The sequence below is a fragment of the Carya illinoinensis genome, chromosome 11 (assembly GCF_018687715.1).
Source record: "Carya illinoinensis cultivar Pawnee chromosome 11, C.illinoinensisPawnee_v1, whole genome shotgun sequence".
In the NCBI taxonomy this organism is placed as follows: Eukaryota; Viridiplantae; Streptophyta; class Magnoliopsida; order Fagales; family Juglandaceae; genus Carya; species Carya illinoinensis.
The window spans coordinates 36,430,754-36,502,842 of NC_056762.1; the positions used below are offsets into that span (position 1 = coordinate 36,430,754).

Consider the following 72,089-nt stretch of genomic DNA (forward strand, 5'->3'; position numbering starts at 1 on the left):
GTCGGGACCAGTATGCATGCCGCAAAACACTAGCCGACAACCGACCCCGTATACGTGGCAGGTTTGCCCGCAACGATGAAATCGGTGAGACTTCCAAGGCTGCATGTTCAACCGGTATTGAAGACGAAGAGGGTCTCTGGGTAAAACATATTTCCACATAATTTTCAAAAAAAATTTTTTTTTGGAACCGAGTTTTTAAGCATACGTCTGAATATACCTTTTTTTTTTTTTTTTTTTTTTTTAGATGCAAACAATATTTCACTATGCAATATATTATGTTCTTGTTTTTTCTCGTACACACTCCATTTCTAAGAAAGTTTCATGTGTGTGAATATCCAGCTTGAAGAACTGACGAAGACAATGGAACAGTGGGAATGGGGACAGCCTGTGAACAGTTATGGAGATTCACAGTTCCAGCGCTACGGATTTTGATAAGTGGAAGAATCTTTTGCTGGAGGAGCCTTCTTCGATCACTATAAGAAAAATGAGCAATTATAACTAATTTATAACAACGAAAAGAATATTAGTAATCAAATTTTATTCTTTTTATTGCTATAAATTGATCGCAATTATCTCTTTTTCTTATAATGGACTGGTTCGGATTGCATGATCAGAAAGCTTTTTTTTTTCATGTTCTTTAATGAAGAAGTCACCAAAGGTTTCCGAGGTTAAACTTGTATGTTGGGCAGTTAAAAGACTAGCCTGATCAGTTACTTTATGGTAGTTAAGGTAGTTTTTTTTTTTTGGGACGTACATTTCTCGTCCGTATGTGTATGGTGACCAGTAATTATGATTAATGACTCTTTTATCATCTTCCAAAGTTTGAACTGAGTGAGAACTAATTGATGCTTTGGCTATGGCTAGCATTGACTCTCCTTTTGGATCTAAATATATTTATTTTTTTGGATGTTTTGGGTGTTGTGATATAAATACAGGTGTTGTGGTTACTTCAAGCCAGTGGCAGAACTATACAATTTTTTTTTTCTTTATTCCGAGCTTTAATTTCTAACATATAATATTTATGTAAAATTAAATTTTAAGTTTAATTTCAATATATTCATATTTGAGGAAACAACGCATCTTATCTCATCTCTCTTAAATTTCGTATCACAATCTTTCGTAAAATAATATTCATTCATTATTATTTTTGTAATGATATTTTTAAAAGTTATGTTCTCAATAAAAACTAACAGTGATTTTTTATAAACTTGTATTTGATTATAATATGTAAGTTAGTTTAAAAAGATTTTATGTAAAATCTAGATATTTTGGTATTACATTAAATAAAATATAGAAAAAAAATTAGAAAAAGACATTTCTACGTGTATACATGTTTTAGAATTTTGATAAATTCCGATAAATTAATTTTGTACATGGAATTTGGTAATAAAAAAAAATAGGATAAATTTAGAATTATAAAAAATTTTGCCATTGCTTCAAGTTCTCATTAAAATTTTATCCGAATTTAAGAGTTTCAAATATAAAAGATATATTCATGAAATGTCTTCCACGTTTATTGCTCATTTGCGCGTCTTTTTTCCCTCCTTTTAGTATTGAATACCGAAATAGTATTGCTCAAGGATTGCTGGCAAAGGTGGTTGCAGCAGTCTTAAGAGCAATGAAGAAAAGTAGTAAACTACAGCATCCTGTTCTGTTTGTGTTCAAAAGGGTTAGCGTAAAAACTAATCAGGAATTAGAAGTAAATAATGTGATTAAGATATTTCAAGATACCATTTCAGACTTCTCTCTCTCTCTCTTTTTTTTTTTTTTTGGTACATATTGATAAAACATATGGGTTAGTTGACAAAAAAGACTTTCTAGTAATGGCCCAACACGTTTTGGGTATTGTTAGGAATCACATCATGTGTTGTTAACTGCGTATGAGTATTGGTAAGGAAATTCACCTGGTTATTAAATATTAAATTATTTTATCTAATTTAATTATTATAATTTTTTTAAATTTTTAAATAAAATATAATAAATAATTTAATTTTTTAAAATTACAAAATAAAATAAATATTAAAAAATTATATTAATATAATATTTTATTCAACTCTTAACAAAAACATATTTTTTTTATCTATATAATTAAACAGGACTTAAATAGAAAGCTTGGCAATTATATTGAGAATGATAAAAGACTTTTCCAAATTCAAAAGGGAAATATCTCCTTCAGTTTGATTCAAGTTTCTTCTCTTGCTGGCAATATTTTAGTTCTCACTTTCTTGATCAGGCACTTGGTATTGATGTGAGAGATGGCAAAAACGTCTTGCTTGTACGAATATTCGATCCGTACTGTTGTTTCTCCTTTTTAATCCTCCATCGAGCAGGCATTAATAAATCTGAACGAAGAAGACAACATAAATTTAAAATATGATTACATACAGAATTATTGGTGTATCGATATGTAGATTCGTTTCTTGTAAAGCCTAACACATGAGAATCGCTAGTCTTTTTGTTCCCCAAATCTAGAGCTGGTTTGGGGTTACGGGATATGTCATAAATGTTATAATTTTTTTTTTTATAAAAATAATATTTTAATCTTTCGTATAAAGTTAAAAATTCTGAACTTACTGTCGTAACCAGTCCTTATAATCGAGCAAGTTGCTCACTTGGGCTAACTTCCTATATTATTCAAGGAAATTGTCAGCCACAAAGAGCAACTTTCTTTGTATCTTTATTGGATTACGAGTCTACGACACGAGGTACACTTGAAAGGACAGAGTAAAAGTACACTCATCTTAGCATCTTTTGACTAAAACAAGCAGCGTTGAGATATATATATATATACATAAAAGATACTTTCATCTCTGTCACTATTATTTGAATTTGAATTAAAAATTTTAGACTACGATCTTTTTACATAATTTAAAAGAATAAATTCAACTAATTAACATAATCAGTTTTTATAATATTAAATTTATTTTTAATTAAATTATATGATTACGTTAATTAATTAAATTTATTTTTTTAAAATTATATAAAAGTTCACGTTCTTATATTTTCAATCCAGATTTAAAGAGTAAAAAGAAAAAAAAATAAATAGTAAAAATATATAAAGATAACATTTTTCTATACATAAAGAAGTCGGAAAAAATGTTAAATATGCCCTCCTTAAAATTGCTTTTCAAAATATTCCTAAATCCTACGGCAGCGCCGTTCATGCATTTGGGTTCGCATTGCATGCTTTTTGACTATAGTATCATGAGTCTTTAATTGACAACTTGGTGTAGCAATTAATGTTGGATGTACCTTATTTTTACTTATTTATTATATATATATATATATATATATATATGTGCGCGCGCGCATTTAGAAAAGTCTTTTAAGTACATTCTAGATTATTTGAAAAAATATATTTGAAGAAAAATATCAAAATGATATTTTTTAATATACTTTTTAGTTTATTTGAGATTAAAACATATTTTAATATATAATACATAAACAACTTTTAAAAAGATTTTAACGCTATTTAAACACTTTTTAAGATTCCGAATATAATCCCAAATAGACCGTCTATTTGTGTTTGGGATTATTATAAAAAAATATAACTTATAATTTATAACTTAGAGCATTCACATTCAGTATCTCAAAACACCACTTTTTCTATAATTTGATATTTATTTTAAGATTTTGATCAAAATACCTCCCACATCCGAATCCATATTCTAGGAGAAAAGGTTTAGGGGGTGAACAGTGGTTTCCTATATTTAGGGAACTATTATTCATCCCCTAAATTATTTTTTATCAATATTTTATTTTAATACATAAAATAAATTATTCTTCCAATCATCTACACTTTCTTTCATACTCATATTTATTATAGTTTTAAATAATAATTTTAACAATAATTAATTAATTAAAAAAATAGAAAAAAAAATTTTAAAAATATTATCATATCTACAAAAAAATAATTTAAATTTTTGTTAAAAATATTTACTAGAGTAATAGTTCAAAATATGAGAAAAAATATTCAGTAGTTAACTTTGTAAATAGAAGTGAGAGAAAAAAGTAGTAAAGAAAGAATAGATAAATATTATTTTAATAAAATAGAAAAATGATAGGGAATAAGATGTTGGAGGTTTTTGAAAGATGAGTAAAATTAAAAAAAAAATAGGAAATGTATTTTTTAGCTAAATTATAGGAAATTTTATGGGGAATAGGACGTGAATACTCTTAAAAAAAAAAAAACCTTGAACCAAAACTATGCAATGCAGGATACAAACCGTTAACAGTAAAGTAACGTGTAAAACACGTTTTCTTAGTTTAATAAAAGGATTATTTTTAAAAAGTGATATAATTTTTATAAAGAAATAAAATACTAATATTTTTATAAGATATTATTATTTGATTTTAATGTTTCATAATGAATTTAAATTGATAAAAAAATAATATTTTATTGAAATAATTGTATTCGTAAATATAGTTGATAAATAGATTTAAACTTAATTATTTGTGTATATAAGGAATGAATAGAAATTTTAAATCATATATATAAATTTATATAGAATATATATTTATATAATTTATATAGATATATATATATATATATAATAGAATATATATATCTAATATACCTCCTAATAAGTGATCATCAATATATGGATTTTAATATCGATGCATTTTGCATAAATTTTAATAACTATGAATTTATTCATAAGTTGATTGGAGAAAAAGATTAAAAAATAAAAATTTTTAAAAAGAGGAAAAGAGTTATTTTAATTTATTCATACAACTAACTACGTTAATTTTAATAATAAAATAACAAAAATTATTAACCCAACAAATTCAACCATATAGCCACTTTATATATACAAAAATAAAGATACGAAGCTGCACTAAAGGAGGATCAGATGCAATGATTATTATTATTATTTTCTCTCCTCCAATAATTAATTTATTCGTTTGGTTTGACGAATATTGTCTCTTTGTTTCCCTGATCCAGACTCCACGGAGCATGCATACCCGAAATTGCAAAAGAAAGAAAGTGCAATTGAAAAAGAGATTAATATTACTTTCCTAACGTGACAACATTTGAAAATCAGAATTCCATTCACAAATCAGAAATCAGTCAAAGAATGTTCATTGCCAGAGGCATGTGTGTGTATATAGGTAGTTTAATGCCTCAACCCTTTTTAGTGTTGTCAAATCGCTGGTCATAATGATGGTAATTTACTGCAAGTTGTAGAGATGTTCATCGAGTGTGAATGGCGTCTTCCTCTCTTGCACGCCACAAAATATATGGGAGTTTTTATCTATGGCTGTATTTGAATGTTTAATTAAGATGGATTTTTTATAAATAATAGTGAGTTAAATTAATGATAGTGTAAATTTTATAAAGTCTATTTAAAATTAATTTAAATATTATATTTGAATGTTAAGATGAGTTTAGAGATATTTATAGTAAATTAAAAAAGGGTGTAGGTCCAATATATAAAGAGGTGTTGAATTGAAAAAAATTATGGGTTTAATGTATAAAGAAGTTTTGAGTTAAAATAAGTTTAGTAATTTGAGAGTTGAGTATTTAGATATTAGACTAATTAAATTGAACTGAGTTGATCTCAGTTGAATTTAACAACTAAATGGGGTCAGTTCAAGATCAAAAAAATAAAAACTTTTAAAAGAATAAAAAAAGTAATGATAAGTATAAATTCTAAATAAACAAGTCTTATATATGTTTTTTTTTGTAAAAAAGTAAGTCTCCCTAATAAATAATAGTTTTTTTATATTTTTTTTAAGAGGGATCTATTTTTTTACAAGAGCTTGTATAAGATTTATCTATTTGAAACTTGTACTGTACAAATCATTTTTCTTTCTTGTAAATGAACATATAGATGAGCAGTGCCGGTTTTACTGCCATCATTTCTGAATCGAGAAAAACTGCATCTTCTGTTGATCTTGAAGGCATGAATACATTAGGGTAGCCGAGAAAAACAAATAAAGGCATCAGAGCTATTTTCTAAGTTCCGATTAAACAAACAATTCCTGGGACTAACATCTTAATTATTTCTATAAAGGAAACTCCCACAAGGCACAAATAAAAAGCAAGGCATCAAGTGTCAACCTGACCAGCTTAGTGGCATTGCCTACAAAAGGGACATAATCTTTGAGTTCATGCCGGTATAGGAACCATATTCTGCAGGATGTAATACTTCTTGATTGAAAATGAAGATTTAGCTCGAAATGGAGGTGGTCTGTCTTTACTTGGATCTTGGAAACAGAAAAATAAATTAAAGGTGCCATTAATGCATTCGTGTCTGATTGTGGCCCTGTGGGTATTAGAAAGAGATGCTTTGATGACCGTAAAGCTCCAGTTTTCTTAATAGTATGCCAAAGTCATAACCCTGATGAAGCTTGGCATCTTTAACCTTCCATTATTATTATATTTTGAGCACTTCCTCTATGAAAAAAAAATTGTGAAAAGATTTCTGAGCACGACATGATTAACCCACTAGAAAACACCCAGGTATGACTTTGTTGTTACTAGTTCAGAATGACAGCCAATTAATAATTGTTCTCTCTATCAAAAAATGCCAATGGAAACCCAAAAAGAAATAAGCATCCAAGAATAGTCACAAATGGAGATACAATATTGACCGAATCTTGTAATTATGCAGTAAGTTTATCTTCAGCAAACCATCTTCCTGCTACGATAACAATGTGAATGAGTGAATAGTGAGAGAGATTAGTAACTTAATGGAGACAGCAGAATAGAAAAAGAATGCTTATTTAATTTGATCATAAGCACTCTACAATAATGATTCCAAAGACTAACTTTTGACCAGACCATAATATTAGAATAAGTAAATAAACAAACCTAGTTCAATTTCCTATCATTGCACTGCTATAGATTATAAGATGATTAGTCGATTCCCCCAATTAAAGATAATTTTCTGTGGAATGAGATATGCTGAGAAAATGAGTGATTGATCAAGAAGTGTCCTTTCGTTTGGTCTAAAGATCGAAAAGGTTTCGTGTTGGAAAATCGAAAAGGTTCCTACTAACGATGCTGTAAAACTAGTATACCATGAAAAGAAGCTCATGATTTTTTTAAGCTTGTGCACGCACGAATGCTTTATTTTATTTTGATCAAATTGTCCATGTAGCAGACAGGAGAGAACCTTATGCCACTTATGATGAAACTTTTGGTTCAGGAAAAAGAAGATTCGAATAATAATAAACTTTGAAGGAATACGTGTGGTTTATTTGTGGCAAAACTTTCTTAAGATTTCGCACTCACTCCTCTATTAATGTGTATAATATTTTATTCTACTTGGAGTTGGGAGTGTGTGTTACAACTTCTAGAAAAGTCACCTCGAGACAAATCTCGACACTGCCCTTGGGAGGCAAGGACAGCACCTTGGCTAACACACAAGCATGCCTTGGCTCATGGGGTGACACGCACGGGGCACCTAGCATGCATGCATGCCTTGGCCCGCGCGGTGGCACACACGGGGCACCCAGCATGCGGGCTAGCGGGGCGAGTGAGAGCTTGCCTGAGCGCGCAGCCTGGCGCCGCACACCCATACGAGTCTCAGTGCGCAGGCACATGTGCACCTTGGTGGGCCTCGTGGCCCTTACACGCACCCATGCACCGCAAGGCTTTGCGCGGCACTTCCAGCCCACCCAGCCACACTTTAGCAAGGTTAGTGGTATGCCATCAGCGTACGACTCTAGCCCGTGCCTTGCAGAGCAGGTCAATGGCATGCCCATCAAGCATGTCATCCAGCGCACGACTGCAGCCCGTGCCTTGCAAAGCAAGTCAGTGGCATGCCCACCAAGTATGCCATCCAGCGCATGGCTCCAGCCCATGCCTTACAGATTCAACGCCTAGGCCACCAACCTAGGTCATGTCGTACACCACCATGGCTCACCATCAGCAAGTCATGCCGCACCACCTAACCATAGACCAACCCAAAGACCACTATGCACCCGCTTAACCCACCATGGGCCATGCATGCCACGGCTAGCCTTGGTCCATGACCACTATTATGTTATTTATTTTATTTATTTAATTTATTTTATTTATTTATTTATTTATTTTCAAGGGACCTATTGGGGGTTTCTAATTTGTTTTGCTTATAAATAGGATATCTTTTATTTGCTTTAGAATCTTTTGGCAAACTCTTAGAGGGAAGACTATTGTTTGAGAGATCACAAACCGGTGCCTTGCACTTGGACTTTTTGAGTGAAATTTGTGAATCCCAAAGAGAGAATCACACTTTGTAATTTGTGAATAAGTGTGATTCATTCATCTTGTTATTTGCAACTTGGTGCAATCCATGAATCCAAGTTGAGTTCTTCAATATATGAGATTTATTCAATTCTTATGCAATTTGTGATTCAAGTATTGAATTATTATTATTTATGCTTTTGTTCATTCAAGTTCATAAGTTTGTGCTTTTGTTCTTGAGTGTTCTTCATTGTTCTTGAGTGTTCATAATTTTTGCTCTTCCAATCCATCCAATCTATAAAATCTCACAACCCTTGTGTTTGTCAACTTTCCATAAAGTGTTTGCTCCATCTTATTAGCCTTGGCCAAAATTCTCTTCTTTTGGCGAATTGAATTCAAATTTTGGCAATCCTTGCCTAATTTGAATTGCCTTATCCGCCCACTCATCTTGCTAATTAAGGTTCCTATAATTTAGGAATCATAATTGACCAAACCCTCCTTCCATAGCAGGCCATACACCTCATCTTTGATTTCCAAGATTTTAGGAAACTTTCCTAAAATCCCTCACAAGTCAAACTCGGCCAGCCCTAGCCTCCCACTCCCAAAACACTAGACCTTCATCTTAGTCGTCCATCATACATCTTCCAAACCCTAAACCCCATCTTCCAAGTGGTGCCAACCCTAGCCCACTTTAGTGCCGTGCGCCCATCACCATTGAACCCCACACAACCTCTTGCCCATTTCCATCACTCCATACACCCATTTTTGCCTAAACACCTAACCACACCATACTCAAGTGGTCATCTTGACCACTATTGCTCGAGAACCAAGTAAGAGAGGAACAAAAATTCGGTCATCACAAGACCACCATTGGCGTAGAGGACTTATTGTCTAGGTACTTGACCGAGGTCCCTAACAGTGTGGTCCATGTTGCTTTCAATATTTGTACGTAAACTCTCTCTCTCTCTCTCTCAAAAATTGATTTTATATCTGCAGCAATGCTAAGCATATTGTTTTTGATGAAGTGAATCTTATGCCTTCCTGGGAGAGTGGCTTTTCCTCTTTAGTCAAGTATTTTGTGTAAAAACTGGGAATACATACTCAAGTGCAAATTGTATTGAGCTAAAAGGGAAAGCCAATGCCCAAAAAGCAGTCAAAGGGACTCTAGCTAGGTCTAAAAGTAGGTAGAAGAACCCGTAGAGTTAACTATTAATATTATAACTCTCCCTCTAAAAAGCATTTGCACATGATCCTTTTAACAACTTCATGATGGCTAGAGGTCATTCTGCTGCCAATTCTGAATTTCAATTACATTGAGGGGCGCTAACATGAGCAAACTCTTCCTATGCCCTAACGGGATGCGAATGGCCATACCTTATATGCTTGAGAATAAAAGTGGCAAACTATTGCATGGTTTAAGGTTGGCCTTAAGGCTGCTGTAGGGAGGGCTACATATAGCCCCCCATATGATTCTTAGTCATTCCAAAAAGTATAGAATCTCTTTCTTTTTGTTCTCTCTTGAAAATATATTTAAGCTGCGGATTTGTTGAGTGTTACTGTAATTTATTCTATGTAGTATACTTCACCACTGAGAGGAAAGATTTGAGACTTGCTGGATTATTTGTTCAGGGTGGATAGACTTATGGAGCAACTCAATAAGCTGTTCTTGAGGTATTCCACTGTATTTTCTAACATTGGTATCAAAACTTTTTATTTAAATTGATTCCAGTTTACCAAGCCTACTTTTATGCATAGTTTTTTTTTAAATTGTGCGTGGGTGCCATTTTTTTGTTTTTATTGCATGCTTGAGTTGGCTGAGCTGCTGCAAGCACCAACGGTGTCGCAATGAAAGTGCAACGCACACTGTGGTGCGTGCACCACTTGCGCACAGAGGTGCTGTGAGCACCACATATGGTGCAGCCCCCCCAAGTTTTGGTGGGATACCGAGCTACGGTGTATGTGTGGGTTGTGTTGTGAAATGGCACTATTCATATGAACAATACCCTAACTGGAGGATGAAGATGACATGAGTCATTTGAAATGGGCTTGGGCCCTTCGGCCCATTATTCTTAAAAAAAATGTTGGGCCAGTGTTTTCATTGGCCCATCTTTTTACACTAAAACAAAACAAAGAAAGTGGCATACCTAGGTTTTGAAACCAGGACCACCTCATAAAACGAAGTTGGGCACACCTGGGGTTGTAAGTTTCTCTCAATTTAGGTGAGGTTTATAAATATATTTATTACACATCTATTTTTTTTCAAATAATAATAAAAATAATTACATGATTTATTTTGTTTAAATACATGTTGATTTTATATTCCATAATATTATATTTCATGTGATCTCTTATTTAATATTTTAGATTAAATATGATTACAAGTATGTATTTAATCTATGCTAAACCCCAGTGTGTCAATGAATGCAGATTTTGAAGTCTCATGTCCTGCAATATTGCTGTGAAGAACGATGGATCCATATCTAGCAGCTCTAGTGTCCTCCATTGAAAAGGAGTTTGAACTTCTTTTGGGTGTTCAGTTATCTGCACAGTTTCCTTCGTTCTGAAACCACACTTTCAAATGACAACTGCATTTTGAAGATTCTGAAAAGAACTAAGATTCAAGCATGCAAAAGATTAATTGGGCATGGCATTAAAAAGGAATATCATTATGAACATCATCATCCAATCCAAGTGTCTTAGTAAAGAAGTCCATATCAGCAACCCTAGGCTTGCCTAATACTCGGTAAAGTCCTTTTAAGACTATTTATTTTTTAAGGAAGTCTAACATTTTATAGATAAACTAAAGGATTATAGTATACTAGTTTCAATTGAGTGGAAGTCCCTTACAGTCATCCCAAAACCAACAGATACATCACAACAACAACAAAAAAGAAAGAAAAAAAGAAAAAAGAGAAAAGAAACAAAAAAAAGATCTAGAGCCAAGTAAATGGCTCCCACCCATGTCCCATTAGAGAACGTCGCTTGAAGCGATTTTTGTATAGTCTGATAAAACAAACTATACTACTGCAACTAAAAGTCACAATAAATGGGGGTGTGTTGCACCTTGCTGGTTTGGACTGGCTGGAAGAGACTGTCACGCCCACTATCACTTGATCCTCGGTTCAGGAAAACGGGAACATAGGATAGCAGCCTGAAACAAAGTCGAGTCTCTGGCGAAGGGCCAACACAGGCTGTGGCAGCACGTGCAGGTCACACGCCACCGTTAGAGTGGAATGAAGGGTCAGATCCAAATTAGCTTTTATTTGCCTCATATTGATTGGGATACATACTTTTTCAGGTGAAGTCAAGTTTTTATCTTAGATGCTCTTTCTAGATACAAAGCAGCTAATGCTTGTGAAGCTGAATATATAGTCGAGCAAGTCACACCACGGCTACAACATGCTAATTGTGCAGTTGTACTTTCAGTTGTTAAGGTGACATCATTTGCATTGATTTGTGATTTCAACAGTTATCAATTTGTCAACTATGTTAACTATCCATTATCTTTTACCCTTTTTTTTTCCAAACGTGCAAATGATCCTCAAGTAAATGGAACTTATCACCAGTACAAACGTGGTTCGAAATCTTTGTAAAAAGATGGCTCCTCCTCTTGTAACATTGCTTTTTGCAGAACCCGAGATACAATATGTTGCATTACAAAACATCAATCTTATAGTACAAAGACGACCTACAAGCCTTGCCTATGAAATTAAAGTTAATTTATATACATATATAAGTATAGATGTACTTTGGGATGCATTCCATGGTTGAAGGAGGGCATGTTTATGGGTTGCTATTTTCATTTATAGGTGTATTTCTGCAAATATAATGATCCAATCTACGTGAAAATGGAGAAATTATAAATTATGATAAAGCTAGCTTCTGACCGAAATATAGATCAAGTATATTTCTTTTCTAAGAGTTACTGTTTACTATTAGAGTTTGTCCTATTGTCAGGTTTCTCTTTGTAAGATATTGTGATGCTCTCTTTGTCGACCTTTCTGCAGATTCTGTTGGAATTCAAAGAGTATGCCACAGAAGTAGATGTGGATTTTTTCAGAAAGGTTATCCGTGCTATTGGTCATTGTGCTATCAAGTTAGAAAGAGCCACTGAGAGATGCATTAGTGTTTTGTTCTAACTGATCAAGATTAAAGTAAACTATGTGGCTCAAGAGGCACGTAAGTTAACCTTCCTACTTTGGAACGATTGTGGGAGTGCTTTTAATAGCAGTCTAGTGGGTGATGACATCTTCATTTCAAATTTTATTTTAAATATCAGTTATCCTATATAGATACGAGTCCATCATTGCGACACTCTGTGAGAGTTTGGACACTTTAGATGAGCCAGAAGCCAAGGTAGTGCTTCTTGTGCTATAAAAAATTGGTTATAAAAGTGTTAAGATTTCTATTGTAAGTTCTTATTAATGAACTAATGTCCATGCCACCCCCACATCCCCCAAGGCATCAATGATCTGGATAATTGGTGAATATGCGGAACAAATTGACAATGCTGACGAGCTTCTTGAAAGTTTTTTGGAGAGTTTTCCCGAAGAGCCTGCACAAGTTCAACTACAATTGCTTACTGCAATAGTTAAAATTTTTCTTAAAAAGCCAACTAAAGGCCCACAACAGATGATTCAAGTTTAGACTTAATGTCCTACAATCACTTCTTTTGCTAAGTATGTCCTAGAGGCACTTGATTAGACTAATTGTGTCCTAACTCTTTTTCTCCTTCCAGAGTCTTCAAATGGAGTTTTCAAAAGTGAAGCTTATTAAGCAGTCTTTACTCTAAACTGCTAGCTTTTACATCAACTATGTGTGCACACTATACAATCTTTAGACTTGTTTGAGGTGCTTTTTTCATGTCATGGTTACAAGTTGTTTTGAATGACACCACTGTGGAGACAGACAACCCCGACCTACGGGATCATGCATACATACATTGGCGTCTCTTATCAACTGATCCTGAGGTGGGTTTTTGCCAAAATCAAACTTTAGCTTCTGTATTGATTTGATGTCCACCACATTGCCCTTTTATCTACCTCCAATACAAAGGCCATTTCAGATTTTTTTTTTCTTTCTTTCTTTTCTCTCTCTCTTTTTTTTTGTGTGGAGGGGGGGTTTGCTTGGAGTCTCCATACTTATTATGTATTTAGCAGTTCTATGTATTGTCTTATTAGATAGATGAATGATTCGAGTTCATACACCTTGGAAGTTTATATAAAACTGACTACTCAAATGTCATGTAATCATTCTGCCCACGTGAATTTTGGGGTCCTAAGAATCCAGCAATTTCAAAAAGGGAAGAGGATGATTGCACTAGGTCGTTTGACTACATGCATACCCTTTTGGAATTTTATAACACAAATATGACTGCAATAAAAAACCATGTTAGGATCGTAGTATTGGCTTGTAGGTTAATGGACCTATGTTTTATCTCAGATAGCTAAAGATGTTGTGTTAGTTGAGAAACTTGTGATAGGTGATGATTCAAACCTACTTGATTCAACTCTTTTGGATGAGCTTCTTGCTAACATTGCCACACTATCCTCTGTGTGTCTATTGGGTTTAAAATAAAAATGAAGAGCAAAAAAACAGAGAAATGTCGAAAAAACTCAATCCTATAATCTGTAAGATCGATTCTGTAAATTTCTTATCCATTAAACTTCTTGGTTATAGACTATTTAGTGGATATACACAAGGCATTAAATGGGAATATGAGTCCCAATACATGTAAATTAAATATAACAAGCTAAATATAGCAAAGCATTAAACAGAACATGCATAGCAGTAATTATGGAAATTACATCAACTTTAATACTCCTCCTTGATGTATATTTCAAAAAAACCAAGCATCATTTGAAGAAATTGAAACTTGACTCTAGGAAGTGCTTTAGTAAATATATCAGCCATCTGTTCTTCACTGGTACAGTATTTCAAATTAACTTCACCATTTGCTTTAGCTTCCCTAAAAAAATAATACTTGATTGAAATGTGCTTTGTTCTATTATGATAAACATGATTCTTAATCATAACTATAGCTGACTTGTTGTCACAAAATACATCAACTGGTCCTGGTTGTTTCTCACCCATGTCCTCCAGAATTTTCCTTAGCCAAATAGCTTGACTAACAGCCCTTATAGCAGCCACATACTCAGCTTCAGCTGTTGATTGGGCAACTGTTGGCTGCTTCCTTGAACCCCATGAAAAAACTCCTATTCCCAAATTGAAATAAAAGCCTAAGGTGCTTCTCATGTCATCAAGTGATCTTGCCCAATCACTATTTGTAAAACCTGTTAACTTGAGTTGTGAGCATGACTTGTACCAAATTCTCAAGTCCATGGTTCCTAGCACATATCTAAGAACCCTTTTAACTGCTCCAAGATGAATTTGACTTGGACTTTGCATAAACCTGGATAACAAACTAGAAGCAAACATCAAATCTCATCGAGTAGCAGTTAGATACAACAAACTGCCAATTAGACTTCTATAAGTGCCTGCATCAACCTTATTTGCTCCATCTTCCTTTTTGAGTTTCTCATTAGCAATAAGAGGTGTAGCCACAGGTTTGCATCCAAACGTTTAAAACTTTTTCAACATATATTCATAATACTTTTTATGTGAAATAAAAATTCCATCTTCTTGATGAACTTCCATTCCAAGAAAATAGTGCATAAGTCCAAAGTCACTCATCTCAAAAGTGCTCATCATATCTCTTTTAAGTTCTTCCATCATCTCTATATTGTTTCTAGTAAAAATTAAATCATCAACATATAGAGAGAGAAGCAAAATACCTCCACTTTTGGCTTTGACATAGAGTGTAGGCTCACTTTTACTTTTGCTGAATTCTTTTTCGTTGAAATAACTATCAATTCTGCCATACCAAGCCCTTGGAGCTTTAATCAAAGCACTTTGTCTTCTTCTTTAATCAAAGCACTTTGCCTTCTTCTTTTATGAAGCCCTTTGCCTGATCAACATATATTTCTTCTTCTAAAACTCCATTCAATAAGGCTGGTTTGACATCAAGTTGGAAAATCTTCCAACTATTTTGAGCTGCAAGTGCACAAATGGATCGAATGGTGTCCAACCTTGAAACTGGTGCAAATGTCTCATTATAGTCAATACCAGGCTACTATGAATAGACTTTAGCCACAAGTCTAGCCTTGCATTTTTTCAAAGAACCATTAGAGTTAAGCTTCCTTTTGTAGATTCACTTAGCCCCAATAATGTCTTTTTTGTCAGGATAGTCCAACAACTCTCATGTTTTGTTCTTTTCAATCATTCTAATATCCTCCTCCATTGCATCAATCCATACTTTGTCTTTCATAGCTTTATCAAAACTTTGAGGTTCAACTAAAACAAAGTTGCATGATTCATAAATTTCAGCCAAAGGTCTTAACCTTCTTGGTGGGGATTCAAGTGAGGACATTACAATTGAAGGAAATACTAGTTCAGCTCTTGGTGATACCACTCGACTAACATTTTCTTTATCTTCTATTGCTTCTCTTCTTCCACTCTAATCTTCAGAATATAATGGCATTGTTTTCAACACTTCCGGTATAGAAACAAATTCAGTATTTATCTTTTCTTCATTCCAGTTCCAGCAAGCATTTTCATTGAATTCAACATCTCGACTGGTTACAAGTTGCTTTGAATCCAAATTATAGATTTTATATCCCTTATATTAAGAACTGTAATCCAGAAAGACTCATTTTTCATATTTCTCTTCAAGTTTGTGCCTCTTCTATGGTGGTACATATATATAACACATGCACCCAAAAATCTTTAAGTGACCTACAATAGGTTTTTGACCACTCCAAGCTTTTATTGGAGTTTGAGTTAGCACAGCCTTTGTTGGACATCTATTGAACAAATACACCGATGTGTTAACAACCTCTGCCCAAAATATTTTTGGAAGTCTCTTCTCAAGCATCATGGATCCTGTCATTTCCATCACAGTCCTATTTTTTCTTTCTGAAACTCCTTTCGGCTGAGGAGTATAGGCAACTGTAAGCTGATGTTCAAGCCCTTCTTCTTCACAAAACTCATCAAACTTCTTTGAGTTGAATTTTGTTCCTCTATCACTCCTCAATGCATTTATCTTGCTGCCACTTTGGTTTTGAACCAGGAGTTTGTATTTCTTAAAGATGCCAAAAACTTCAAACTTTTCTTTAAAAAAGTAAACCCATGTCATTCTTGAGAAATTATCAATAAACAGTATAAAGTACCTGTTTTGACTCTGAGAATGAGTTCTCATTGGACCATACACATTAGTGTGAACAAATTCCAATACATTTTTAGCTCTCCATGCTTCACCTTTGGGAAAAGGTTGTCTGTGTTGCTTCCCTAACATGCAACCCTCACATACAGACATATTAGAATCAAGTAGCGGCATATTACTGATCATAATCTTTTGATTCAAAACTCTCAAGGCATTAAGGTTATAGTGACCAAACCTTCGATGCCAAAGAGTTGTATCATCAAGCTTAGCAACCATAGCTTTTTGATACTGCCATATTATGGAAAAATTCCTACAATTTCCCATTTGATTTTTGCCACAACCTGCTTATGATGTTTAAAATCACAAATGGTACACACTTCTTTCTCAAATAGTAAAGAGTATCCATTTTACATCATTTGACCAACTCTCCATAAATTTTGATCAAGACTTGGAACTAAAAGAATATCATTAATAAATCTGGTTCATTTCTTAGTTTTCAAGGTGATTGTGCCTTTTCCTTTTGGTTCTACTAAATCACCATTTCCAAACTTCACTTTTACTTTGACAGATCTATCAATCTTTGAAAACATACCTTCATTTGGAGTCATAAGATTGCTGCAGCCACTATCAAGGAACCATTCTTCACTTTTCTGGTCAACAGTGACTTGACATGCATAGAACAATTGCTCCTCCTTTTCTTCTGTGTAGTTGGCTTGCTGATTTTTATTCTTGAATCTGCAATCTTTTTCAACATGGCCTAACTTCTTGCAATTAGTGGATTGAGGCTTCCCTTGATGATAACAATTGTTTTTTTAATAAATACCACAATGAGGAAAATCTCTTTTCAAGTTTCATCTTCTTTGAGAACTTTCTCCTCTTTTTATTCCACTTTTGTACTTATTTTTAAAATCTCTTAGTTTCTGATTTTTCAAGTTAACTGTGATATCCTGTTTTTATTTATATTTCTATTGAAGGAGTATTTTAATTTAATTAAAATATTGGTTCTTTTATTTTAAATTATCAAATTTTGTGATATCCCATTTTTACGTGTATTTTCACTGAATGAGTATTTTAATTTAATTAAAATATTGGTTCTTTTATTTTAAATTACCGTATTTTAATTGGATTTAATTAGTTGTGAAAATTATTTTGTAGAGCTTTCTTAATATTAATTATTGTTTTGTGTTTAAATTGTTGTTTAATTTATTTTATTCGTTTTATAGTTTTTAAAGTTGTTTTCGTCGGATCAGTTTCTAAACTCCAGAGGTGAGGACTGGACCTCATTTCTTTTCTCCATATTTTTTTTTCTCTTTTTCTTTTTCTCATTTCTCTTTCTTTTCTCTTTTTCTTTCTTTTTCTTTCCTTTTTTCCTCCCGGTTTCCTCTCTCCCCATTTTGCTTCAGTTGCCCAGGTCGCCGCTGCTCGCCGGCGTGGCCATCACCACCTCACCATTCAGTCCCCCCACCGGCCGACGCACAACCCCACAAATTTTCAGCCCCTCCCGTGCCGCCATAAGCCTCATCAATCCGCACGGTTTTTGAGCCGTTCCGCCGCCGTCATTTCAAATCCAGCCACCATCTCTTCACAGCTTCATCATTGACCTATTGCTGTCTTAAACCACCAATTTCCAGATCTGATCCGTCGTTGGAGTAGCTCCCACGACTACACTCTTCGTTTTGGCCATTTTTCACTTCCACCGCCGTTTCCTCCGCCACCCACGGCCAACTCTCACTTCCACTAGTTTCATAAACACATCTAAGCTATTCTCTATCAATTACAAGCCTTGATTCGTTCCCATTCAAAAGTGGGTATTTTACAACCCATGGCCACAGTGTTTTTGCACAGTTACATTGCTTTTTCTTCCCCTTTTACAGCTCGTTGATCCTTCGAAAATTATTATATAGCACCGTAAGTATTTTCTAAATTTCATTTTAGATTTAAATATATTATTGTATTAACAATAATTTTGTGACTGGTTAGTTATTCCGGATTGAGTCCGAGGAGTCGAGGCTCGGATGGATTTGAGGACGGAGTTATTTAGTTATTGTTGATGTTGAGTTTTGTTGGATAAATTGTGTCTTGAGATGTGCATTACATGGTGCATACATGTGCATGTGTTAAATTAAGAAAAACTGGTTGTAAATGGATTTTCGGGTGCGTGTATATGACGACCTCAAGCCGAGATGAGATATTATTTTGGTGGAGCTCCTCTAGTCACTTGGGAGTGAATAATACTGAGTGGCATCATCTGGGTTGTCGCTGGGCGACGATCGGATCGCACGATACGGTAACGCTGTCGTGTCGACTCCGTGGTCCCTCGGCTGGCGAGGACGAAATTGAGTATCGCTCGTTTAGGTATCAGATGCGTAGTCGTTACCTATGGTGTGGCACAAGAGTCAAAGTGTTTAGATGATCCCTAAGGGAGATCATGGTGCATGCATTAAATTGGAAACTAATTTTGGATTTTGGATATATGCCATTTTCTAGAAAAATGACGAGTTTGATTAAAAGATATTTGTGGGTCATTTTCTAGAAATATGGCGAGGCTTTGTAAAAGGTTATTGTGATTCATTTTCTGGAAAAATGATGGTTTTCTTGATTTGGGCCATTATCTGAGATAATGGCAAGAACTGGTTTTAAAAGATATGTTTTGGGTCAAAATGGATTTGGGCGTGCGTAGAAAAATGTGAATTTTGGGACATATGCATTTGGCATCCTTTCATGCATATTATTGAGTGTAATATATTTTTTATCTTGTGACGTTTGGATTATTACTTACCTAAGGCACCATTTTCGGTACCGTAAATTTTGATGCAGAGGTTGAGGAGGAGAAGGAGGCTGAGCCTGAGGAGGCGGCTCCGCCAAATTATTGTCTTGGAGTTGTTTTACTTTTGGAAATTATGTTACTTGTTTTTATATTATATAATTTGGATTTGAAACAATGTTAAACTTGTAATATTTGTTACGTTTATTTTAAGCGAGTTTTGATTTAAATAAAATTCTAGTACCTAGTTGTTAGATTTTTATTACCGCTGCGTTAAATTTATTGTATACGTGTTGCATGTACATACACTCGACACTTGGTGATTAGATGTGTGACCCGTGTCTTCATCATCCCAACGACTCAATTTTCACATATCCGTACATGGGAGTTGGGACGTCACAAATTTTATTTGGATTTATTTAGTTGTGAAATATATTTTGTAAAGGTTTCTTGATATTAATTATTGTTTTGAGTTTAAATTGTTGTTTAATTTATTTTAGTTTGTTTTTGGATTTAAAATTATATTATTAGTTTTTACTAGTTATCTATTATATTTTAGCTAGATATTGTATTTAAATTATTTTTTTTGTTTTATAGCTTTTACAGTTGTTTTCGTTGGATTAGTTTCTGGACTCCAGAAGTGAGGACTGGACCTCATTTCTTTTCCCCATCTTTTCTTTTTCTCTTTTTCTTTTTCTCCTTTCTCTTCTTTCCTCTTTTTCTTTCCTTTTTCTCCCACTTTTTCTTCGGTTACCTTTCTCTCCCGCGCGAAGCTCTTCCTTTCTCTTTACCGTCATTTTCGTCGTCCGCCTAGAACCACTGTTTTCCGGCGTCGTGACCTGCACCGCCCACCCCAGTTTTCTTCCCCTCTGACCGGTGATCATCACTACCAAATTTCACCTCCTTCCGAACCACCGTTAACCACCACAAGCTCCTCCAAGCCGAGGCGTTTTTTCTCTCCAGCGCCGCCGTCATTTAACCTCCAGCCACCATCTCTTCACAACTTCATTACTGACCTCTTGCCATCCTAAACCACCCATTTCCGGCTCCGATCCATCGTCGGAGCAACCCCCACTACCTCACTTTCTGTTTTGGGATTTTTGGCCTTCCACCACCGTTTTCTCCACCACTCATGGTCAACTCTCACTTCCACTAGTTTCATAAATACCTCTAAGTCATTCTCTATCAATCTCAAGTCTTGGTTCGTCCTCATTCAAAAGTGTGTATTTTACAACCTACGACCACATTATTTTTACATTGTTACGTTGCTTTTTCTTTGCCCTTTTCAGCTTGTTGATCCTTCAAAAATTATTATATAGCGCTGTAAGTATTTTCCAAACTTCATTTTAGATTTAAATATATTATTATTTTTACAATAAATTTGTGACTGGTTGGTTATTTCAGACTGAGTCTAAGGAATCGGGAGTCGGATGGACTTGAGAAATTAGTTATTTGTTTATTATTGATGTTAAGATTTGTTGGATAAATTGTGTCTTGAGGTTTGCATTGCATGAAGCATACATATTCATGTTTAAAAAGGAAAAATTAGATTTTTTCGCAGAATGGCATACATGTACATGTGTTGAATTATGAAAACTGGGTTTTCATGTGTAAATGGATTTTTAAGTGAGTGTGTATCACGACCCCAAGTTGAGATTGGGCATTATCTCGGTGAAACTCCTCTGGTCATTCGGGAGAGTAATATACTGAGTGACGTCCCCTACGTTGTTGCTGGGCGACAACGGGAACGGGCGAGATGGTAACGTTCTCGTACCGACTCTGTAGCCTCTCTGCTGGCAGGGGCTAGAAAATGCTTGGCTACGTACGCACGGGGCACAGAACTGGGTTTGCGGATGACCCTTAGGGGAGGTCATGGTGCATTCGATTAATAAAAATGGAAATCAATTTGAGATTTGGATTTTTGGGAAATTTTTTTGGAAAATGTCGAGGAAAAGTTAAATGAAATATTTCGGGTCAAATGAGATTTTTGGAGTGCGTGCAAAAAAGTGAATTTTTGGGACATGTGCATTTGGCATCTTTTCATGCATATTGTTGAGTTTAATGTATTTTTATCTTGTGATGTTTGGATTATTACTTACCTGCAGCACCATTTTTGGTACCGTAGATTTTGATGCAAAGGTTGAGGAGGATGAGGCTGAACCCGAGGAGGCGGCTCCGCCAGAGTATTGACTTGGATTTGTTTTATGTTGGAAATTATCTTTACTTGTTTTTATGTTATGTAATTTGGATTTGAAACAATGTTGAAACTTGTAATATTTTATTATGTGTGTTTTAAGCTAGTTTGTAATAAAACAAAAATTCTGATACTTAGTTATAAGATTTTTATTATCCGCTACATGGTTTTATTGTACACATGCTACATGTACACATGCTCAGCACTTGGGGATGGGATGTGTGACCCGTGTTGTTATCATCCCGACGTCTCGATTTCCACGTCTCCATACGTGGGAGTTGTTAACTTAGACTGAAATGCATTCTCTAAGGAGCCTTCACCTCTTCTATCAATTCTTTGTTCATGGGCATAAAGGATCCCATTAATTCAGTAACAGAAAGAGTAGAAAGGTCTCTAGTCTCTTCAATAACAGCAATCATATGTTCATATTTCTCTGTGAGACTAATAAGAAATTTTTGAACTATTCTTGCATATGTTATTTCTTCTCCATAAACTCTCAAATGATTTATGATCTTAATAAGCCTAGAACAATAGTCTTTTACATTTTCAGACTCTTTCATTTTCAGATTCTCGAGTTCTCTTCTTAAACCTTGAAACTTAACGGTTTTAACTTTGACTTACCTTGAAACTCTTGTTGCAGGATCTCCCAGGCTTGCTTTGAAATTGTGGCCTTCAGCAATCTTGGAAAGATAGCTTCACTAACAGCTTGCTGTGGAGTAAACAAAGGTTTAGCATCTCTTTGTCTGTCTATCTTGTTTTGGTTTGTTTCGGAGGTTCCTTCTGCAGTAATAGTGACCCCATTTTCTACCACATCCCAAAGATCAAATGACATGAAGAGAGTCTTCATTCTGCTACCATATCTCCCATATCTCCCTTTTTCATATCGAACCTAACTCTAATGCCAATTGTTGGAGTTAAAATAAAAATGAAGAGCAAAAATCAAAGAAATGAAGGGGAAACTCAATCCTCTAATCGGATGATCGATTCTGTAAATTCCTTGTCCATTAAACTTCTTGATTACAGACTATTTAGTCACACGGATACACACGAGACATTAAATGGGAATATGAGTCCTGATACATGTAAATTAAATATAACAAGCTAAATATTGCAAAGCATTAAACAAAACATGCATAGCAGTAATTATGGAAATTACATCAACTTTAATAGTATCACAAGCCCCCAGAGACATTTGTTACCCGTGTGAAGACCACAACCCAAAGACCTGAAGATGATGATTATCCTGAGGGAAGTGGAACAGTGTATTCCGAGTCACCTTCCCATGCAGCCGATGGTGCTGCATCACCTCCAACTAGTTCGAGTAATGTTCCATATTCTACTGCAAGGAAACCAACCCCCACACCACCTATGCTTGTTGCTCAAGTGCCAGATTTGCTAGGTGATCTGATAGGCCTTGACATTAGTGCTATTGTTCCTGTTGATCAGCCTGTTTCTCTTACTGGCTAAGTATGATGCAGTGTGCAAACTGTCTTCATCGTGTGGACACATATTTTTTTCCCGAACAGGAATAATATGTGGTGAAGGTGAATGTAAGAAAAATGCTTTATAAACTTTTAAGTATAATTACAGGAAGCTTGTGAATGCTTAGGAATTACTGGATCTTTAATTGAATGATCAGAAAGTTTTTCAACATATTTATAAAACTTGTTGACACAGATTTTTTTTTTTTCCTAATAGTAAAACTTGTTGACACAGAATTTATGGTAAACGTGTCTTGATTTGTCGCACTTTTTCAGAAGATTCTGATAATTTGGTATCTAAGATAGGAGTAACTTCAGTGTGCATGCTATAACTAGCTCTTACTAGATTTTCTGGGCTTGATTGCAGCCCTCCATTGCCTGTTTTACTACCAGCATCAACTGGCCAAGGTTTACAAGTCAGTGCACATCTGACACGGCAGGATGGTCAAATAATTTACAGTATATTGTTTGAAAATGGCTCACAAGTTCCACTTGATGGGTTCATGATTCAGTTCAACAAGAACACATTTGGTCTTGCAGCTGTTGGACCCCTGGAGGTAGTTATTTCATTCTTTTTTCTGTTAGTGGTTACTAACACTTGGTTGGGTGGGTGGGACTTGGGAGGGAGCCTTGGATAGTTGCATGTCTCTGTCCTACTTGTTTTGATGCTTCACAAGTTATTGGGTGCTCAATTGATACGTCTCTATGTACTAGGTTTCACCATTCCAACCTGGGACATCAACTAGGACTCTTATGCTCATGGTTATATGCCAAAATATGTCTCAAGGTCCACCAAGCTCCCTTTTGCAGGTTGCTGTGAAAAACAATCAACAGCGAGGTCCTTCAGTGATAAAATCTCATTGCATGCGTTTTTCACTGAGGATGGGAAAATGGAGCGCAGAAGCTTCCTTGAGGTCAAAATATATAGCATTATCTTCCTTTTGGAGTAGTGACCTGTTGGGTTTCACTCTTCTATTATAAAAATAAAATTAAAAAAAAAAAAAACAAATGAGAGAGAGAGTGTGCTAAAACTGCACCTCACTTATGCTTTATTTTTTTATACTGATGATTAATTATTTTAGGATGTTATGCAGTCATAGAGTCCATTTACTTATCAAAACAGTTATGGTGCCCATTTAATATAGGATGAGAGAATGGGCTTGTTTTAACCGAAGACATTAAAATATCAAAATGACCTCATTTTTACAAAACATTAGTGGGAATGATAGAAAATCACTCAACGCTCACTACACTCTCTGCCAGATGCTGTAGCGATTCTTTACTCACATACCATGAGACGTGTTGCGATATTCCATCAGGGGAACCAACCCTAAGGAACCAAACACCCTCCGAAACTCGTTCCTAAATATGAGTGTCAAAGTAGCCCTTGACTGATGAAACTTGTTGATTCCAAGAATATACTTTAAAGTCTTGATTACAGCAATTGTGATCTGATACTCCTCTCAATCACATACATGGAGATCCCTTCCTGATTCAAATGAGATTTCCAAGGACTTCCTTGGCATTGTGGTGAACAGCATGGAAGCGACTTTAGACCGGCTGGATTAATGAAACATCTTCATTATAGCAAAGCGAAAGCATGCAAACCAGGATGTATTCTACTTCTCTGCTAAAATCCCTCGAGGGGTACCATTTTTTTATCAAACTCACTACTATCACTGGAACCCTTGTGGTCAAGTGTGCAATCAAGACTCCGAATGGCACCTTTCTTCTTTGAAGCCATTGAAACCCTCCTCAAGGGTTGAATCTGAGTTATGTTTTACTTTGAATAATTAATGTCAAATCTTTTAGTTGTCGTGCCACTTGCATTGTCTTTAATTTGTTCAGACTCTTGAGATTTTGTCTCATAAGTTCTTTTTTTTTTTTTTTTTGAAAGGTTGTCTCATAAGTTCTCTGCTTTGGTGAGGGCTCAGTTTTGTGGCATTTTTCTTCATCTTATTATTCTCAACGTAACATTTTGAGTTTAGTAATCTCTAACGATTTTTCCTACCACGGTTTTTACTATTTTTTATTCTTGCACCTCTTACTGCTGCTTATTTATTGACCTGCCCCCCTCCTCTCTCTCTCTCTCTCTCTCTCTCTCTCTCAGCACAACTTAACATTATCTGCTTTGATGCCCTCCTGCAAATCTCTTTTTCTTTGGTATGGTATTTATTCAATAGGTTACAGGATTAAAGATGCAGTAACTTCTTTCTTTTTTTTGGTTTTAAATTAGGACCAATAATTACCATAAAGGCCATCCCCCATACCCACCACCCGTATTAGCCACCTTGATCATAACTTGTAGCGTTGGAGCTCTTGACAGTCGACCCAGAATTCTTGACAGTCACAAAATAAATATTTAAAACTTTCTATGAAAGGGGTGTCTGATGATGCAAGGCAGTCACATTCTCCGTTAAAGGAAAGGCCAACGCAAATCTGACAAGAAATTGTGAAAGTTTCTAGGACCAATTAACTTTCTCACACATATGATAGTGTCTTCTTCTTTCGGTGACAACAGGACACTAGGACAGGGTATATACGAGCTACAGTTTCTCTGCAACAAAGCTCAAGCCCTATGACTGGCGTTACATTAGAGGTTTGCGCTCGTAATATGTCTCAGGCAGTCTTTTTAGTATTGTTCCTTCTTGTTTAATGTCCATGCATGGGGCACTCGAAGTTTTTTGCTTTGATGGAAAAGATATCGGTGCTCTGAAGAAAAGGTAAACAGGCAAATAATCCAATGTTGTTCGATGCAATTAATGTGAATGAATTTTAAAGGAAAATTCTATATACCATACTAACTATCATCCCACTTATATCTTATTAAGTAAAATGTGTTACATTTATCATTATTTAATGATTATTTATTACATATTTCTTTATTATTAAATGATGATAAATACATCATATCATATATAGTAAAATGTAAATGATATAATAGCATGATGTATAACATTACTCAATTTAAAATTATATCGTTTCTTCTTGTATAAACGGAAACTATTTGTAGTAATACTATAATCATCTCTATAATTAATACATTGTAGTAAGATTCTTTTTATTAATGAATAGTTTTTTTCCTGAAAAAAAAATCGAAACTATTTACTCGTGGGAGAACTGCCACTGACAGTGGCAATTCTGTGGGGCTGTAAGCAATAATGCTAGAAACTCATGAAAGTTGCTGCCCATGAATGCTTCAATTATCATGACAAACATTAAGGTTCTGCTTGACCTTAAGTAATTTTTATTTCAAATATAAAATTTTCATCTCATTATTATAATTTTCTCAAATTTTTATATAAAATATAATAAACAATTTAACTTTTTCTTAATTTTTTCAAATCCCAATACAATAATAATATTAAAATATAATATTTTAATATTTAATCTTAAAACTCAAAATTCTCATCTTATAATTTGCAGAGATCTCTCCAAATATCGATCAGATTTCTAAATTCTCTCCCAAATACAAAAACAGCTTAATTTTCTTTTTTTTTTACTCATAGTTTAAAATGAAAAATTATATTTATAGTTATGAAGTATGTAGTTCCGCACAATTTTTTTAAAAAAATAATTAAATATTAGGTTCATATGAACAATTTAATTTTTTTAGTGACAAATTCCACTCTTTTTTAAATAGAGTGTGTAGACTTTACATAATCTAAAACTATATTTAGTATTACTATTTTAAAATCTGAATGGAAGAATATTAGCTATTTAATAATCCTAAAAACCGACAATATTTATGAGATAATAATATAATTATTACATTTTTTTATAACAAAAAATGTAAAAATGATATGAAGAAAATAATTTATTCTATCATTAAATCAGTGTATAGAGTATATCATTCACATTATTTAAATGATAAGACTTAATTTATAAGATTTAATTTTAAAATTTATTTTTTAAATAAAATTATATCAAGCAGTGTAAATGTTAATATTTTGAAATAATGATACTAAATGAAAGAGCCCAAGCCCAACAAATACCGGGCCAGTAGATTTCAGTTTGCACATGCGAAGCTCCATTACGATTTCTCACACACGTGGTTCCGCACTGCACAGTTTACTCTTTTCGACGATTCGCTTTATACAAAGCTTTTCAGTGTTCTACAAGCAGATCAGGGGTTCGCTCACTGTATTAGGGCAACCGAGCTGACTCAGCGAATCTTCCGCCAAGGTAAAGCTACGATGGCTCGCGTTTTTCATGATTTTCCTCTTCTGGCAAAAGCTAGGGCTTCGAGTTAGGTTTTTGTTTGATTTATTTTGATGTGAGTTTGTTTAAACCTTAAGAGGCAAGAAAAGTTTAGATATTTGTATATAGAGATTTTGTTGGGTGTATGAGTTTGAGTTTCTATTAGGTCAGGCATGAATCTTATCTGCTTGATTGCTGAGAAAATGCAGGATATATATGTATAACAGCGATAATTTTTAGAACTGTAAATTTGGAAATATCTGGAATCTTAGAACTATATGGATGAGTTAGCTCGCGCTTGTGCCTGCGCGCGTCTCTTGTGTCTCATAATTTGTGTGTGGGTTAGTTCTCTGAAAGTAACAGTTTTAATGCCGCTGAAACTTGTAGCTGACTACATACACACTTTATACATGTACATAGCATGCCACGATGGGTCATAGTTCAAATTCAGTGAAATTGAAGGGTGTCTGATATCTTCTTGTTTTTGTGTACCGGTAGATGTCATACTCAAGGGAAGCAAGGTGAGTTTCCTTTCATTGATTTTGTCCATACATTTGTATTTATGAGTTGCACGCGACTATTTATTGTTTATGCTTCTAGGTCTGCCTCGCCACGGGACTCTATTTCACCTGTCAGACGTCGTCGATCAAGGTCAAGATCAATTTCAAGGTCAAGGAGAAGTCGGTCCAGGTATGCAGTTGTTCTCAACCATTGATTAGGGTATGTTGAAATAGATGCATCTTTACCTAAATTTGTTTCTGTTTAATGCTGCCAAAATATGTATGTACTTCTAAAAATAATAATAATAATGTGTGTTGATCTGAAGATGCTTCCCTTCTTAATAATATTAAGTTTATATGATAAGTCAATTGTTTTTGCACTAGGAGCCGTGACTCTGGAGATGTAGCCAATCCTGGGAATAACTTGTATGTAACGGGATTGTCCACAAGGGTTACTACCAGTGATGTTGAAAAGTATTTTGGCGGCGAAGGAAAGGTATGATTCTTATTATATAATTCTTTTATTCAGTGTAACACGCATAATTTCCCCATATATAGACATGGTTTGATTATTTAAATTTAGTTATTTACATCGAGTCTCGAATGTTCATAAAAAATGACCTGGGTCCAACTTGATTGCCGTGGCTATGGCTTGGGGTTTCTGTCATTTTGTAATTGAAGTTGAAGTCGAGAGATGTTTGTATGTGACACAAACAGTTAAAATGCGCATAGAAAATAATACCGCCTGTTATTTCCAATAACCTTGTTTTGTCAAATGCCACTTTATTACAATTAAGAAACTTATCTAACCTTTTTTTTTATTAGTAAAGTCAAGAAAGAGCTTTACATAATTTGATACTAAAAATCACTATGTAATTTGGATGTGATATTTTGACGCTAAAAATAATAATCAGAAAGCTACTTTTTCAGGTTTAAAAGCTCTATTACTTAAATACATTTTAATGAAGATGCTATTGACTTCTAGGTTCTTTTGGGTTGAAATAACCCATGTTATGAAGGGTTGTTTAATCTCAAATGAGTCTCAAGTGGAGTTTATTTGGGTTCCTGTTGTTTTTTTTATGAGGTTTGCTATGGATCAGCCACTGTTCACGGCTGATCCGTTGCACACCTTACGTGTAAATTTTTTTTTTTTTTTTTTTTTTTTTTAAACACAAAGGCGACGTCGTTTATCCCCTCCCCCTCCCGATTCCTTCTCTCAACTCACCCAACCCCGTCGTGCGCCACTTGCAGTGCCACCGACCACCTCACCTGTTCTCCCTCACACCGGCGACCCTCCAATCACCTTCGACCGTCCACGGCAGCCCCCACGAGCAGCCCCCCCTCTCCTCTCCCGAAATGGGTCTTACATGAATTTAACCACCATGCCGCTGCCGTATGCCAACCCAGCCACCATCACCGAGCCCCACGACCTCCCAGCAACCCCCACCGTCGAACCCAAGTCATGGCAACCCTCTCCTCCCTCTCCATCGCATCTCACAATCCGAAATGGGTCTCCCCCTTTCTCACCACCTTGCCGCCGCCGTACGCCAGCCCAGTCACCACCACCGAGCCCCACGACCTCCCAACAACCCCCACCATCAAACCTAAGTCACGGCAACCCCCTCCTCCCTCTCCATTGCAGCACACGGCCACCCCCTAAGTCACGGTAGTTTGCCATTTTTGGGAGGGGGGCTTCAGGGTCTCGGGGGATTTAGGGAGAAATTGGACAATTTGCTTAGGGATAAATTAGTCAATATGCTTAGCCACGTAAGGTGTGTTTTGGCTGATGCCAATACTTTTTCTTTTTTTATAGGTAAAGGGTACCTGTAATTTTTAGTTAATGGATTCACTTGAGAGTCCCAATTATAAATATTTTGAAAACTTTAGAGTGGATATTGATACCATAGAAACTTTATGATTTAATCTGAAACAAAGTTCAAACTCAAGGGTTCATTATGCAATATAATTTACGGGGATTAAAAGGCTTCAGTATTTAAGTTGATCACTCCGAGTTAAGAAGAAATTAATTATCTTTTGGAACACTGTCTTAGAGAACAGTTGCTAAACTTTGCATACTAATTTTGATTTCAGGTTTTGGAGTGCCATCTGGTTACCGATCCTCGCACTAGAGAATCCCGTGGATTTGGCTTTATCACCATGGAAACAAATGAAGATGCAGAACGCTGTATCAAGTATTTGAATCGTTCGGTCTTTGAAGGCCGATTGATAACTGTGGAAAAGGTATTAGTTTCCATCGAAGGTTCTAAAACATTACCATGTAGTGAAACCAATCACAATTTCTTTATTAAGTTCTTTTTCTTCAAAAAGGTTGCCTGATAAGTTGTGGCAGCAGGTCTGGTCTGTATAGCTCCATCGAATTCACAATCTATGCTCTTAACAGTTGAACCTTTTCCTTCGACATGAGTTCTGCACCGACATTCAAAACTGATCGATTCAAATTCAACTATTTTGCAGGGGGTTGTATGCCCGTCTTTCCTTCCTTCATTAGTACAGTATCTGACCTGGTTCTTTATCTATTTCATTTTTAATTTTTAATTTTCTGGGATGCCCTAGATACATCACGAACTAGTTAGACTGCACCAGACTGTTAGCCTGGTGCATAATCTATACTTCTTAACAGTTGATGATGTATCAAATTCAACTATTTTGCAGGGGGCTGTATGTCCGAAAGACTTCATTATTACAGTATCTGACCTGGTTCTTTATCTATTTCATTTTTAAGTTTTAATTTTCTAGGATGCCCTAGATACATCGTCAACTAGTTGAAGTGCACCAGACTGTTAGGCTTGTCCTGCTTAATTCCTTTGAGGTGGATGTCCTATCTTATTTATAACATCTGCCTTCAGTACATGACAGACCACATCCCCAACGATAAGGGTAGCTGGTGTCACTGAAAAAATATGAGTATTAGAATATTCCTTGAATTCCCCCCATGTTTTTGTGGATTAGTATCGTGATTGTTTTAGAGGGAAATCCTCCTTATTCCTTACCTTCTTGAGATGTGTATTAATTTTCCAACAGGTGTTTTTGGAAAGCACTGCAATTTTTTCGGTACACTGTTGGATTGTATATCTGCCATGACATTATTTTGCTATTTGGGGACTTAATGCAGGCAAAAAGGAAACGAGGCAGAACACCTACACCGGGAAGGTATCAAGGTTTAAGAGACAATAGACAAGGTACATTCTGGAAGAACTCTTGCAGTAACCTGGGGAAATTTGTTTATTGTGTTATGTTGTGCTATAATTGGTTGTGACCTGATCTTGCATACTTCACTGTACTTTCTGAGGAAAAAACTAGCGTCTGGAATAATGTGCATCAAAGAATTAATAAGTTTTATTTGGGGCTTCCATTTGATCCTTTATCCTTTAAGCAAAACACTCTAGGAGTTTGTCTGATTCATCAGCCTGTTGTCCTTTGCTCTCTGGGCTGATGCCTATAATTTGGGGGAGCACATAATCGAGCTTGACGTAGGCCCATATTAAAACTAGAGGATCATTTTAACAGAAAGGATCTTCACTGCACAATTGTAAACTGGGACTAAAGGTGACCTTTGGTTTTTATTTGTTGGCTCTGCCCATAGAAACAATTTTGCAAACTCAGTCACCATGATTATGAGGGTATTTTGTTTATGGTCAGGGCCACCTAGAGCAGTTGTTGATGAGGTATTCAAACCTAGCTCAGTTCTCAGTTTTCAGTTGTGGTTTGAGTCATATACTTCAATCCCAATTAACGACCTATCTTGCCAGTTAGTTTCAATTCCCTCCTCCCCTCATTTTTTCATGGATTAATAGGAGCCAAAATTGTGCAGGGTATGGTCGTAGAAGGTATCGAAGCTTTTCACCTCGCCGGTGGCAAGACAAACATTCCTATTCAAAGAACCGGCGAGGAAGATCACGCTCTCCATATGGTAGGACGGATGATTATGACTCGCACAGGAGGCGCAGGGAACGCTCCTGGTCGGCTGGACCTAGTGGCTACACTAGATAGAGCAAAATTATTGAATAATAGCAGGTCTCTATCACACCCTGCATTTACTTGTTCGTAAACTGGACGTGGGCTTTCCCTGTGAAGCGTAGGATTTGGTGTCTTTCGTAAAACAACTCTCTCTTTATGGGATGTTTGAATTGTGTTGTAAACATTTTATGCTACCAGACTATCAATCACGCTAGCTTTGCAAGAGTTTCCTTGTGGTTGTCAGGTGGTATTTGTCTTTGGAACAGCAGCGATTTTTGCAGCTCGAGCTATTTTGCTGATGCACATGGACAAAATAACCAGCACTACAAGGCTAATAAGCTAACCAGTAACAATTAGTCTCAGTAAGTCTACAGGCAACCGGCCTGGGCCCCTTTGCGTCCCCGTGGCTGTTTAAAAAAATAAAAACAGAACAAAACATACGTAAGCGGGAAAGGTGAAATGTGAATAGTAAATGAAATAAGTACTCTCAATAGATTTTTCATTCTATCATTTAAAATATATCATCAAATTTTATTTTTTTTATTTTACATAATAATTTTTATAATATATCATTTATTAGTTTATTTATTTTTTCTTCATATTATTTTAATATTATATCTTTTAATATTTTATGAAAGAAAAAGTACAATGAAAGAAATTAATTTGAGAGAAAAAGTACAAGAAGAGAGAAAACAAATAAAATATGTTTACATTTATGTACAGTTACTTCTAATCTAGCAACAATATTATACAAAAATGTGAAATAGAAATACAATACAATATCCGTTGGATGCACTTCTTAGACAATATTTCATAGAACCAGAGAGAGAGTACAAACGAAATGCAAACGGGGAATAGAGTAAAAACAGGAGAGGAGTCGATGAAATGCGAATGGGTCTGCGTCAATTGTGTGGGAGCGAGACCTTTAGAAATTATTTTGCAGGAAAATCACATTTGAGTAGCATTAATAGTTTTAATAATACATATTAAGTTCTGAAATCACATTTGATAATTCATTTCACAATTTCAATTCGGTTTTGAAGAACCGAATTACACGGTTTAACATCTAGAAATATTCAGAAGACTTGGTTCTTGAAGCTCAGGAGAAGACGATGCACGACGAAGTACACTTTCTCTGTCCCTAGTCGCATTGGAAAAATATAATTATAAGTACGATTGCGTATTAATATATACATCAATTTAATGTGATTAGTCAAAAAATATATTTTATTAAAAATAGTGTTAATTTAAATTTTAAATATAAATAAATGATAAATAAATTAATACACGACTTTATTTGTATGTAGTAAAACCCATCCGCATTTCATTTTTAGCATTTTCACTCTGCCATTGCTGTGGCTGTCTTCGCATTTCATTTCCAGGCAGCATTTCATTTTGGCATTTCATTTACCATTCGCATTACACCTTTCCTACTTACATACGTTTTATTTTGTTTTTATTTATTTAAACAGCCACGTCGGGGATACAAAGGGGGCACAGGCCGGTTGCCTGTAGACTGAAGCAGAAATATTCAGGTTGCAGCTGCAGGAGTCTGATAATTTATACGAGGGATGTGTGGCGGATATTTTTTTTAATCATTTTTTGTAAATTTTTTTTTTAACATCTTTAATTATTGATAAAAAAAATAAATAATAAATAATTTTACTAAGCTTTCTTCTACAGCCACAGCTAATAATTTGGGACCCGATAAGTGTAATTCATCTATTGTAATTTTTTGTCTTTTTTCATGCAATTTTTTTTATCATGTTTAAATATATTTTTTTAAAAATAATCACAACATCATAAAAAACAATTCCTTAATCATTAAATTAAAAAAAAAAAAATAGGACACACATTCGGGACTCATCTCTTGGTGGGTTAAGCATTTATCTTTTACAAATAATCACTTCTCTAATTATTACATAAAAAAAATAAACTAAAAATTAAAATACATAAGAGGTAAGTCTGATGGGCTTCAACGGCATTTTCCTTTTACGAGACTCAACTATAATAGTATGATTAAAGTCCACCCTCTCCTTTACCGTTGCTCTCTCCCTCTTTACTTAGGCCTTATATGATTATATAGATAAGATAAAAAAATTTATAAATAATCTAAAAAATAAAAGAAAAAAAAAGTTGAATACAAATATTATAAATTTAAGATATTATTATAATATAAGTTTTTAATATTATTTTTAAAGTAATGTTATGTACAATCGTGAAATGCGTAAGCTTCACATAATCATTTTGAAAAAAGTAGGATTTACTATTAAAAGGAATTGTTCGGCACTTTTACATTTCACGACTATAAATATCATTTCTCTTATTTTTATTTTGAAATTTAAAAATTTGGAATTGTTTTTTATATTTTATTTAAAGTTTGAGATAAATTTTTAATGATTCATTAATAATCAACTGAAAAAAAAAAGTTAAAAAATTAAATTTGAAAAATATTTATATTTGAATAGTGTTTAGATGTTGAGATGGAATGAGATTAAATGAGATAAGACCGTATTTGAAATAAAATAGTGCTGGGGAATATTTGATGTTTGGAAAAGTTTTTCATCTCATCACATCTTATTTCAGTCTCAAACATCATTCAAATACAAACGTTTTCAAATAAATCATTACAGCTTTTCTAAACTTTCAAATAAAAAGTAAAAAATAATTCAATTTTTTCAAATTCTAAAATAACAATAATATTATAATTTATTATAACAATATTTTAATTTTATAACATTTTTTTATCCAACTTGTTCTCTCATTTTTCAAAACTCAATAAATACTTAACTCAAAGTAGGGGTGGTAAATCGTGTTAATTGATCATATTTATATCGTGTCAAGTCGTGTATATTATATGATATGGGTTAACCTAAATAAGACCCGTTAAACTTAACGGGTTAGAATTTCAAATCTTTATACGAGCCATTAAAATGACAAATTTATACAATACGATTCATTTTAACCCGTTATGAATTAATTTAAAATATATCAACACGACCCATTTATATAGATAAGTTGAATTGACTCAAATAATCACCTGATTAATATAATTTCACATAAAATTTAAAATCATAATATCTCTAAAAAATATAAAACTAACTACATAAATCTAAAATTTATAACCCAAACATTAAAAACGTTAAAATTACAATTCATAGGAAGTGTGGAAGGTAATAATGACTTGTGAGAATTGACTCAATTGAGAACTAAAAGAAAGAATCAATATATCTTAAGATAAATGTGAGATTATGAGAGAGTTTAAGTTAGAGTGCGGTGGGAATAGGATTTTTTAGGTATAAGCGTAAAAATATAAATTTAACTTTTGTAGTAGTCATAATGGATTATAATGGATTATGATGTTAGTGACCCGCTATACAATCATATCTTAACGGGTCATTCCATTAAGGCTAAATCCATACTTTCTTTTATCGTATCGTTTTTATATTAGATAAACAGATCGTGTTAGATATTATCATCATTAACTCAAACTAACTGATTACTATTTATAAACCATCTTATTATTTTTCATAAAATTTTCATATTTTTCCATTCTTAAATATGACCTCGTTCTGATAGTGAAAACTTTTTATTTTAACCAATCTCATCATTATAATTTTTTAAATTTAGACATTGAATATAATAAATTATTTAATTTTTTAAATTTAAAAATAAAAATAATATAATAATAATATTTTATTTTTTTATAAAATAATTTTATATCATCTTACTATCTCAATGGTCCTGACATCATCAACTGACATGACTGCCAGCCAATAACCCTTCCCCTTGACGAGACGCTTTACTTACTCCATCCTTGCTGTTGTCATGTACGTGCGTGCATGCAGCCCTCACACGTCACCTCACTTGGCGGTATATCATTTGAATATCTAACTTCGAGACAGCCCCTTTTACTTTTCTATGAATCCCGACGGCGTTCAATAAACGGCGTTTGTTAACTAAAATTAAAAATATTAACTTATTTCCATTCAACTCATTATTATAATTTTTATATAAAATTAATATTTAAAAATTATATTATTATAATAATATTTTATTTATTATTATTTAAAACATCTCATCTTATCTTATTTATATAATCAAATTAGACTTAATTCACATTGGATTTCACCTTCAGAATCGATTCGCTTTGCTCTGCTGATCTACACGGTAATTTCACATACAGTAAGACCAGTACTCTTCATCTTGCTCGGGTGATATTAACTGCAATTAGAAGTAGCGCCCCAAACTCTTGTATTTATGTATTCATTTTGGTCTGGAAGTGGCATTGGGATGTAAAGTTATTCCTGAGGTAGGAAACATTAGTTTTAATGAGAGGCATGGAGTCATGTTTAGCCCATATCCTGGACCTTCCTACGCCATGCCTATAATGGTGCACCATGTTTTCCTAATATTGCTCTATTCCTTCTAGAGTGTTAGAAATGCACTCCTAGTTCTACTCTTTCAAGGGTTTGATATATTGCATCCTTGTTGATACTAATTTACTTAGTCCTTTGAATTTGTTTCCCAAAATAGTATAAAAAAGACTGATCATTCCCCTTGGGTTCTATCTCAAGTTCAAAGTAGACAGATTACTAGCAAGTGCAAAACAACCACACCATCTAGGACGTTGATGTTTTTGTAGTCTTTTAAATCCGTTCAGATATTTAGAATATCTTAATATATATGTAAATAATAGTTAAATTATTTGAGTTTTAATATGTTTTATTAGGTTTTGGAAAATGAGTAAGAAAAAATTAAATTTTGTCGTGTCAATGATGGATAGGGAACCGAAATCATGATTCATGACAAATCAATTTTGGTTGGAGTTAGACTGAAATTAAAACTGTATATTTCTCCGAGGCTCAACCAGTCGCTATTCAGTTGGTGTAAAGTGGGAGGGTATAGGTAAATGGGATTTTAGAACTCTTTCGATCATTTGAAAAACATAGGATTTTGTTTTTGAGAGTTTGGTTCATATAAAGTGAGAAAAAATATAGGATGAGATGAAATATTCACCAATAAAAATGCTTCTAATTATGTTGTTGGCAAGGTTGTGTGCATAAAAATTGACACTTCTGTAAGTCTGGATCAGACCGTCAATGTCTAATCATGCACTTCAGTGCTCGATCGATGTATGTCTTTTTAACCTTGTTAATCCATTCAACGAAGTCGAGAATGGTTTGACCATGGTGCACCTTATTGCGCAAAACCCAGATCATGTATAGTGCTCCGGTTGCAAAAGAATTAAAGGGTGATATTCTTTTAGAGAAATCATGTTATAAAACCGATTAGTTCAAAAATGTGGTTTGCAGCCATGGGTTGGACATTGAGGTTCAAAAGTTTATTTCTTGACGTCGACGAAAGCTTATTTTTACCTTCCGTCGGCTTTGAAGATAAGTGCAGGTGGGCGTCAGGGCTTTCGTATGTATCGCGTCGAGTGGGGCTTCCATTAAGCAGGGCTTCCATTGGGGAGAAGAAGGGAGAGGGAGAGAACGAAGATGGTAGATTTCGTCTAAGGCAAATGGAGAGGGAGAAAAAGCAAATAGGGAGTGGGTTTGGTATTGACGGGTGAAGGAGAATTGTGTTAGAAATGTCTACGTATCGCGACATTAGTGACTGGTGTGAAAATGGATTTCAAGCTCATTAAGCTGGGAGCTTTTCTCATTTGGTTTTGTAGATAAAATGGAGCTTCAGCTATGAAGGATGTGGGTCCCATTTAAACATTTTGACATCCCCATAAAAGAGGGAGCTCAAGGGATTAGTCAACAATTATAGATTTACAAGTCAAAATTATTCACAACATAAGAGAATCCTTAGCGCAGGTTTGGCATATGAGATGAGGTATAAAATTCTCAAATCATCTTATTCATACAATTTTTTTAAATTTTTATATAAAATATAATAAATAATTTATTTATTTTTAATATTAAAATAATAATAATATCAAAAAATAATATTATATTCAATTTTTAACTTTAATTTAAAATAAAAAATTCTGATCTCATTAACAAAACCAGCCCTTAGAAAAACTCATCCCTTAAAAGGCCCAAATTTCTGCTAGAGTTCAAATAACTTAAGACATAGTGACTTAAAATGATATGAGTAAGTTAAAAAGAAAATTAAAAATTGAATAAAATATTATTAGAATATTAATATTAATATTATTTTAAAATTTAAAAAAATTAAATTATTTATTAAATTATTTATAATTTAAAAGAAAAAGTTAAAACCAACTCTAAAATTCTGACTCCAAACGGCCGAAGGAATTTCTCATGTCATGCCAGCAGATTATACAAACAAAGCACCAAAAAAATAATCCCTAAAAATCTGAAAGCGGGGCTTTTTGAAAATGCGTTCCAGCTAAGCTCCCTGGCATTGCACGGACGCCGGACTTCAAAGTCCCAAATCCCATTCCATTCATTCATATTTCATTTACCTTTTTTTTTTTCAATTTCATAATAATATAAATGAAATATATATGTTTTTAAGAAAAACATTATTTATACATTGACATTAATAGAACGTCTAGTAAAATATTTAAACTTCACAATTTGATTTAAAACAAAAATTAAAATTAAGTTTTATCTTCTAATTGATACGCAATTTGATTTAAAACAAAAATTAAAATTAAGTTTTATCTTCTAATTGATACGAATAGTATCTTCTATTCATCTATTTTAAAATAAAATAACTTTATTTTTAAAAAGTAATATATTGAACACTATACCTATACTATTATTTAAAAATAAATAAAATTTATTATTAAAAATTTAATTTTTTTATATATATTATTTATTTATTTATTTGAAAAGAAATTGCACCATACTCGGAATCATTTCTCTCAAATTATAGGATTCGGAATGGAAATATAAAACTGGGGAACAGTTACTTTGATTTGCTACTATTTTTATTTTGATCTTACGGTACAAATGATTGTACAACACCATATCTTTGCTGCTGGGATAAGATCCGACAGCTGTGTCCCTGACACGTGTACGTCACTTTCTCGCTCCCTACCTTTCTTTCGAGTAACCGGTCATTGGCTTGGCTTGGCTAAGCTATATTAGCACCTGTCTCATAGCTCAAACTTTTCTAAATGCCAACCATGCCCTCCTGTGTTAGATAGAGAAGACTCGTGAGACGTCACGGACCGTTGTCGGAGCACGACCCCAGAGTCTGACCCAATAATCTGAATAGTGGTTGCAGTAGCGAATTCGTAACGTTTGCCTCGAGAAAAAATGATATTTGTAGTTGTGGTTATATAAGTAACGTATAATTATTTTAAAAAAAATGAATTAATATAGAATTTATATAAAAAAAAAATTAATTTTTTAATTGTAGACCTCACTTTTTTTTAAAACGATTATGCGATATTTATAATTTCACGACTGTATATAATATTACTATTTTTATTTATTATCTACTTTTTATTATTATTATTTATCTATTTTTCTCAACACTTCTCGCTATCCAAACTTATCCAATGCAGAATTTCGTTGTCTTAGGGATAAAATGAGTTAATTGCCCATCAAGGGCTTATTGAGGAGTCAAGTCTACGTGCAAGTATAGAGAGACCAAAGGGTATAAAGGGATTAATGAATTTTATTCTAACCATAAAGAATAAACACTGGACATAAAATAGTGATGTGATTAATTTAACTTATTTTAAACTAATTATTAATGATATATATTATTTTTTCAGCTTCTTATAAAAAAATTTAAAATTCATTCCAACATATTTCATACATTTAACCTAAAAATATAAACACATTTCAACTATAAAAAGTTAAACCCTTCTGATTGAGACTTACAAAATATTACTATTCAAAACTTATGTTAATATCCAAATGTAGCCTTGAAGTTTAAGAAATGAAATTTAAATTAATAGAAGATAAGAGACTTAGGCTAAAGATATATTTTTATCTAATCTCAATATCCAAAACTATAAATACAAATATTTTTTAATTCTTAATTTTTAATTTTTTTATCTAATCATTACATATTTATTACAACTTTTCTAAACTTAAAAGAAATTCAACTTTTTTAAATTATAAAATAAAAATAATATTATAATTGTTACCCAGATGACTAATACAAAATGGAGGTAAATTAGGTTGAATTTAAAATTTAACAATTATAAATCAAATACACAATATAAAATATAAATAAAATACAAAACAACAATAAATATAAAGAATAAGGGTAAGAGAAAAAGATTCAATATGTTAACGAAGTTCAATCTCACTTTCTACGTCCTCACCTCAAGCTACCCATTGAAGATCTCCAAATTCACTATTCAACCTCATTCAGGTGAAAATAGAAATCTATTATACTTTTGAACAATACCGCTACAAATTATCCTTGTAGAACATCTTCTACACTTGCAATCACCTTACACAATGTGATTTAACTATTCTCTATGTAGAACACTTTCTACACGTAAAATGGTTATACACACTATTTTATTGATACAAGAGCTGATAGTGAGTAGATTATCAGAGAACACTCATCAATGAGTGAAATAAGAACAATACAGCGCAAACTATATATCTCTCAAAATGAATAAGAGTTAAGGCTCAATACTTAGAGAAGAGAGATTTAAAGTTTTGAACAAATGTTGCAAAACTTACAATGAATTTATTCAAAACTTTCAGTAATATGCGTATGCTCTTGGTGTTGTGAATTTAAAGCTCTCAAATGATCTATTTATAAGCATATAAGACTTGATATTCAAATTTAAAAAGATTTACATGTCAAAGACAATATCATTTACTTTTTTAAAAAATTCAAATAAAAGTTTATGCTTTTTCAATTGTAAAAAATAACATCATTTATTTTTCAAAAAATTCAGAAAAAGTTTATTTATTTTTAATTGTCATATATAACATCATTCACTTTTCAAAAATTTCAAACCTAATATTTTTATTTTTCACATATGACAAAATGAGTATTATTTACTTTTCAAAATTTTCAAACAAAATCATATACCTTTTGCATAAGTCAAAAAAAGTATCAATTATTTTTGAAAATATTAAAATAAAGCATGCACGTGTAAAAGATTATAATCAATCATATTTAATATTTTCAAAATTCAAACTTTTAATCATGTCATGCATATTATATGAAAGATGACAATCAATCATTTTTAATATTTTCAAAATTCAAATTTTTAATCATGTCGTGCATATGTGAAATATGATAATTAATTATCTTTCAAAATTTTTAAATTTAATTTTTAAAATATTTATGCACGTGTGAAAAATGTATTTTAATACTTTATTATAAAATATTAATTTTGAGCATTAATCCTAATTTTGAATTTTTCAAGAGATGTACAAAATCAATCTATGAGCTTTAATGTGAATCTATTCCCTTCTTATTCATGCTTAGTTCTTTGATGTACTTGATTCTATTATGTAAACAACGTGATCTTGAGACTCATTTATTATTTGAATTTGTTTGTTATCATCAAAATCTATATATAGATATATAATTACACGAAACTTGAAATCTTAAGTTTAATATTAATAATATTTTGACTTTATAATATTTTTATTCAATTTTTCTCTTTCATTTTCTAAAATCTTTTAAAACATTTTAACTCAAATTATTTTTAACTCATCTCATTTCAACTAAACTATGTCACTACTATTCACAAATCATCTCATCTCAACTCAAATATATCACTATTATTCACAAATAATCTCATCTCAACTCAATTATATCACTACTATTTACAAATCATCTCATCTCAATTCATTATCTAAATCAAATCTTAAAAGAAGCTACGACCAAAAAGAATTTGAGTATCTTCATGAGAGAACCAATGATGCTTCTAATTGGGGAAAGAGAGGATCAGGAGCAAGAGGGAGATTATCTTTAATCTTTAATCTATGAGATCTTCTGTTTAAAGCCAGTGCAAATAGTTTTGAGAGGTATGAGAGCTTGCATTCAAACCTATTTATAGTAGATTTGGCATCCAAAATTTTTCAATGTAGGTCTAAGCGCCTAATCATGTAAATCATGATTTTCTTTAATTTTCACCATTCATCATTAAGTTGGCCATGTATGAATATTTTGAGCATCATCCCACCAAATGCCACCATATATATAAAAAGAGGAGAGTATCATCTGACTATACAATTGGATGCCTATGACCGAAAAATACACCAACACATTGTTTTAGTGAAGTAGGCTATGGTAACTAGTATAATGTTTTGTTTAGGTGACAAGATTTAGTATAATGTTGTTCTATTATAACTCATCGTTTTTCGTTAGTTGGTATGATCTCTAGCACAGGCCAACATATCAATCACGAAGGAATAGATGTAGCTAGATTTAAAAGAGATCGTGTTAGGAAATCAAAATGGTGTAAGTGGTGCATGTTAGCCTTGGAGATGCAAATACATAGTGACACTTGAGATTAATTGTGACGCCCCCAAATTCCGTTTGGGATTGGACGGACATTTGAAGCGTCGAGACATGCAACACAAGGTTACCTGCCCCCGTTCATGACATATAAGATGCAATAATCCTAACATGCATCTAACATTATGCAATATTCGCAGCGGATAATTTTTTTCTTTAGCAATACTATGCACCAAACTGAAAATATCCCAATACTTAAAACATATTTCATACATAAAGATCCATTGAATAACTAACATCACAGCACTATTCCAAAATAGTTATGATCCAAAAGTACTGGAGATGCAACTCTATTGTACAAGTAGTAATTTAACTACTATATTAACATTAACGATGCACCGTCGTTCAGTCGACTGTGTCTAGTTGGTCAGCTCCTGATCCTCCTTCAGGTCCTGTAACAAGATCTACCATTTGGGAGGAATGGTAATTGGGACTACCACAGTGAGATTTGATTACAAATCTCAGCAAGTTAACAAAAAACTTCCATACAGACTAATGATGCATGTATGACAGTAAAAGCATAAATGCATAATCAAATTCATAAGTAATTAAAGCATAACTTAGCGTACAACATAGCATAATTGACATAGCTTAAATTGAATCATGAAGTGAACTGGACTTAACATGAACTTGCTCTGAAACTTGAATTAACATGAAAAATACATACTCCACAGTTGTTGTGGTCCCATGTATTCTACGTGTAAATACATACTCCACAGTTGTTGTGGCCCCATGTATTCTTCACAAACTTGACTTAACATTAAAAATACATACTCCACAGTTGTTGTGGCCCCATGTATTCTACACAAACTTGACTTAACATGAAAAATACATACTCCACAGTTGTTGTGGCCCCATGTATTTTACGCATCATATTTGTAGTTAAATACATACTCCACAGTTGTTGTGGCCCCATGTATTCTACACAACTTGACTTAACATTTAAAAATACATACTCCACAATTGTTGTGGCCCCATGTATTCTACACAAACTTGACTTAACATGAAAAATACATACTCCACAGTTGTTGTGGCCCCATGTATTTTACGCATCACAATTGTAGTTAAATACATACTCCACAGTTGTTGTAGCCCCATGTATTCTACACATCATAATGTACTCAAAATGAAATGTGACTGGAATACGAAAGGACTGAAGTCCTGACGTAACATAACGTAACTTGAACATAACTTAGAATACATGACCAACTTGAGATAGAAACATTTCGTAACATGGCATAACATATAACAGACAACATATTTAGCATGACATACTTGCAACAGTGAATATTACATGACTTGACTTACATGTAATAGATGACATACTTAGCATGACATACTTGTAATGTACAGTAATACATAACAGAATATATTGTGTAACAGATAAAAATTGATGACAGAATAAATTCTGTATAATAGACAATTACATGATATCTTGCCATGGCATGACATATATGATAACATACATACATACACTGTAATTCTTTTACTTAGCACACATACACAGTAAACTGCTAGTAAGTTAAAAGCTAACTTACCTCGATCTCCGCGTTTCTTATAAAACTTCAAGTGCGATCACGAGGAACTGTAATTAGTGATTCTAAAAGTTAGAACTAAATCACTAAAAATTTGAAATATGAAAAATACTAACTTAAAGAGTAAAATTTTCATTTTACTCTCTACATGTGGAAAAATGACCATTTTACCCATAACTTAAGGATTTTGCATACTAACTCCAAAAGTTTCCAAAATTTACATTTCTCATGTAAATTTTGTCCTAAATTTAAATATCAACTCAGAAAAATTTAAAACAAAACACAACTATGAAGAACACACTATGGTCGAAATATCCACACTTTGGCTTATCTGAATATCTCTTTGCATAAAATTTCATATCTTTGAAACTAACATCAAATATCTTCAAAATAATAATATAACATGTATATAAGATGTTTAGGATCCTCCAATAAAATTATCAAAGTCATTAGAATAGGTTTAGACCACCAAAGAGTTAAACTTTCTCAAAACAGAAACTGTTTTTCCTCTTCCAGTTTCTAAGTTTCTAAATCTAAGAAAATCTTTCATCAAAACCTTTAATCATGCAAAAATCCTCAACCAATAATCACATATACATGTTAACAATACTCCATAAAAATTTCGGACCAATATCTATCCATTAGCTTGGTCAAAAACTCCAAACTATAACATATTCTCCAGTTTATCTCCCAGAATGACCTTTCTATAGTTTACACAATATTTGACTGACCAAATGATTTTCAAATGGGTCAAACAAGATATCCATGTAAACTAGACTAAAAAAGGAACAACTTATATGAAGGAGACTTTATGATAAAACACTTAAAAAAATTTCGAAATGAGTGTGCAAAAGACCTCCTAAAAGCTGTCCGAGAGAGAGTGTTTGATATTCTTTTAATGAAAAGTGTAAATGAAGATAATTTCGTGGGGAGGGGTGGCTGGAGATACTTATGGATGAGATATGGAAGAGATGAGGCTGGAGTTGAGAGTTGAGTGTAGTTTTCTCCAACCCAAAAAAAATCTATAAATGATTATCTTATAATATTCTATTCAATAATATCTAAAAAAAAATCAACTTAAGATATTTTTATCTAATAATATCTATCAACTCAAAATATTTTTACCCAATAATATTCACGAAAATTACCTCAATATATTTCTTTTTATCCAATAATATCTACAGTTTTGAACAGACGTTTTGTCCGAAAATATGAAAAAAATGTTATTGCGCCATAAGACTTTAAATAATCCTCCGAGTCTAATGGCACAAACCATAATACATTTTGACACTTCTAACTATCTCCAATAATCAAAAATACACTTATGATACCATAGTAAATAATAACACTAACTATATAGTTAGACAAAAATCTATACGATTAATGGATTCGTGAAAACTTATGAGATTTTCACGAAGTTCCTAAAGTTAATAGAAATTTCACAATTGAATTTCTAGCGGGCTGTTACAATCTCCCCTCCTAAAAAAAAGATTTCGTCCTCGAAATCAAAGTAAGTAAGAAATAACAAGTTAAGAAATATGTGTTGTTTACCAACCTGGTGTCTATCTCGTATATATTTACCTTTGAGATTATGTCATTCCTTAACTCTCTTATTTTAATCAACAATTATATTATACTTCTTTCCACAAGGTTGGCCAAGTTGTATCGACACACTCTCCAAACCTAAAATTTCAAGTAAATAATCTTCCGAAACTCTTCTTTAAAAAAACATAGGCAATATACTTTAAGTGTTCTTGTAAATACCAAAGTTAGTAGTGAATTCATCAAAAATTAAGCCGTTATCCTCTCTCTCTCTTTGTTTTTTTTTTTTTTTTTTTTTTAAATCGGTGGCCCTCTGTTTTAGACCAGACAACTCTGATGCGCATGATTTTTATAGGTCTTCTGTAGTTATCAGGCGCCGCATAGCTACGACACTACTTTGTTCTTCTGTAATTATCAGGCACCGCAGCTATGATACTACATTGCTCTTGTCTCTTGTAGAGAAATGATTCACGAGAGGTGATTCGTCATAATTTTCTCTATAAAAGAATTATTCAGTTCATCTTCTTTCTCATCTCATCTTCTTCACTTTTCTGAAATTAGTCTGCATTCTTACTCTGCAATCTCTTTCTGCTTACTCACTTTGCAATGGCTCAGCAATCTTCTCATTGCCAAAACATGAAGTATTCTGCACCTCGTTCTCCAGTTGTTTCTGCTTCTTCCGTAGGTGCTATTATGCAATCAAATAATGATCTGACTAATAAGTCAGAAAATGAACTTATTTACGAGCTTGTGAGTCTCGGTACTCGATACTCATCAGCCATTGTCGCATATTCTCAGCGACTGCAATCCAGGACTGGTGGGGTTGACAAACTCCACGAGAGTATTTCTATCCTTCAGAGGCTTCTTATGGAATCCAACATGAAGATAGAAGCAGTAAAGCGAGAGAACAGAGATTTAAAATCTTTGCTTAACTCTTCTTTTCGAGTGGCTACTCCTTTAGATAGGAGAGACATGCAGATTTTTGAAGAGCAAGAACGTTTAAAGATTGAGGCAAAGAGCCTCAAATTTCTGTAATTTTGCTTTATGAAAATAAAATAATACTTCACAAATATTCATATTTGTGTTTCTATCTTCTGGTATATGTTTTATGTACTCCATTTTATTTCTTTCAGGGATTTTCATATATATGACATGATCCAATGACTCATATCAATATACATTTAATCATGCATATCCAAACTTTCAGTAATCTTCAAGTTAATAAAAACCTCAAGGAGTTCTACTGGTCTAGGACTAACTTACTTATTTATAATCGCAACAATCAGTCATCTTCCTAGGTGGTACTTTGATAACTGACCATTTAATAACTTAAACTTGAAACTTTCTCTCTTATGATTGTCATAATTCTTCCATCCATCATAAGTTATCAATTATTCTAACTCTAAATGATTTGTTCCTAATGTTCACATAAATCCTCAAGACCAAGATTTTACTCTCCATATAATAGTTTTCAAAAGAAGATCGATCTATCTATCCATAAAGATAGTGCTTTGCCAGAAATTATTTACTGGCGGCGTGGTAATACTATTATCATAAATAAATTCTACTAAGGCTAAAGTTTCTCCTAATCAAATTACTCTTCCAAACACAATTTCTATCGTATTCTCAGAATCAAAACAATTCTCCAAATATGTGGAATACCATTTATCAATTCTACATATCCTTTCTCATATTACTAAAAGGTATTCTATATCTACATTGGTATGAACAATAATACTTCTAATGAAAATTGTTACTCTTACCACTAGGGTAACAATTCAGTTTCCAAGCTGAATTCTCAAGCACTACCACAATTAATAGAAACAATGACTCATTTGAATCAAACAATGTACAATTTACCAACCCCAATGACTTGACCTACTCCAAAATAACAATAATGTAATACTACCATCAATTGCAATCAGATCAATATTAACTATGTTTACCTCAACTAATCCTTCATCCATCAGGAAATTCTGATCCTCTTGATTGTTATCTCCCTTAGGTTTCCGAGGTATTCTATCACAAGTCATGTGTCCCTTCTTGAAACACACGAGTATATGTATTAAAACCACAAACTACCTTTCATACCTTAAGAAATTCAAGCCTACTGACGACTAAAATTTCAAGCCTAATGTTTGGTGCATTTCCTAAGGACATGTGGATTTACTGCCCAGAGACGTATTGCTCTGATACCACCCTGTGACGCCCCCAAATTCCGTTTGGGATTGGACGGACATTTGAAGCGTCGAGACATGCAACACAAGGTTACCTGCCCCCGTTCATGACATATAAGATGCAATAATCCTAACATGCATCTAACATTATGCAATATTCGCAGCGGATAATTTTTTTCTTTAGCAATACTATGCACCAAACTGAAAATATCCCAATACTTAAAACAATCTTCATACATAAAGATCCATTGAATAACTAAGATCACAGCACTATTCCAAAATAGTTATGATCCAAAAGTACTGGAGATGCAACTCCATTGTACAAGTAGTAATTTAACTACTATATTAACATTAACGACGTACCGTCGTTCAGTCGACTGTGTCTAGTTGGTCAGCTCCTGATCCTCCTTCAGGTCCTGTAACAAGATCTACCATTCGGGGGGAATGGTAGTTGGGACTACCACAGTGAGATTTGATTACAAATCTCAGCAAGTTAACAAAAAACTTCCATACAGACTAATGATGCATGTATGACAGTAAAAGCATAAATGCATAATCAAATTCATAGGTAATTAAAGCATAACTTAGCGTACAACATAGCATAATTGACATAGCTTAAATTGAATCATGAAGTGAACTGGACTTAGCATGAACTTGCTCTGAAACTTGAATTAACATGAAAAATACATACTCCACAGTTGTTGTGGCCCCATGTATTCTACGTGTAAATACATATTCCACAGTTGTTGTGGCCCCATGTATTCTTCACAAACTTGACTTAACATTAAAAATACATACTCCACAGTTGTTTTGGCCCCATGTATTCTACACAAACTTGACTTAACATGAAAAATACATACTCCACAGTTGTTGTGGCCCCATGTATTTTATGCATCATATTTGTAGTTAAATACATACTCCACAGTTGTTGTGGCCCCATGTATTCTACACAACTTGACTTAACATTTAAAAATACATACTCCACAATTGTTGTGGCCCCATGTATTCTACACAAACTTGACTTAACATGAAAAATACATACTCCACAGTTGTTGTGGCCCCATGTATTTTACGCATCACAATTGTAGTTAAATACATACTCCACAGTTGTTGTGACTCCATGTATTCTACACATCATAATGTACTCAAGATGAAATGTGACTGGAATACGAAAGGACTGAAATCCTGACGTAACATAACGTGACTTGAACATAACTTAGAATACATGACCAACTTGAGATAGAAACATTTCGTAACATGGCATAACATATAACAGACAACATATTTAGCATGACATACTTGCAACAGTGAATATTACATGACTTGACTTACATGTAATAGATGACATACTTAGCATGACGTACTTGTAATGTACAGTAATACATAACAGAATATATTGTGTAACAGATAAAAATTGATGACAGAATAAATTCTGTATAATAGACAATTACATGATATCTTGGCATGGCATGACATATATGATAACATACATACATACACTGTAATTCTTTTACTTAGCACACATACACAGTAGACTGCTAGTAAGTTAGAAGCTAACTTACCTCGATCTCCGCGTTTCTTATAAAACTTCAAGTGCGATCACGAGAAACTGTAATTAGTGATTCTAAAAGTTAGAACTAAATCACTAAAAATTTGAAATATGAAAAATACTAACTTAAAGAGTAAAATTTTCATTTTACTCTCTACATGTGGAAAAATGATCATTTTACCCATAACTTAAGGATTTTGCATACTAATTCCAAAAGTTTCCAAAATTTACATTTCTCATGTAAATTTTGTCCTAAATTTAAATATCAACTCAGAAAAATTTAAAACAAAACACAACTATGAAGAACACGCTATGGTCGAAACATCCATAGGCCATTTCCCTTTATTTTTGTTGCAATTCATTCCAACTTCAAAACTCATGCTTAAACTAAAATTTTGCAACAAATATCTTCCAATCCTAAGTTCAAAACCATACTTAAAACATCCATTTAGAAAAAGCTAATAATCAACACCAAACTTTTTTGTAAAAAGATCCAAGCACTTGAATCACAAGTTTTGACCTTAAATCAAAACATCTCCAAGAATTTCAAAAATCAAATCTTACTTCTAACATATTCATAATATCATCTTAACATCAACCATGCTTTAAATCATCAAACTAAAGTCACCAAAATCACAAAATAACATTTGGAGTTTTTGGTTTTACACTTAGTCCAAAAACAGAAACTTTTTCCTCAACTAGTTTTGATAAATCTCTTGATCTATGACTTATAAATATATGATCTTCAAACCAAACCATTACATGGTTTAAAAAGATGTCCTAAAACATATACAAGCTTCTAATTCAAGATCACATGGTTAGAAATTAACCAAAACATAAATTTAGCCAAGAATATCCACACTTTGGTTTATCTGAATATCTTTTTGCATAAAATTTCATATCTTTGAAACTAACATCAAATATCTTCAAAATAATAATATAACATGTATATAAGATGTTTAGGATCCTCCAATAAAATTATCAAAGTCATAAGAATAGGTTTAGACCACCAAAGAGTTAAACTTTCTCAAAACAGAAACTGTTTTTCCTCTTCCAATTTCTAAGTTTCTAAATCTAAGAAAATCTTTCATCAAAACCTTTAATCATGCAAAAATCCTCAACCAATAATCACATATACATGTTAACAATACTCCATAAAAATTTCGGACCAATATCTATCCATTAGCTTGGTCAAAAACTCCAAACTATAACATATTCTCCAGTTTATCTCCCAGAATGATCTTTCTATAGTTTACACAATATTTGACTGACCAAATGATTTTCAAATGGGGCAAATAAGATATCCATGTAAACTAGACTAAAAAAGGAACAACTTATATGAAGGAGACTTTATGATAAAACACTTACAAAAGCTTTGAAATGGGTGTGCAAAAGACCTCCTAAAAGCTGTCCGAGAGAGAGTGTTTGATATTCTTTTAATGAAAAGTGTAAATGAAGATAATTTCATGGGGAGGGGTGGCTGGAGATACTTATGGATGAGATATGGAAGAGATGAGGCTGGAGTTGAGAGTTAAGTGTAGTTTTCTCCAACCCAAAAAAAATCTATAAATGATTATCTTATAATATTCTATTCAATAATATCTAAAAAAAAATCAACTTAAGATATTTTTATCTAATAATATCTATCAACTCAAAATATTTTTATCCAATAATATTCACGAAAATTACCTCAATATATTTCTTTTTATCCAATAATATCTACAGTTTTGAACAGACGTTTTGTCCGAAAATATGAAAAAAATGTTATTGCGCTATAAGACTTTAAATAATCCTCCGAGTCTAATGGCACAAACCATAATACATTTTGACACTTCTAACTATCTCCAATAATAAAAAATACACTTATGATACCATAGTAAATAATAACACTAACTATATAGTTAGACAAAAATCTATACGATTAATGGATTCGTGAAAACTTATGAGGTTTTCACGAGGTTCCTAAAGTTAATAGAAATTTCACAATTAAATTTCTAGCAGGCTGTTACATTAATGCATGGCATTGTAGCATGGCAGTTGCTCACTTGTGGTGTAGGTTCATGTCGGAGGTGCTCTCAACTTCACAAAAGTTGAAAACCCAAAACAAAGTTTCAAAAGGATAAAATTCATAGATTTATTTTATAATTAATCTAAATAAAATTAGGGGTAATTTGGACTAATTGATTTTATCACATCATTACAATTTTTTCAAACTCCCATATAAAATATAATAAATAATTCAACTTTTTAAAATTTTAAGATAAAAATAATATTTTATATAATTTTTAACTTTTATCTGATTGCAACTAATTATCTAAACCTGCCATTAATCTTGACTTTACTCATTTGAAAATAAATGCAGGATGTTTAAAGGAGAGGAATTACATTTTTCAAAAAAGAAAAATGTAGGACTTTTTAAAATTTAAATTAGCATTATTTTTAGTAAAATATTTTTTTTAATCAATCACATTAAATTTCTACATATATTAGTATGCAGTTATATTTGTAACTATATTTTTCCTTTTAATACTTTAAGAGAAATAATTTTTAAGATAGGTAAGAGGATGCTTGGTAACACTTTTCATTTCATATTATTTTATTTTATTTTCTTTCTTTTCTAAACACTACTCAAACATAAACATAAATGCTTTTAAATTAATCTTTACAAAATTTTCAAATTAATCATTAAGACTTTTTAAATTTAAAATAAATATAATATTAAAAAAATTATATTTTAACAATATTTTAATTTTATTCAAATTTTTTTATCTAATTTTCTAAATTTCATAAAATATTATAAGTCAAACCATTTTACTATTATTCATAGATTTCTCATCTAATTTCATTCCGTAAGCATCGATATGAGTTGTTTAGATAGTTAGATGAGATTGGATGATTTTATATAAAAGTTAAAAGTTGAATAAAATATTGTTAAAATATTATTTTTTTAATATTATTATTTTAAAATTTAAAAAAATTGAATTAAGATTTTAAAAAATAAAATTATTTATTGTATTTTATGTATAAATTTTAAAAAATTATAATAATTAAATAAAATGATATGAGATAGGTTGAGAATATTTCTCAATCCAAATGGTCCATAAATTTCTTTTATTCATTTTAGTCTATTACTTAAATAGAATAATAAAATATTATTAAAATATATTTTAATAATTATATAAAATTATAATATCCATATTATCTCAATCCCAACCCCACCTTAGAATTGTATATATAATTAAATCCGATGTGCGAGTACCCGCGAAACAAAATTCAAACAGAGGAGATTGGAGAGAGATGAACCGGTGATGCTAAAAGGTCCCAGGCATTATCAGGCAAGAAATCTTCTTTACCAGTGTGAAACGGGGCCCACAATATCTGTACCACCAGCGGCCGCTCCACACCAAAAAGGACAAAAAGCCGAAAACAGTTAAAGCTGCCCTTGCCCAGCCGAGCCAACGGAGCCAGAAAGCCGAAAACATAAACGGTATAGAAGGAGAGCGCGAGCGAAGCAACTGTACAGAGCTCAGAGCTGGCAGTGCGGCTAACCGGCAAAACCTGTTATTAGTGGGTGACCGTACGGAACCATGGCAGGCCGTTTCACCCCTCCAACGGCAGTTGGGACGCATTTAATGTGCTGCTACTGACTGCCTCTCTCCCTCCCTCTATCCGAAGATTTCCATCGTTCTTTCTTCTCTCTCTCAAAAAAGCTCTGCATTTTTCACTACCCACATTCAAAACAAAAAATCCAATCCGATATCTTCTACATCCCTCACCCCTCCGAGAATTTACGCACCGAAATCCGATCCTCTCCCCCACTAGTTTCGTGGTTTCGGCCACTCAAATCGGTTTGCATTTCGGCTCGTCTTCTTACCCGAACAGGTACTCGAGCTTTTTAAAGCTCCCGGTGCTGCTCTGCTTTTAGAGTTATTGATTCACGGTTTTGTTTTTTATTATTTCGGATTTTCCAATCCTCACATAAATATCGAATGCTCGTTCATTTTTTCTGGCTGTGAATTTCGGCTCCTGACTTTCTTTCGCATTTAGACCGATTAGCGGTTCTTTTTAAAATCTTGAATCCTTATTCCTTTGAATTTTGATTTTTGTTCACTATTGATGTGAGTAGTCCAGTGGCTTTGTACAGCTTTGGGCGTAAAAGACAGCGCTGTTTGTGGAAGGGTGTAGTTTTCTTGCCCTCCTTATCTTTTCGGTTTCCTAGAAAGTGTAGGGAAAGTAGTATTTCCTTGTCTTCAATTTTCTTTTTTGGTTAGGAAAATAAACTACGGCAATTTATTAATCTTCTTTTTACGTCAGATAACTTTCACAAGTTTCCAAGCTCAATTAACAATTTCGTAACTCAAGCAAAAACAATATCTTTGATTTCTTTAACTTCTTTTCCTGCCCTTTCTCGGGAACCAAACGATGTCCAAGGTTGCCAGTTCTTTGCTTGCTAGTGGACAAAAAACTTCCTAGTGAAGTAGTAAATTGTCATCTAAAGTAGCATTTAATAATTAGCCTGATATTTAATTTGATAATATTTTTTCAGGTGCGGTGGTGGTGATGTCACTCTAAATTATAAACAGGCATAAGAAAATAGTGAACTAAACGAACAGTGGATTCATTCATTCATTGTGATCAATCTGAGTCCGTGAAAAGATATCTTGGATGGAATAGGATACTCTCCTCGTGGCTCATCCGCATTTATGATTTAAGACGTCCTTGAAAAATACGTGTCAGACTTCAAGCACAAAGGTCGGTCACACTCTCTCTCTCTCTCTCTCTCCCTCCTCCCACCCCTCTTAGTTGTTAAGTCAATATCTATAGAAACCTTATGACTCCATTATTTTCTTTCTGCTTTAGGAATCGCAATTGGAGCTGGAAAATTAATGAGTTTGATGGCCTTGGGAAGCTTGTTTTCATTATGGACATTAATTCGAGAAGTTTGATTTTAGTACTACTACAAGCAAGACCCATTTAGAAGTGAAAAGTGAAGATTTCGGGAACTTGCAAAATTTAGAGATTTTGGGTATTGGATAGCGGAGTTTTTAAGTATCTTTTGTTTTTTTTTTACCTGTTAATTGGAATTCAACTTTTAGCCTTACAAAAGAAAGCAAGAAGAAAATTTGGGAAGGTGATTCAGAATGCTGGAGCCTGAGCTTTGTACTCCTCGGATTCTTTCGCCTTTCCGCGAGGAAAGTGGGGATGAGGAACTTTCCGTGCTTCCCAGGCACACCAAAGTTATTGTTACTGGAAACAACAGAACAAAGTCTGTGTTGGTGGGCTTGCAAGGCGTCGTCAAGAAGGCTGTTGGTCTTGGAGGTTGGCATTGGCTGGTATTGCTTTATTCCTTTCACTTTAATGAATTCTTTGTTTAATTACTGGCACGAGGAATCTACTTATCTTATTCCTATTAATGTGTGGTTAGATTGTTATTTTTCGGCTCTCTTCTCTAATGTTGCGTTTAATCGTTTTGATGTGGAAACTAGATTGGGTCCTCTCTACTTCCTTAATTGAATAGGGCTTCATGGTTAACGTGTGTAAAGGGTTTGAAGGTTTCGAATCTAGGTGAAAAGAACAAATCAGTGAAAAAAGTTGCTTTTATTTGGCCGCAAAGCTGAAAAATATTCTGGATTAGGCCATCATGTCTGACGAAGTAAGTTACTTGAAAAATATTCTGGATTAAGCCATCATGTCTGACGAAGTAAGTTACTATGGATTTTTATAAAAATAGAGTTACAAACGGTTACTTTGCAATTGGAAATTTTGTAGCAAAGAGTGATGGTGCATGCAACTGCTGTAAATTAATCATTTAATTGAATTCTTCCTTTTTTGTACAGAATTTGTGTCAACCGTGGATGGCTTAAGCTTGCAATCATTTAACATTCTATTTGCACTGGTTCAAAGGGAAATAAATATTTATCTATTATTTGTTGTTGATATTATTTTTTTCAACTTGTGAAATATATTCAGACATGCATAAACCTAATAGATGTGTTACTTGAATCTTTTTACTTCTAATAATAACTCGAAAATTCTAGCAATGCATGGATCTTGGATGACAATGTAATCTAAAGTTTTCCAGATATATGCAACCTTTTTGCTGCAATATAACAATCTCTCTTATTGAAAAAGCAGAAAATAAATGTTTTGGGGATTTCATTAAAAATCCTACTTTTTTAGTCTGGAACTGATTTATGGTTCGTTCGTGTTAGTTATAACTATAAATTAAATCATTTTCCATATATATTCTTGTCAACATATTGGGATTTTGTCCTCTCTTGTACTGTCACCAATGCAATCCATCCTCAGGTTGCGTATGTTTACCCTCAATACTTTGACATGCCAGGTTCTGAAAAACGGCGTTGAAGTAAAGCTGCAAAGAAACGCTTTGAGTGTGCTGGAACATCCTACTGGGCATGAAGAAGATGACGATCATGAGTATGATATCTCTAGCAGTAGTTCTGATATTGGTGAAAAGGATAATGATTTCTGTAAGTTACAGTCTTAAATAATGATGCTTGGTTGTATAGTTTCTGCATGCCATTCTTATTCGAAAAGGAAATCGGCAGATCATATTCTACCTTTTTTTTTTTTTTTTATTTGTTTGAAATACTGCCTTTAAGGTTGCTTTTGTTTGCTTGAGCAGCTACTAGTATTGAGTTCCACAGACTTAGTAAGCCAAGAATACGGACAAAGCCTTGGGTAACATCTGCATCAGCAAAGTCAAATCGTGGCTGTTACAGAGAACTTCAATCCATCCACGCACCTCAAAGAGTAAGAATTTGGAAACTTAAGAGATTTATGAAGCTATGTTTGTGTGCTGCTAGCATCTAGGCCTCAAATCTTCGTGCTGATGAATGGGTAAAGAATATTCTATGATAGTTACTAAAAATAGTCAAGCTTTTTGCAGAGAAGAAAAACCATATTAACCCTTCTCGTTTTATACCTCGCTTGAATTCATCCTTAGAGATCTTAGATGCTGGATTATTTCATATTTGTGCCCTCAGGCATCGAATCAAGTATATGGTTTGATGTGGCAACTTCTTGTGGTGCTTGGCATGTGTTTCAGTGCATTAGGAGTATCTTCTAGATGTGCAATTCACGTGCAAAACTTGACACAACGATTCTTCAGTAATTTATGTATTTGCTAAACTAAAGTATTACCTAATCTTTGGCGTGGATTATCAGAGGGTAAACTTGGCCAAATTGGGTACGGACTCATTGTGGAGATATTGCAGACACTTCAGTCTTGTGAGTTTCTGCTTCCTTCTGGACTTAAATGTATTTTTCTGCAGATTTGTATTGCTTTTACTGAATTTTAAAATTTAACTGTAGGTGAGCAGCAATTTTAATCCATCAAGGGACCGATTGTTTAACGCCGCCCAGCGGCATTACACTCAGGTCTCTCTCTATCTCTCTTTCTCTCTCTTTCATGAAAACATGCACGCACATAAATCTGATATCGTTCTCTGATGCAGCTAGAAGTGGACGAGGCACAAGTGATCCCCGAATTTGTTCATGCTGCCAAGAGACATAAGTCAACTGGCAAACTGAGATAAAAGGGGAATTGTGAATGTTGAGAGCTTGTATGATAATATACATATAAGTCTATTGACCCCTAACCTTTAAGATGTGATCCAATTAGTAGACTAATATGAGAGAGGATAGTTAGCCAACCATATCTAATCTCTTTCCTGGATTCTAACCCTGTAATATTTGACTGATGCCTCGTTATTATTATATCCTTATTTTCCCGTATATATAATTGTTTAGAGGTGTAAATATCTATATATATTATTATTATATTCGTTTTAGATCTTTAAACCTAGTCACTTGTGGCTGTGAACACATTTCAAGTAGACAGATATGTCTTAACATTCTCATCCATTTTGAGTGACTGATTAAACATTTTGTCTAGGAGGATTTGGACAAAGGTGGTGGACTAAAACCATCCGGACAATGACCCAAGGGAAGTTTTAGCAAACATTATGCCTGTTTGCAACTCATAACTTTGGGTTCCTCATATCTAAAGGCAGATTTTATGGGTCTGAAAATTTAATAGGATGATGATCGATATTCAAAGGTGGGGCGGGGGTGGCGGCTTTGGAGGACTAGACATATAACGACCCGTAAATGCAACAATGGAAATGACCACCAACTCAATTATATAATACGATAATGGAGGTGTTGGGGGTGGTTGGGCCAGGCTGTCATTCGGCGACATGGAGATCTGAGAAACCAATGGCGTGAAATGCTGACACGTGGATTTCATCCTAAGTGACCTGTCTATGCAATTTCATAGCCATTACTCATTTCATTTCAAAATCAAGGAAACAATCGGCCCACTAAAGTCCACGGATGCCTAACTGCCCGCGTTTTCTTTGCTGACATTATTGGTTGGTGTATGTACACTGTCACATTACATAGCTCCATTGTTGTCCACGGCAAAGATTTTGTGCAAAGTTGCCTCTTGCATTATTGGACCTATGCCTATGGCATGGCATCCTCGTACGATGGAGCTTTCTAAGTATACAGTGATATATTTATTCATCAGTACGAGTTTGTAAATATACGGCCCATATTTCTCAATTTAAACAACCAATTACCACTGCCCTTTTGACCCCCCCCCCCCCCCCCCCCCCCTTCTTTTTTTTTGTAAATTCTCTGTTCGTTGCATCTGTGAATGTCTTGGCCCATAAATAATGGCCTTGCTCTCAAGTAGTAAAGCATGGTTTCATCCTCGCCTCAGCTTTAATCAAACTAGACCCAACCTCGTGATTTCGGACGGAGGTTAGGAGTTCCTTGATTCTGAACTTGGCCCAACCCAAAGTTTATCCTCGGCTTAAGCAGCCCACCTGGCCACAGACTAGATCCATATTATGTTTGGGCTATCCCACTTCGTATTTAATTAAAATGGTGGCTCTCCAGCCACTGCTGATAGTTCCGTTAATTGATTTTTGTATTTTTTTAACAAATTTAAATATTTTTTTATAAAAAAATTATAATATTATTAAAAAAAATTCACTTAATCATTAAGTAAAAAAAAAAAAAAAACCTAGCCGTAGTCTACCAGTGGGCTTCCCAACATTTTTTTAATTAAAATTGTTGGCTTTAAAGCTCTATTTCGATATTAAGAATATTTTAAATTATCTATAAATAGTAATAAAAAATTAATCAATATGAATAACAGTGAAGTATTCTGAGAAGATTTAAGAACAACCTAAATCTAAATGTGATTTTCAGATTTATATTATACCAAGTCGAATGAGAGTCAAATATAAGTCGACCACAATCTAGATTCTTACCTATTTAATTCAACCAATAAGACGTGTAAATCCTACCACTTTAATTTCATGCCGAACTTGCAAACGGTGCCAAAAGGCCCAAAACGTTCCTAAATAAATGGTAACATGTGTAAGTTACTATTGCCCAAACGATAAAATTAAAAAATATTATCCACAACACACGCAAGCAACAAAGAAAAGTAAGAGTGACTACCGTGTCATGTGTAGCATTGAATTCTACGTTTAAAGTTGGTTATTTTTTTGGAGGGTTGCTGAGCTGTATGTACTCTTCTACCCACAGACTACAGTGAAAGGAAAGAGCAAAACGAAAAACAAAAAAGTAACGATGGAGACACCGCTCCTATTTTAATTTTTAACTTTTAGTTTGTTATTAAAGAAACATTTTTTTAATGATGTTATAAATTTTTTTAATAAAAAATAATTTAAAAATATTAAAAAAATTCATATAAAACAAAATTTCTAATCTGCTATCGGTCCCGCTGGAATAGTCGGCGGTCGCCGCAGCTGCTTCCTACAGCTTCCAAAACAAAAAGGAATAAATTTCAACGTCTCTGAATGGTCCACACTTCCACGCGGCCATAGCAGCCAGCGCGTGCAAAATTACGCACGTACATGCCGCTTTCCAAATTCATTAAATTATTTTTAAGAAAAATGTTTTACCCACAATTTCATAAAAAATAAATTTATAAATTTTTATATTAAATTTATTTTATAATAAAAATAATTTTACAATTTAATATACTATATCAAATTATATCAATTTATAAATTTATTTTTATAGAATTTATTTATATTTATAACATTTCTATATTTTTATTAAAAAAAAGTCTATCAGTAACATTATCTCTGATAACAGTCAAATTAATAGTTTTATTTCTTATGATTCATGCAATGGATCTATAAATATTTGTCACAAAGTCAAATAAGACTGGTCACCAAGTCACTCAATATCAACACGACAAACTCGACTTCGGCTTGCATAATAAATATATAGTTATAATCACATGTTGAACGATATAGTTAGCCTAAAACTCAATTCAATTTGCATACGAAAATGATAAAAACATAGCATCTATGTACACAAATTTATTTTACAATCATAAAATAATGTGATATCAAATGATTCACTCACAAATTAAAAATAATAAATACTTTTAATAATTTAATTTCTCATCATTTCATGATATATTATTAGATAATAAGTTTATAAATAAAATATAATAAATAATTTTTAATTATTTAATATCACATTATGAAATAACGAGAAATTTATGAATATTGAAATGATAAATAATATTACTGTTTAAATTAAAAAACAATTGTTATAAAATAAATATATATATGCAGTCGGCAAATGTAGTCGACATGCAGTCGGCTGTACGGAATAAATAAATAAAAATTATAAAAATATTTTTTTTTTCATGATTGTACAGAATGAATAAAAAAAAGTTATAAAAATAATTTTTTTTTCATATAGGTCCTATATTAATTCATTTTTTTCAAAGCGACTGTACGCTAATTGTATTTACCGACTGTAAAAATCATTTATATCTTCTATATATAAAAAGTGTGTATGAAACGGAAAATCTTGTTTTAACGGTTTTTCTTGTTTTTCCGTTAAAGTTAACACCGTTTGTTTTAACGGTTTGGCACATAAAATGAAGACATAAATGTTGAGAGAGATAGCATTCAATGTTGTTATATGATTTAATCTCAATAATTATAATACTTAATAGTTTATATAATAATAAGTAATTAAATATTAGTTGTTATATTTTTCTCTTTCTCCTTAACATATACACGTGTATTAGGTGCATAAGACGTGAATCCCTAAGTATAATATACGTATATTATATGTTTCATTAACTCAGATTATTGAGTATTCCAAATTTAAAAATCTCATATAATATATAATACAAGTGTGTTTAATTAAAGTGTTTTTTTTTTCCATGGTAGTAGGACGTAGCTTTCGCTAAGTCATATTCCATACGTGGGCTTGCTATGATAGGCACGTGACAAAGGCCGTGATCCTTGAACTAATCAAGAAAGAGTAAATTCGACCAATAATTTCAAAATATATTTTATGATTTATATATATGCTATATATAGAAAATATTATACCACAAATTTTATAAAAAGATTATGTTTTAACTTTATGTTGTCCCTGATCGACTCAACCAACAGCAAAATAAGAATTTCAGTATTGTCTCTATTGATTGTCTACAGGATGACATAAATTGATGAATTATAATACAAACATCAAATGACACATATTTTGAACTACCATTTGTGTTAGACTTTTATTAAATTTTTCGTATACATCTTTACTAAAATTATAGATGTTATAAACATATATTGGATTATATGATATTTTGAACTAATTTTTTTATTTTCTCCAATATGCCTTAAATTATTAAGTGACATCAATAATTTTTATAAAATATATATTATTTTTTATAAATAATTATTTCATAAAATTAGACAAACGTGCTTTGCACGTTACTCCCACCTAATATATATATATATATATAACTTAACGACAAGTCAAGCCTCAACTTCTTGTTAATATTAATATTTATTATAGTTATTTAATATTTATCCGACTTCCTTTTTCCGAGAGTCGTTCTCGCACACGAAACCAACCCTTCCTCTCTCCCTGTGTCTCTCTGCTGAAAGCTCTTTAGGCTCTCTCGTCACGGTTTGCCAACAAGAACCTCAGTTCACCAACCTCTGCTCCGCCCCCCTCTCTTTCTCACTGTCTCTATCTCATCTTCCAATTCCGATTGCATTTCCCAATCGTAAAGGTAAGATTCCCACTCCCACGATTCCACCAACGCGTTTCGAGCAGACTTGCCGAAACCGAGTTGATCATTCTCTCTCTCTCTCTCGCTTTACCGTGTTCAATCTACTTTTGTTACAATCTATGTCGCGTTTGTTAAGATCGTAGTGGCAGCTTTGGATTCTAATGCTTTTGGTTTTTGGTGTACCTGCTTTTTTTGCCTAATCGGTTTCGGTGCTGTTTGTTCGTATTTATCGCTGCCTTTGGATTTATGTTTTTGGATTATTTTCTTAGGTTTCCTCAGTTTGATCTTGCATCGATCATCGTTCTGAAATCTGAATTCTCGGCACCGTCAGCTCCTTTACTGGTTTCACTACGCGTTCCATGTCTTTCTGCTTTTACACACACAAATATATTACTCCGGTGTTCCGTTACTACGCAATGGTTCATATATAGGTGAATATAATATGAGATATGCTGGTGATCAAGTAGTAATTATGATTTTTTTTCAGCGTTACTGATGGTTTCGGAGTTGTTGAAGATTGGATCATCTTATTTTTGGATTCTTATTCTTAAAGTTGTATGATTGTGAAGCCTGAGAAAGCCATAATTCTGTTGCAACAAACGTTGTTGATGTTATTGGAGAGGAAGCTATATTGTGTTCTAGCGGTTGAACTGAATGAGTGGTGGTAACATAAAAAAATAGATAGGTTTGGCAATTACTGGATCATTATGTACTTAATAATATAAATTATGCAGTGCTTTTTTTCTTCTTCTCTCTTTTTAGTTTTCTAAGAAAATTGACGTAAGTGAGGAGTGGATGAAGTCCATTAAGGATCGTAGTTTGTCAAACACCTAAGATACCTTGGGAGTTAGATTACCCCTTTTGAGGTTGGCGTGTGAGTTGTGGAGTAACTTGCTACTCGGAAAGTATTATCATTCTGTGGTTTTTGTGCCAATTATGGCATCTTCGATTTTTGCTTTTCAAAATTAAGAGCCTAATTGTTCCTCATGTCTGTTTCTGATTCTTATGCCATATGCTACGCCTGTTGATGAATTGCCTTGATCGATTGGGCAACCCTGTATGTTTTGAATGGCTAGCTTAGATTGTGGTAATCATTGGGTAGGAGATACCATGAAGCTGATTAGTTTTTTGGTCTTTTAGTGTTACTAAGCAATAATAATGAAATTGGTTAATCTAACATTTATAATTGTTTATCTCTTATAATTGTTTATCTCTTGTGTAATAGATTTGGTACTAAAGAAGGGGATATGCTGCAGCAAATGGCGAATACTGATTGTTTTAGGAGAGGTTTCAAGATAAATTAAAGGAAATGGGAGGTTGTTGCTGTTGTTCCTCCAAAGGAACTGAATTGAACCCTGCACCAGCATATTATTATGTCAGTATAATTTTTTCTTGGTTTTTTTCCTGTCTTCAAATCTAGATCAAAATGTTATCTTTGTCTCACATGCATAATTCGTCACAATTGTTTATTGTGACCCTGCTGTATGAGAATATCTACCTTTTTTTTTCTCCTGCCTGATATTTTTTCAGTAAGTGGAAGATACAAAAACTCACCTCAAACTACCATGCAATATGCAATGTTTACCCCCAGCTTAAAATTTTGGCAATGCCCCCCAAATGTTTATCAAGAGCATTTTTTAATTATGTTGTCTTTTAAATTTGGTTTTATGTTTTTCCTTCTATTCTTTTCTTTTTATTTAAGTTATCCATATATCTCAGGAAAAATAAATCCACTGCTAGAACTAAATTGACATAACTAATTAAAAGTGAAAATACACAAAGTTCCCTCAAACTACCAGTTAAAGATTGAAAGCCCCTTAAATTCTTGCAAGATAATTCACTCAGGGGTCCCAGTGGAAGGTTACGAAATTAAATGGATAAAAGCTCAACCTTGAAGCCGTGTATGACAATGCAAAGTTGATTTTTTAAGAGCTAGTATTGGTACTGGTGATAAGGTCTTCAACTTAACACCTTTAATATAATGCCTACAGTCTACATCAAACTTTATCGCCTGTCCCTGAGAACAGAGAGTTTGTCATGGGAGAATTAGCTCTTCTATTCACTTGACATGGCTGTGATTGTTCAGAAATGTTTGTGCAATCATCAATTTCTGCTGTTGGCTGCATCACGACCCTCATTGTCTATATTTTTGGTTTTGCTAACCTATCTTTCTCTGCAGTTCCCAAGAGCATCAGAAGAGCATGTGCCTCTATCATCTGGCCATGGAGGTGCCTCTGCACTCTCGACAGGGCTCCTGGTTGATACCAATCTGGCTACATCAATCCCTGACACTTATAGACCACCCCCAGCACCTATGCCATATGATATAATTTTAGGGCGTCCTCAAACTCCACCTGTGGCTCAAGAAATTTGCAACAGCAAGATGGATGCAGCAGTGCAAACAACAAATTCTGAATCTTTTCAACAAACAGTTGATGGCAACGCTTTAGAAAACTCAGCAAAGTCGGAAGATCCAAAAGAATCAGAATGCAAAGTGCAAATCGATTTTGAACTTGATTTGGCAAAGGGGTCAGAAGTTGAACTTTCAAAGCCAGTGAAACCTGTTATTTTTGCTTCAGAGGAAGAGGATTGTCCCATTTGCTTAGAAGGTGATGTCCGCACTGAGACTGCCTTGAACCTTTTTTAATGTTTGTTTTTGCTAGTGACGATGTGAAGTTGATTCCATTGTGTTTGTGGAAGACAATTTATGTACATATATTCTTGTCTTCTTCCCTGCAGAGTTTGATGCTGAGAATCCAAAAATTACCACAAAGTGTGAGCATGATTTTCACCTTGCATGCATTCTTGAGTGGATGGAAAGAAGTGATGCATGTCCTGTGTGTGATAAGGTCTGCCCCAATGATGAAGTTTTACGATTAGGGGAAAGATATATTTATTTTTATATTCGACTCAGTGGGATCTGTTTTTCTTACTATGCAGGAGATGATTTTCAATCCTCCTATAGTTTAGCAGCAATCAGGTAATCAAGAAGTCAAGTTCCAACTTCTTTGCTGTTCAAAACATGGTCTAAGAGGAGTTTACAAATCTGCTAGAGTTTTCAGCTCTCTCTCTCTCTCTCTCTCTCTCTCTCTCTCTCTCTCTCTCTCTCTCTCTCTCTCTCTCTCTCTCTCTCTCTCTCTCTCTCCTGTTAAGTGGAAGCTGCAGATTTAGCTGTGATTTGGTTAATTTGGTATTGAGGAGTCATGCCCATTTCAAAAGGATCGTGTCTTTGTGCATATACATTTACTTTTAAAGTTAGGAAAAAATGGAAAGAAAAAAGAAAGTAAATATAGAATTTCCACGATTCAATCCAGGAGGTCCGTTATACATTTGCAATGGATTCGTCCTTAGTTTTTGGTCAGCCAGTATGTTATAAGCAATATATTTGCTCGAGTCGGATTGTAGTTGAAGGGTTTGCCATGTTGTCACGTTGATTGTCTCTTTGTGACTGTAGCCTCTCTGTTGGTCCTGCATTCTTTGATTAAACTTTCCTTCTTACTCTCCATTTGATCCTGTTGCCGGGTTAGTAGGGAAATATAATACGAAAAGACATGCTTTATTTCACTTATATGAAACTCTAATTTGAAGAATCCTGGCTTTTGTGACTATATACATCTATCTTATCTACTGCTTGAAGCTAAATATATCTCTATTACAGTTTCAGAAGGAATCAATTATTCCTGCCCACCGTCTTGGTGCTATTTTGGCCTTGTTTTAGAATTGGGATCAGACTTTGCTCAAGTTGGTTTTGAATGAGTGTTAATATTGTCTTGTCCAGAGCATTTGATCTTCTGTTCTTCTTTGCCGTTTTTGGGTGACGTGCTACGTATGTCAAGTTTCGTAACGCATTTGTTTGGGTTATGGCCGCCTTTATTTTCTTGCTTTTAATACTTTTTCTTACAAACTTGGTGTGGCAGCATACCATTTAATATGGCGGCCCTTTTAGTTATAAAATAGTCAAAATACTATTTATTAGTTGACGTGGCATCGTTCTACATTCTCCACATCATTTGTGCGTCTTGATGTGTCAAAATATAAGCTTGCAAATTATATTTTCTTTCTTTTCTCACAGTAGGTGGAAGTAGCAAGTAGTTATGATGTTGAGAGATTAGCTGGGCTGTTCAACGAATCTTGATTTGGATAACTTCCGTCTCAGTAACTCTTATCTTAATATTTAAATATCATAAATATAAATAATTTAAAATTTAAAATCTTTAATTTTTTTATTTAATTATTATAATTTTTCAAACTTTCAATCAAAGTATAAAAAATAATTCAATTCTTTTAATTTCAAAATAAAAATAATATTAAAAATATATATTTTAATAATATTTTAACTTTATAATATTTTTATTTAATTTTTTCCTATCATTTTCTAAAATGTTATAAAATATTTTAATTTAAATTATTTTATTATTATTTATAAATCATTTTATTATTATTTTTAAATTATTTTAATTCATCTTATTTTAACTCATTATTTAAATCAGACATTAATGAGTTTGGATGTTTGAATGAAACGAGATAAATTGCATGTTCGTGAGGGAAAAAATAACTGATAATATTTCAAATGATTTTAGAAAAAATAACGGATATCCCATAATAATTTAGTTCTGTACCATTCATGGACTGATTCAGGTAAAAGATTTATCCAGAATATTATTAACAATCATAAAATAACAATTTTGTTAAAAATGATTTAGTTGTTTGGACTATTTACCTTTCACGGGGAGGCATTTTCGCCAAAGGCCTCTTTTAATCCTACTTTTTTCTTGTAAATTCATGAATTATGGTAGTATCTTTATTTTTAATTTTTATATGACTTATACTACTTGAAAGTTTAGTACCTCATTACACCACTTGTTATAGCTTTTTTTTAATTATAAAGAAGTTAAATGATGGGGCATGTTTCTATATAATCTATATCACTGGTTGTGTTAAATATGAACTTCCAAATAAATAAATATATATATATATATATATATATAAAGAGAGAATGATTTGATGATAATTTTTTTTATAAAATAAATTTATAAACTGATGTAATTTTATCTCTTATATCATATTATAAAATTATTTTTATTATAAATTTAATTTAATATTAAATTTATAAATTTATTTTTATAAAATCTAAATCGAGAGGAGTTATCTTCTTTATTTGGAATTAAGAAAAATCTAATTATAAGTATAATTACATATTGATATATGTAGTGATTAATCAAAAAATAAATTTTATTAAAAATAATATTATTTTAAATTTTAAATAAAAAAATTAATATTAATATATAAATTAATACATAATATATTACTTGTACGTACAAAACTCTTTTGAGTTAAACCCACGATTTCTCTTGTTTCGAAAGCCGCACAATATATTCTTTTCAAACATGTTGTGATGGGATCGATATGAAAACATGGGTTTGGTTTGGTTTGTTCATTGGAATTTTTTATTTTAAATATAAAATTTTTATCTCATTATTATAATTTTTTTAAATTTTTATATAAAATATAATAAATAATTTAATTTTTTTAAAATTTTTTAAATTTTAAAATAATAATAATATTAAATTATAATATTATAATATTTAATTTTAAAACTCAAAATTTTTAATTAAAAATTTTCAATTACCAAGTCGTAAGAAATAAGAATTCTCTGCTCCCACCTGCCCCAATAAAAGGAGTTTGCCCATCCCGACCCCACTGGGAAGCGTAGGTACACGACCGCCTATGTAAGAGTTCTCGACTGTTTTTTTATGGCTAAATTTTGTCACGCTTGTTTCAATCTCTACCTTCAATACGCGGTGGAAAATAAAAATTTTATTTACAGTTATTTTTATATATATATTTAATATATTTTATTAATGTAATTGATTATATATTAAAAAGAATTAATATAATTAATTATATTATTAGAGTATACATAATATTCGTAAAAATGACTATATATAATATTATTCGATAAAAAATTATATAATTTTTATATGGCTATGCACTCTTGTTAAAATAGTAACCTAAGTTAAGTTTTAGCTAAGAGCATTGACAATGGCATTACCAAGTCTATAATTTAACTAGAATGTCAACAAATCTATCTAAAATAAATTTTTAGATAGATTAGTCTACATTAGACTAGCTATCTTGAAGTCTAAATAATAATAAAATATTATATATTTTAATAATATACTTTTTTTTTTATATTTTACAAATACACTTAATATATTAGTTAATAACTTTATTAAATAAATTATTATTTAACTATTTAACTTCAAATTATTATAAATATGCTATTTTTATAATTGATTTAATTATTCAATAAATATATTTTACCAACCATTTACCCAACAATCACACATATAAACATACCAATATTTATTCTACCCAACTTTTATATTTAGAATTGTGATTGAAGTCAACAAACATGCCAACAACTTTTTATAACAGTCCATTTACAACAATGTCAAGCAGAAACCCCAAACAACATGATCAAGCAACGTCAAACAATTCTAAAGGGTCCAAGCACTTCTAGATTATACTATGCCACCAATCTCTCGCCCAAGCGCAGGAAAAAATACAAGCACAAAGCTACTTTATACCATTTCATCTTAAAAAAAAAAAACAAAAAATAAAAACTATGCATTTACCCAAACAGGGGCCACGGTAGCATCGAATTCATGGAGGAAGAACCGTCGGCGTGAATTGTGGAGCAAACCAATGCCTTCTAATCGTGGAGCAAGCCGATGCCTTCCAAGTGATTCGACCTGGCTAGACAAAATAGGGCAAGAAAAAATACTCAGTAAATCGGAGAAAAGGGAGAGAAGAGCGAGGAAGAGAGACTTACCGTCGACAGCTTGGAGACGACGACGTTTGCTAGAGAAGGCAACCGATAGACCTGATTCGAGGCTGCGGGACGAAGAAGGCCAACCGCCGAATGGGGGGAGCACTTCGTTCGGGAGAAGCCAAGAGGAAATATTGTGATTTTGGAGAAAACAATAAACCGAGAGAAAGAAGGGAAAGCCGGTAGAAGAAAAATAATAAATTAATTTTTGGACTCGGTACAGTACCTCTTTAAGTCTGGCGAGCAACTTACAATTACTGTAGCATTTATGTCAAACTTTTAAAGTTTGACTAGGCCATTACAAATAATTATTGTATAAATGCTGGCTATTTTAGATTTGCATATGGCAATGGCGAGCAGCTTACAATTAAAGTTCTAGGCCATTGCCAATGCTCTAATATGAAAGAATTTATCTATATTTATTCTATTCACTTTCAATTTTTATATTAGACTATCTATATATTCTTTACATAATAATAAAATAATATTAATTTATTTTTTAAAAAAATTTAAATTATTTAAATTCATTGTATTTTACCATTCTACTGATTATATATTAATTAATAATAACATTATAGCCCTCAAAAAACCACTACAACTAAATCACGATAAGAAGCAAGGAAGAAAATACTTTTTATTTCTTTTGGTCATGTCATAGTAACTATCGAATTTGATCCACAATATTAATTTACTATAATAAAAAATATCCATTTTTACATTTACATAATCTAATGACAAATGTAACATATTTTGAGACTTTACCTTTTTTTTTTTAAATATATATATATTTTAAATATTTTTGAGTAACATTTATATAATCCAACGAGGGTACAAGTAGATAATATTCCCACGTTCTTATTGTATTGATTCCAAATATACAATTTTCAGAGGCCCCCGGTAGGGGGTTATTTATTCTGCCCTCCTTTCTCTCTCTCTGATCATCTTAATTCCTCTTGTCTGGCATCCACTAATCATTTTCTAGATTGCTTTAGCTTGTCCTAACCCTCCCTTTTGTTTCTTGTATCCTCTTATCCCCTGTGTATCCCATTTTGCGGCTTTTGTGAAGCATTAGAGGCAAGACAGTCCACGACCCAGAAATGAGGTAAATCTTCGGAGAAACCAGGGCAAAGGGTCTCCCGCCCTCCCGTGCCCAAACATAATTCACCCTCTTTTTTTTTTTTTTTTTTTTTTTTGTTGCTTGGGTTGTTGTTGTAAATTTCTTCTTGTATAATTGGTTTCTGTAAAAAGGGAAGATAAGAACCTTGTTGTTGTTGGTTGTGTTTGACATATATATATTAAAAATAAAAAATAAAAAAAACAAAAGAAGAAGAAGAAGAAAGAAATATTAGTAAGAAATAAGTCCAAGTTCATGGCGGGATGCTCAATTATAACAAATGGGTCTGTCTTAGATTGTGTTGAGGTAGTTAGTGATTACCAAAATAATGGCCGTTGCCTTGCTGCTGATAATTCCGTAAGAGATGGCATCGATGATCGTCGTGCTGATTATATGGTTAAACTACGATGCCTGTTCGACCAGGTTCTTTCAGTTTTTCTTAAAGAGATTAATAGTAATGGTGTAATTAGGCCTGTTCCGGCAATGTTCGGTGATGGGCGGTCTCCGGATTTGTTTAAGCTGTTCTGGGTGGTGAGGGAGAGAGGAGGGTTTGACATGGTGTCAAAAAAAGGGATGTGGGCTTTCGTTGCGGAGGAATCAGGTTTGGATCTTAGTGTGACACCTTCGGTGAAATTGATATATTATAAGTACTTGAACGAGCTGGAGAAATGGTTCGAGAAGAGGTGTAGAGATGGGAAGTTGGGGAATGGACAGTGTGGATGCGATGGGGAATTTAGTTTGTTATCTTTGGAGCTAGAGAAAGATTTTAGAGGTTTATTATTGGATGGTCCAGGGAGAAACCAGAACAGAGATGTTGAGCTTGTTCGACTGGAATCTTGCAAAAGAGGGAACTACATGGATATGGATATTGAGAGGAGTGGATTTGATATCTCAGACACCAATATCGCTTGTACCATGTGGGAAGATGTTAGTAAATGGCATAGTGATGATGGCGAAAACATTCACCACGATAGCAAAAGCATTTTTAATGATGAGGCCACTGATCGTGTGATCATCAGTTCTAGTATTGCTAGGAGAGAACTTAATTTTCATAAGAGAAAGCGAGAGTCTTTGGCAGGAATGCTGAATTGGGTGATCCAGATTGCAAAGCATCCTGAGGATCCTTCAGTTGGAGTAACGCCAAAGCCATCAAAGTGGAACGAACATGAAAGCAAGGAGTTATGGGTCCAGGCATTGAGGGCAAGGGAAGCACTGTTTCTAAGAAGGCATCCCAATCCAAAAACTGAAGGATCTCTTGTGGAGGTAAGTTCACGTATCTCTGGCGATTCTTCTTAAGTTTTGCTTTTGTCTCACATAATTAATGCCTCGAGTAGAATCAATGTTCATGATATGATGCCTTACTTTCTTGCTGAGACCTGATAATAACATTAAATCCCAACACTTGATGTAATTTTATGATTGGCTTTGTAAATATTATCCTCATTATGCACTAGCCAATATATATTTGCAAGAAAAAGATCTCTATTCAGTAGAAGAATAACTTATTTTTTGATAAGTAAATTTATGAGGATAACAGTACAATATGTTTGTCTAAAAGAGAATCCCTAGAATCTATTCATTATGAAGTATTAACCTTGACTACAAATGATGGTAAACATTGTGATTTGCATTAATTAGCAGAAGGTACCTTCTTGTTTGGGAGCCTCCAGTTATACTCCTGTTTTGATTTGGAAGATGCCATGTATGCAAAAAGGGAACCAAATAGCCAAAAGGGAGCCACATCAAGAATTGAAAACCCTTCTATGATACGGTAATGAAGTAACCCAGCTTTCATTATTTGACTCTTCATCCTCAACAGCCATGCCCTCCTCTGTTTCTTGAATTCCTTCTTGCCCCCATCAGTCTTACGATAAATCATCTGAACAAGAAGATGAACTATAGTATTTCCAGGAAGTTCAGCATTCAAGTCTGACACCCATATCATATTATTGGTTGAAAATTGCCTCTAAATTTGGCTTCCAATTTGTTGAAACTCGGGAACAATCAAAACATTCAGATTCCCATTCCACCAAAATGCTACCGCCCAATTGAACAAGAAACCAGCAAACACAGAGATCAAAGTCAAAGAAATAACTAACTTGATGCCTGCATTCAAACCCTATTTTAAAAGAGAGAAAGAAAAAGAAAAAAGAAGAAGCCTTTTTGTTCATCTCTTGATCTCCAAAACAGTACAACCACCGAATGCCATTTTTGTATCCTCATTATTATGAATTTCACAATGAACCCATGATGGAGTGATAGTATATGTTTAGAAGAAATCATCACACACAACTACCAAATGCCAACTAAGACTCCTCCCATTACAGTTCTAACTTCTTCCCCGCTAGAACACCCACCTAAAGTCGGGAGCGGGTAGGACAAACCACCTTGTCAAGCCCAGCTAGTATCATTCCCCTCCATTGATTAAGAGAAATTAAGAGGAGAGTGAGGGAAGCAGTATATTCATTCGAGAGAGTGATGAAGAAAATGATGTGGCGCCTTTATACTTTCTCAGATCTCTTTCTGTACATGTGGCAAACAAGATGATACAAGACCCCAACGAGAGAGGAGCCACTCCCACACTAATCCTCTACATTCTATTCAAATAGACACATTTTAAATGCTATTAGAAATCAATAAAAATTTTGGAATGCTAAGACTCAACTCATATTTGGGAGTGCTTTCGTAGTTCCTTATCCCAAATTGTACAATGTGGCCACATCTTTTGATTTTTTGCATGCATGTTTTAGATTGCTTTCGGAATGTCCATAAATGCTTCAATTGCCTTGATTTCATATACCTCTTTTGAATTTTACCTCTTCTTCATTTGTTATTGATTGCATGGCATTCAATTTTATATGGTGTAAAAGTTTGGTGATAAGATATCCATGATGAGAATCACATGAGACTTCAGAAACTCGATAACTTTTCTATTTCACTCTTATTTTTAAAATGGGTGTTTTTATAATCACTTTGTAATGGTCTTTTTGATCAATATCTAAATTAGTTTATCTAGACTGTCTTGGGGGTGCAATTTCTCCAGAGATTTTTTCGGTTCCATGTATTTTTCTTGTATAACGTATCATTTTCTCAATACTTTACTTATTGTTGACAAACACTTCTCAGCAAGGTTTAATTGGATTAGAGGCCTATTTTTTATTGACCTTGATCAATATCTAAATTAGTTTATATAGACTGTCTTAGGGGTGCAATTTCTCCAGAGATTTTTTCGGTTCCATGTATTTTTCTTGTATAACGTATCATTTTCTCAATACTTTACCTATTGTTG

The 72,089-nt window shown here is 33.1% G+C and overlaps 5 protein-coding genes and 1 long non-coding RNA gene across 14 annotated transcripts in view; 5 read left to right on the forward strand and 1 right to left on the reverse strand.

The window, feature by feature from the left end:
- The window catches only part of LOC122281635 (zinc finger protein CONSTANS-LIKE 2-like), a 2,188-nt gene extending 1,325 nt beyond the window's left edge, over nt 1–863 (forward strand). Inside the window, exons 3-4 of the mRNA XM_043093323.1 lie at nt 12–140; nt 340–863. Of these exons, the coding sequence (XP_042949257.1) occupies nt 12–140; nt 340–432 (222 nt within the window). The 3' untranslated portion in view covers nt 433–863. The remainder of the gene's footprint in view (nt 1–11; nt 141–339) is intronic.
- Nucleotides 864–26,862: 25,999 nt separating this feature from the next.
- LOC122282082 (serine/arginine-rich splicing factor SR45a-like) lies at nt 26,863–31,736 on the forward strand. 4 transcript variants are annotated; one of them, XM_043094012.1, is made up of 8 exons: nt 26,863–27,018; nt 27,454–27,554; nt 27,634–27,723; nt 27,918–28,029; nt 29,625–29,774; nt 30,009–30,041; nt 30,667–30,733; nt 31,366–31,736. In XM_043094012.1, exons 2-8 carry the CDS (start codon nt 27,532–27,534, stop codon nt 31,542–31,544), a joined length of 654 nt encoding a protein of 217 aa, XP_042949946.1. In that variant the 5' UTR covers nt 26,863–27,018; nt 27,454–27,531; the 3' UTR covers nt 31,545–31,736. The 4 variants fall into 4 exon arrangements, with proteins under 4 accessions (XP_042949946.1, XP_042949948.1, XP_042949947.1 ...); XM_043094014.1 differs by having other exon boundaries at nt 26,869–27,018; nt 27,421–27,554; XM_043094013.1 differs by having other exon boundaries at nt 26,879–27,018; nt 27,532–27,554.
- Nucleotides 31,737–52,282: 20,546 nt separating this feature from the next.
- LOC122282846 lies at nt 52,283–56,503 on the forward strand. 3 transcript variants are annotated; one of them, XM_043094892.1, is made up of 9 exons: nt 52,299–52,627; nt 53,292–53,497; nt 53,606–53,794; nt 53,861–54,078; nt 55,092–55,236; nt 55,392–55,519; nt 55,934–55,996; nt 56,081–56,146; nt 56,224–56,503. In XM_043094892.1, the coding sequence occupies exons 4-9, from the start codon at nt 53,887–53,889 to the stop codon at nt 56,302–56,304; spliced, it is 675 nt and encodes a 224-aa protein (XP_042950826.1). In that variant the 5' UTR covers nt 52,299–52,627; nt 53,292–53,497; nt 53,606–53,794; nt 53,861–53,886; the 3' UTR covers nt 56,305–56,503. The 3 variants fall into 3 exon arrangements, with proteins under 3 accessions (XP_042950827.1, XP_042950826.1, XP_042950825.1); XM_043094891.1 differs by having other exon boundaries at nt 52,300–52,627; nt 53,857–54,078; XM_043094893.1 differs by lacking the exons at nt 55,934–55,996; nt 56,081–56,146; nt 56,224–56,503 and adding an exon at nt 55,753–55,927 and having other exon boundaries at nt 52,283–52,627; nt 53,606–54,078.
- Nucleotides 56,504–60,648: 4,145 nt separating this feature from the next.
- Nucleotides 60,649–64,839, forward strand: LOC122282759 (probable E3 ubiquitin-protein ligase RHB1A). Of its 3 annotated transcripts, none has more exons than XM_043094771.1 (6): nt 60,649–60,854; nt 62,080–62,229; nt 63,034–63,463; nt 63,594–63,703; nt 63,795–63,834; nt 64,513–64,839. In XM_043094771.1, exons 2-5 carry the CDS (start codon nt 62,164–62,166, stop codon nt 63,822–63,824), a joined length of 636 nt encoding a protein of 211 aa, XP_042950705.1. In that variant the 5' UTR covers nt 60,649–60,854; nt 62,080–62,163; the 3' UTR covers nt 63,825–63,834; nt 64,513–64,839. The 3 variants fall into 3 exon arrangements, with proteins under 3 accessions (XP_042950705.1, XP_042950704.1, XP_042950703.1); XM_043094770.1 differs by lacking the exon at nt 64,513–64,839 and adding an exon at nt 61,124–61,285 and having other exon boundaries at nt 63,795–64,444; XM_043094769.1 differs by lacking the exon at nt 64,513–64,839 and having other exon boundaries at nt 63,795–64,444.
- Nucleotides 64,840–67,211: 2,372 nt separating this feature from the next.
- On the reverse strand, nt 67,212–67,899 carry LOC122282882. Its single transcript, XR_006230485.1, has 2 exons — nt 67,690–67,899; nt 67,212–67,609 (listed from the first exon to the last, which is right to left on the reverse strand). It is a non-coding gene; the product is annotated as an uncharacterized LOC122282882 (long non-coding RNA).
- Nucleotides 67,900–68,555: 656 nt separating this feature from the next.
- The window catches only part of LOC122281330 (AT-rich interactive domain-containing protein 2-like), a 5,443-nt gene continuing 1,909 nt past the window's right edge, over nt 68,556–72,089 (forward strand). For both annotated transcript variants that reach the window (XM_043092725.1, XM_043092726.1), the window contains exon 1: nt 68,556–70,063. In XM_043092725.1, the coding sequence (XP_042948659.1) occupies nt 69,056–70,063 (1,008 nt within the window). In that variant the 5' untranslated portion in view covers nt 68,556–69,055. The remainder of the gene's footprint in view (nt 70,064–72,089) is intronic.

Excerpts from the sequence above, each read along its gene's own strand:
- LOC122282759 (XM_043094771.1), top strand. The coding sequence starts at position 62,164 with ATGGGAGGTTGTTGCTGTTGTTCCTCCAAAGGAACTGAATTGAACCCT. Across the intron at positions 62,230-63,033 it reads CTGCACCAGCATATTATTAT|TTCCCAAGAGCATCAGAAGA; the intron begins GTCAGTATAATT and ends CTTTCTCTGCAG. Across the intron at positions 63,464-63,593 it reads TTGTCCCATTTGCTTAGAAG|AGTTTGATGCTGAGAATCCA; the intron begins GTGATGTCCGCA and ends TCTTCCCTGCAG.
- LOC122282082 (XM_043094012.1), top strand. The coding sequence starts at position 27,532 with ATGTCATACTCAAGGGAAGCAAG. Across the intron at positions 28,030-29,624 it reads ATTTTGGCGGCGAAGGAAAG|GTTTTGGAGTGCCATCTGGT; the intron begins GTATGATTCTTA and ends TTTTGATTTCAG. Across the intron at positions 30,734-31,365 it reads TTTAAGAGACAATAGACAAG|GGTATGGTCGTAGAAGGTAT; the intron begins GTACATTCTGGA and ends AAAATTGTGCAG.
- LOC122282846 (XM_043094892.1), top strand. The coding sequence starts at position 53,887 with ATGCTGGAGCCTGAGCTTTGTACTCCTCGGATTCTTTCGCCTTTCCGC. Across the intron at positions 54,079-55,091 it reads TTGGAGGTTGGCATTGGCTG|GTTCTGAAAAACGGCGTTGA; the intron begins GTATTGCTTTAT and ends TTGACATGCCAG. Across the intron at positions 55,997-56,080 it reads ATTGCAGACACTTCAGTCTT|GTGAGCAGCAATTTTAATCC; the intron begins GTGAGTTTCTGC and ends ATTTAACTGTAG.